The 60,948-nt window shown below is 37.6% G+C and overlaps 3 protein-coding genes across 3 annotated transcripts; 2 read left to right on the forward strand and 1 right to left on the reverse strand.

Annotated features, from left to right (window-relative positions):
• Positions 1 to 10,842: 10,842 nt before the first annotated feature.
• Positions 10,843 to 16,693, reverse strand: LOC107766403 (uncharacterized). Its single transcript, XM_016585182.2, has 13 exons — positions 16,410 to 16,693; positions 15,936 to 16,045; positions 15,733 to 15,843; positions 15,561 to 15,630; positions 15,354 to 15,443; positions 14,401 to 14,495; positions 14,175 to 14,228; positions 13,678 to 13,815; positions 13,123 to 13,213; positions 12,905 to 13,019; positions 12,727 to 12,796; positions 11,781 to 11,852; positions 10,843 to 11,147 (listed from the first exon to the last, which is right to left on the reverse strand). The coding sequence occupies exons 1-13, from the start codon at positions 16,600 to 16,602 to the stop codon at positions 11,028 to 11,030; spliced, it is 1,329 nt and encodes a 442-aa protein (XP_016440668.1). The 5' UTR covers positions 16,603 to 16,693; the 3' UTR covers positions 10,843 to 11,027.
• Positions 16,694 to 33,223: 16,530 nt separating this feature from the next.
• Positions 33,224 to 37,387, forward strand: LOC107766401 (ATP synthase subunit beta, mitochondrial). Its single transcript, XM_016585180.2, has 9 exons — positions 33,224 to 33,835; positions 34,960 to 35,035; positions 35,125 to 35,213; positions 35,357 to 35,474; positions 35,566 to 35,669; positions 35,769 to 35,927; positions 36,021 to 36,245; positions 36,343 to 36,654; positions 36,987 to 37,387. The coding sequence occupies exons 1-9, from the start codon at positions 33,362 to 33,364 to the stop codon at positions 37,098 to 37,100; spliced, it is 1,671 nt and encodes a 556-aa protein (XP_016440666.1). The 5' UTR covers positions 33,224 to 33,361; the 3' UTR covers positions 37,101 to 37,387.
• A 790-nt stretch (positions 37,388 to 38,177) lies between these two features.
• LOC107766402 (fruit protein pKIWI502-like) lies at positions 38,178 to 44,345 on the forward strand. Its single transcript, XM_016585181.2, has 5 exons — positions 38,178 to 38,937; positions 39,854 to 39,953; positions 40,064 to 40,159; positions 40,255 to 40,335; positions 43,887 to 44,345. Exons 1-5 carry the CDS (start codon positions 38,354 to 38,356, stop codon positions 43,947 to 43,949), a joined length of 924 nt encoding a protein of 307 aa, XP_016440667.1. The 5' UTR covers positions 38,178 to 38,353; the 3' UTR covers positions 43,950 to 44,345.
• Positions 44,346 to 60,948: the final 16,603 nt, after the last annotated feature.

The following is a 60,948-nucleotide window of genomic DNA, read 5'->3' on the forward strand; positions in this document are numbered from 1 at the left end:
AGGTGTTTGAATTGCCAACAGGTTAAGTATGAACACTAGAGGCTAGATGGCCTACTTCAGCAGATGCCTATACCTGAGTGGAAGTGGGAGCGCATTACTATGGACTTCGTAGTTGGGTTTCCCCAGACCTTGCGGAAGTTTGATGCAGTATGGGTCATTGTCGACAGGTTGACCAAGTCGGCACACTTTATTCCAGTGGCGACTACTTATACTTCAGAGAGGTATGCTCAGATTTACATTCGGGAGATAGTCTGGTTGCACGATGTGCCTGTTTCCATCATATCAGATAGAGGCCCTCAGTTCACTTCCCATTTCTGGAGAGCCATTCAGAGTGAGTTGGGGACCCGTGTGGATCTTAGCACAGCATTCCATCCTTAGACCGACGGATAGTCGGAGCGGACAATTCAGATTTTGGAGGACATGCTTAGAGCCTGTGTGATTGATTTTGGAGGGCAGCGGGATCAGTTCCTTCCCTTGGCGGAGTTTGCTTACAACAACAACTATCAGTCCAGTATCGAGATGGATCCATTTGAGGCTTTATATGGTCGGCGATGTCGTTCTCCTATTGGGTGGTCTGAGCGTGGTGAGGCTAAGTTGTACGGTACAAACTTGGTGAAATATGCCTTGGAAAAGGTAAAGTTGATTCAGGAAAGGCTTCGCATAACTCAGTCTAGACAGAAGAGTTACGCGGATCAGAAGGCGTGTGATGTATCATTCATGGTTAGCGAGAAGGTTCTCTTGAAAGTATCGCCGATGAAGGGTATTATGAGATTCGGGAAGAAGGGCAAGTTGAGCCCAAGGTTTATTGGCCCATTTGAGGTGTTGAGGCGAGTTGGAGAGGTTGTTTACGAGCATGGTTTACCCCCAGCTTATTGGGAGTTCATCCAGTTTTTCACGTGTCTATGCTTCGGAGGTATCATGTCGACTTGTCCCATGTGTTAAACTTCAGTACTATTCAGCTGGATGAGAGTTTGGGTTATGAGAAGGAGCCAGTTGCCATTGTTGATAGACAGGATCGCCAGTTTAGGTCCAAGAGGATTTTTGTGGTGAAGGTCCAGTGGAGGGGCCAACCAGTCGAGGAGGCGACCTGGGAGTCCGAGGAGGACATGCGGAGCGGATATCCACGCTTATCCGGCGCTTTAGGTATGAATCTAAACCCGTTCAAGGAAGAACGTTTGTTTAAGAGGTGGACAATGTAAAAAAAATATCCAACAAAGTTAAACAAGAAACTTACCTCAAACAAGCCAAATCGATACACTAGAAGTGCCTTCCCTCTCAAATCATCCTCCGAACGGTTTGAAACTAGCCAAAAGCAACTCAAAATCATCAAATAATGCCATAGGAAGCAAACTCAATCGATAAAGGTCGAATATTTACACATTTACTCAAAGTCAACCAAAAAGTCAAAGTCGGGCTCCCACCTCGGAACCCCACAAAACTCACAAAATCTAACAACCCATTCAATTACGAGTCCAACCATACTAATTTCACTCAAATTCGACTTTGAATCGATGTTCAAAACCCAAAAATTTACTTTAGGAAAGTTTAGACAAAAATTCCCAATTTCTCTTTAAAAATCATAATCCAAATGCCAAAATCGAAGATAGATTCATGAAATATAATCAAAACCAAGTAGAGAACACTTACCCCAATCCTTGTGGTGAAAATTACCTCCAAAATCTCCCAAATTCGAGCTCCCCAACTCAAAATGTGATAAAATAACTCAAGGGTCCGAAATAGAGTACTTATACGCACTGCCCAGGTATATTTTTCACGATCGGGGGACCAGCTTCGCGATCGCAAAGCACAAAATGTTCATACTCAAAGAATCTCTACGCGAACGCAGCCCAGGCCCGCGATCGTGATGAACATCTGCACAGACTAGCGCGAACGTGGATGCAACAGTGCGAACGAGATGAAGAAGTCATGAAGACCTGCCCAGCCTAGCTCTACACTGCATGAACGCGTAACCACTTACGCGAACGCGATGCTCAAGATCTAACAACCTACACGAATGCGGTGGAATATTTGCGAACGCGAAAAAGAAGAAGATACCCAGCTCCAGAATTACTCTACGCGATTAAGTTCCCTGCTTCACGATCGCAATGCTCTGCAAAAACTCCAACAACCAGCAATGCAAAAACCATCCGAAAAGATCCGAACCACGTCTGAAACTCACCCGAGCCCCTCATAATCTCGTTCGAGCATACCGACAAGTCCCAAAATATACCACGGACCTACTCGAGACCTCAAATCACTCATAACAACATCAAAACCACGAATCGCATCTCAAATCAAACTAAATGAACTTTTGAACTTTCAACTTCCAAAACTCGTGCCAAACCATATCAATTCAACTCAGAATGACCTCATATTTTGCACACAAGTTCCAAATGATATAACAAACCTATTCCAACTCCCCAAAATGCGAACCGAATATCATCAAAGTCAACTTCCGGTCAAACTTATGAACATTCCATAACTCCAAATTGCCAACTTTCGTCAGTTAGCGCCAAAACCTTCAAGAAAAATCCAAATGCAAATTCGGGCATACGCCCAAGTCCAAAATCACTATTCGGGCCTAAGAGAACCATCAAAACTCCGGTCCGGGTCAAATATGCAAAAATCAAACTTGGTCAACTCTTCCAACTCAAAGCTTCTAACATAAGAATCCTTCTTCCGAATCGATCCCGAATCACCTAAAACCAAACCAACGATTCACAAAAGTCATATTACGTCATATAAAGCTACACAAGACTTCAAACAGCTGAACGAAATGCAATTTCTCAAAACGACCGGTCGGGTCGTTACAGGAGCCCTAACTGAAAAAATGAAAGAAAAAACCATAAACTAAAAATGAATGACAAACCAGACGAATGAAACTAGAGGGGAAGAAAAGGAACTTACAGTTTCAAGCCTTTTTCCGCTGAACAACAGTGAAATGAGAAAATGAAAGTAGAAAGAGTATTGGAACTAAAAGAGGGAGGAACTCTACTAAAAAGAAAAACGAGAGAATGTACGCAAAGAAAAAAAAAAGGAGGGAAGATAGCCGTGTTCTTTTTCGTGCGAAATTGTGAATTTGAAATTTGTTTAGGCAACAAACCAAATTAGTTGTTGCCAAAACTAAACATTTAAACAATAATATATTGTTGCCAATTTATTTTTATTTTAAATTTATTATAATATTTGCATATTATGGCAACAAGATTAATGTGTTTGCCTACGAGAATAAACTCATTGTTACAAGTTTAACTTTCTAGCAACAATTAAAGGTGGCAAACGGGCGGTCGGGTGGGTAATGCAAAAATGGATAAGTTATTCAACCTGACCCATATTTATTTGAGAAATTTTCATAAAGCATTATCTTTTAGTAGTAATTAGTCATCTATAAATACCATTTGCTATATTACGGAATATAGATACATTTTCTGTGGTTATAAGATGTATTTGATGTATTTAAGCTATTGTATTCATGAATACAGTAGCAAAAATAGGCGTGAATCAGGGAAGTCCAGCTAATCAGTTGTTGTATTCGAGTGTATTCGACTGTATTCATGGAGTGAAACATGGGATTACAGTGGACAGATTACTGTATTCGACTGTATTCACGGCGTGAAATTGGGGATTATACTGTTTTTAAAACGGAAAGTGAATCAATTAACATAATAGACTCCTAATATAACTCAACAAACTCAATTATAACACACAACTTTTGTATTTTTCAGTTATAAAAAAGATTCTCAACTGCAAAATACAATGAAATAGATAGAATACAGAGGGATACATTGAAATACAATGAGAAAAAAAGACACTGAATACAATGAAATACAACGAGATACATTGAATTACAATGGAAAAAAAATAGTGAATACTATTAAATACATAGAAATACAGCGAGATACATTGAAATGCTCTTAAAAAAAGGTAACAGAATCTTCAAATTGCTCAACCCCAAACTTCAGACGACCTATTTTAGTCGACAATTTTCCGACGACCCATTGGATTCAGACCATGATTCCATAAGCAATTTGAATGTATCTCGCTGTATTTGAAGATTATGTACACTCTGTTTGACTTTGATAAGGACATCGTTGTATTTGCTGAAACTACCACTACAGATGAAGGTCCCAGAAGAATCTAAAACATAAAAAAAGTCGAAACCTATTATTCTTGTCTTGATTCAAGAATCCAACCAAAACCAAAGATGTAACCCACCAAAATTCTCAAAAGCCAATCACACCACAGGCTTCAAAATTCTAAAACCACCAAATTGCAATAAAATCTTAGGGAACTTGCGGTGAATAGCAGGATAAGCCCCATATGCAATGACTATCAAAATCAAAGCTAAAAGAAAAGAGATTTTAGGATCAGAAACTTTAGACAAAGAGGTTTCTGAACTGGGTTTCTCTCAACCGAATGCGGGGAGCCGGAGCAATTTCTGAAGTGGGCTTTGCACAAATCCGGTGGAAGGAGGAGGAGATCGGAAATTTTAATGGGATGGGGGAAGAGAATGGGATGTATCAAAGTAGAGAGAAAGAAAATATTGTAACTGATTAGCGTATTTAGTGGCTTAGGGCTAGGAGGTAACCAAAATTAAATATTTTGCTATAAACCTTAAAAGGTATCTATAGAATATAATTTTTTAAAATGGTATTTGTTTAAAATAATAAGGTGTTAACCTTTGCTATAGGAGGTAAAAATTCCTATTTAATACGGATAAAAAATAAAATAACCTACGATCTATGACTTCTTGAATATGGTCACTTTTGGGAGAAATTTCAGTCTCCCAAACTTGATGAACTCACTTTGCAAATGTTAAAGTTAAACTCATTGGTTATCCATCGATTATCAATTTTTAAGTGGATAACATAAATCTTATTCATATTTGACCTTGTTTTAAAAAAGTTCCGTATCCAACTCATTCTTTAGTGGATAATATGGATGAATAACTGTTTTGTTATCCATTTTGCCACCACTAGCAACAATAGAAATTAGAATCACGTTGTTGCCATTTATTTTGATTAATCAAGAACCATAAACTTGTTAGCATTTCTATATTTTCTTGTAGTGTGAGTTTATTTGATCTAATTTAGTTTAAAATATTAGTTAAATTGACTATCGAGAAACAAAAAGTGCCTCGTAAATTAGGACAGAAGATAAATAGTTCTTTCGCACCTACCATCAAATGGTTTTCCGTTGACACATATACTTGAAAAAAAGCTAGAATCTAGCTGAAAGACAATACATACCGAATTTAGCATATACTGTAAAATCTTACTATTGCTTGGTACCTAATAAATATCAATTGTTTTTTGTTGGAATTGTTTTTCTTAATGGTAATAAATATATGTTGCAGGTAAATAGTAGGAATACTACTTCTATATCCACAAGAAACGTAACATATTGTAAAGTTGAAAAAACCAATATGCATTCCCAGGGCGGACCTACATAGGAACTAGAGGGGTTACCGGAACCGTTAGCCTCGGCAAAAATCGTGTATATATAATATGTATATACAATAAGGACCCTTTAAATATTTTTGATGTGCCCCCTAAGTTGAAAAGAATGATTGTGCGGCTGGTTTAGCATTTCACATGTGTTCCCTCACTTACTATATTACCTAGGTTTGAGCCCCAACACCATCCTTTTCTTAATTTTATTTTTTCCCTCTATGAATTCAAGGAAGTATAGAATTCTGTATTTAGTGCTCATCTTGTTTTTTTTCTCTTTATCTTTTCTAAGTGCATAAACAACATAGTAGTCAACTTCAACATAAATAGTCTGAATCTCCTAATTTTGAGAAACATCCTTCTTCTAGATATTGAAAAGGTAACGGAGAGAAACATAAAAAGATTAAAGGAAATTGGAAGGGCATAAGATATTCCATTAGCAAGAAGCCAATCACCTTCTTTATCGTGATAATTAAGATTATAAGCTTTACTATTTTCTTGACCTGTATAAAAATAAGTAGTAATTCAATAAAAAATTCCCCCAAAACAGTAATAAAAAAACTCCAAAAATCCTTATGCGATATCCGTTAATTCAACGGCATGACTGAGACTCTACTTGGACAACTTAACATACCTTTAATCTTGATGTTATTAGACTTAAGTTTATGATATGTTTGAACATCCTTTCGGTCACTAATTCAAAATCATTGAATTTACGAGGAATTAGCACGTCAGATTTTATCGTTACTAGCTGACATATCTATGTATATAGCGGTGCCCCCGCTGCGCTCAAATCCTGGGTTCGCCTCTGCATTCCAATCCAAAATCGAAAAAGGATTGCATTCTTTTGTAAATAGCACTAAAGGAAACATAAAGCAATATGCATTCTTGACAAGCGAAAAGTGTCACAAAGGGAATAATATAATGAACATCTATGGATTTAATATCCATTGCATTAAACACTATATTAAACTCTAAATAACTGTAAAAACAACATATTTGCTCAGTTTCAGTAGATTTTTTTCGTCCCGCGTGAGAGCGGAATGCTTTGTGTAGCAAGCTGCTCTTTTAACTTACAAACTTAATTGAAGCTCGGAAATTGCTCATGTCTGCCCATTTACTCCTAAGGGTAAGAGGCTACCTACATAGCTATAAATACCAGTAACTAGGGGTGACAAATGTACTGGTTGGGCTGAATTTGGGCGGGTCAAGATAAGTTAGGTCATTAAATGGGTCATTGCCCAATCCAACCCAAAGTGTATTTAGGATAAGAAGGACTGGGTCAAGATGGGCTAAACAATGGATCATACAGCCTATCAATATACATGGCTACCAATTTTCCCTCCAATTCAATCACGTTATAAAACTTATATATTCTTGATCTTTCCGCAGTGAAATCATTCTGAAATTTTCGGTTCTAACATTAAATTCTACTAAGCATATTTCACCTTCCAAAGTATTCTTGATGCATTCTTGATCGCTGTATACATAGCTCCATCAATACTTCTCCCAACACTAGCGAAGAAAAAGAGGGCGTACCTTTAATCCTTCTCCATGATTCATCTGAGCCTAGAGTGAAAACCCAATATCGTGTGGGTCTATACCGAGAATGTGTAATCCTCAACATTTTGTAACCCCTCCGGTCCAAAATAAGTGATTTTTTGTTGTTTTTTTGTGGTATAGCGCGGTCTAGCCAATTTTTGGACTGATCATTCAAAAATAGTCAACATTTTCCAAGTCATTGAAAAATAGCCACTATTTTGCTGCAACAGAGACCGGTCCAGTATAATATACTAGAGTTCGGTGCAACTGTGTATGAACTCCCAGCATATTATGCTAGACCGATATATTATGATGGAGTATTTTTCCGGATTTTGAACAGTATTTTCATTCAGATTTGTCTTTACATGAAAAGTGGCTAAATTGCGATTACTTTTGAAACTGTGGCTATTTTTGAATGACCACTTGTAAATCTGGCTATTTTTGAATTTCTCCCCCAAAATAAGTGATTTTTTCAGATATCAAGAATGAATGAATTATTTTTTTCCTACATTGCTCTTGTAGTAGATAGTGTTGGAGTATGTATTAGGAGTGTTTATGTGAAAAGATAATAAATATTAATATAGTCAATTTCATTGCTAATTAATGTTAAAAGGTGGATTTCTTAATCTGTGTAAAAACAGCTAAGAAATTGCACGGGGCGCCCTATTTGATCGCCCTCATTTAACCTATATCCATTTTTTTAAAAACTTTTAACTTGTACCCACTTTTTAAACAACTCCAACCCATTTTTCCTCCTCTTTCGTTTTCTTCATGTTCTTCTATTAACAACTGAAAATTAAGACTTGGTCAAGCTTTTTTATAAATACAGACGGCAATCTCAAGAAAGGAAGTTTCTTTTACTTGTCTGTTGCTTATGGTATTTTGTTCTCGGCTTCTCATTAAGGAAAAGACAATCTTCAGCTGCCAAATGACTCATTGCTTTGGATCAAGGAGGCCTTTAATAAAAAATAATTTCTACTTAAAAATTTAGTATTTGCAGTTTTGGACTCAACTGGTTGATGATATTCCCTAAGTAAATTTTCTTTTCTGTTTTGTTTTATAGTTAATCTTAGAAGGAAACACAGATTCCCATTGTAAGCATGAGCAATAGTTTTATATGTTCTTCCTTTTATGTTTTGGTTAGTGTCGCAAAAGTGAAAGAAACAAATACCTATGAACAAGGGGAGGATTACACTCATGCTGTAAATAGGCTAAAACTTCAGCTCTAGAGCTGAAGTTCGCCAGTTACAAACAAAATTTCGGTTTTAGAGCTGAAGTTCGACAGTTACAAAACAAAAACTTCGGCTCTAGAGCTGAACTTCAGGTCCGGCTACTAGAATGCTGAAGTTTTGCATGATTGTCTTTGCTACTTCAGCCCCGTATGCTGAAGTTATGCGAAAAAGCGGGTACGCTTGCAACTTTTTTTTTTTGCAAAGCGGACACAAGTTAAAACGTGATACAAAAAACGGGTATAAATGCAAATGCCCCAAAAGAATTACTTATTTTGGACCGGAAAAAGTATTTATGGTTCGAAAACTAACGAATAGTAGTTGGATGCAAAGTACTTTAGGCACAGAGGGAATGTTATTTTTCTAGTACTAGGATTATAAATAACAGGGCGCTCGCTGCACACTTTTACCCCATAAGCAGATCTTTAACGTAATCAAATCTCTGATGGTCTATAAAACCAAGTAATTCCTCAATACGAGGAAAAAGGCTTTTTTTATGTTTCACCTTCAGGTCCATGGTGTAGAAAATTTCTTTATTCCTTTAGCATTACAAGGAATTTGGTTCTATTGGAACTAATGTTTTAAAAGGCGGAGGCGTGCTCTGACGATGCGAGACGTAAGCCCTGAGACATGGGACGTCGGATCTTTAAATTTTACTAATTTCAAAAATTTTAAGATAATATAAAATAAAAAATAATTATAAAAATTATATTAAAATCACAAAATTATAACAAATAATCTATTTAAAATATATATAAATTATAATTCAACTATGAATAATACGAAAAGTATGACATATATCATAATATGCAAATTAGCTACAACGTCGTTACAACTCAAACATCAAAAGTAATGTATTCGATACGAAATCTTATATGTATCTCTTAAGCAATGATGAATCTTGAAAGAATTTCGATATTATAATTTGATATTTTGCTTAAAATACGCCTTGTATTTAATATGCTTTCTATTTGAAAAAGAATTTAAATAAAAACATAATTCATAATTTAAATATGATTCTCTAGCATCATTTATTTTTAAGTTTCAACAAGTTAATAAAGTGACACATAATCCACCATACAATACCATGATAATTAATTATTTGTAAATAGTTACTAGCTAATACTGAGCTATTAATAAGTATTGTATCTCTTAAACGTGAAAAAAATAATATTTAAAAAAATTATGGACTATTATATACTAAAGACATAACAAAAGTTAGTAAATAAATACTTTTTAAATGAAAGATTTATTTAAAATTAACTATCATAGCAGTCTTAGTAGATAACGTGCAATAATTTTTATTTTAATTATGACATAAAATACTCTCAACTAAATGATTTATGATTAAGAAAAAAGTAATTTTGAATAGTCAACGATTTATTAAGAAAATTTGAGGATTTACAAGGTTAGTTACATATAATTGCATAAAGTTCTAATAGGCGAGCCCAGTACGCTGGGAGTTGGGCGTGTCCGGGGCGTAAGCCCCGATGGCCGAGGCGTAAGTCTCACGGAACTAAGCCACACACATAAGTCTAGGGGCGTTTTACGAGTGCTCAATCCCGAGGCGAGTCCCAATTCTGCCTTTTAAAACAGACATTGAAACGACACGTGGAGTGCCTTTGATGGATGTCTACAAAGTGTGGATTCGAGAAAAATGAGTTAGGAGACCATTTAAAACGCATTAAAGACTTGACATAGCCTAGAGAATATTTAATAGAAAATTTCTTCAGGTATTGAAGACCATTTATGCAGTCGATTTTGAGGGAAACATTTCGATCGTAGGCTTCAGAGGAGGTTCACAATCGCAACCAACCGTTGGAAGGGTAGTTAACGGACTACCTTCCGACTTTATTGTGCATTCTTTAAGTGAACTATGGGTGATGGTTCGAGATGGAATTGCAACGAACCTCAAAACGAACACATATGGTGCTACACAATTTGATGTTTACAAGGTTGATGTGGATAAGGAGAGTTATGAGGAGGTTTTTGATTTAGGGAACAGGGCACTCTTCCTTGGCTTTAATGCCACTTTGGCTGTTGAACAATATGAATATTTTAAGGGCAACCGTGTATATTTTACAGATTATTGTTCTTCGTCATACTTCCACAGTGAAAGAGGAGGTGGCAAGGACCTGGGCATATACTACTATCTAGATGGCAACATTAAACCCCACTATACCTACCACAGATTCAGTCCACCAATATGGATCTTCAACAGTCCTTTCTCAGTTTAGTATTGATTCAGAATTAATATACTTTGCTAACTGTGTTGCGAACTACTTTTTAGTTCGTCTTTATTTCCTAGCTTTCTTTTTGTTGGAATTGCATGTAATTCTCTTTTGGTAGTAGTTAAATTACTTGTTTGTCTTTAATTCTTTGCTTTCTTTCTGTCGGAATTACATGCTATACAAGATTGTGGTGCTAGTTACATGCTATAATTTAAGTATTTTCCCTAGACAAATATCATCTCAAATCGAAATACACTAATCACAGGACTAGAAAACAAATAGTAACGAAAAGAAGATCTCATCTCATGTCAGCATAATGAGATAAGGAAACTAGACAAGCATTCAAAAATATCGCATGAACTATTAAAGTTGAAGATGAAAAAGATGATTGATTCCACAGCATGTAGAATGCCTATTACTTGACTGGAGGGAACTGGGAAGTTTGATGAGCATTCAAAAACTTGATCAGTTTTGTTTCCTTTACTGCTATTTACATGAAATTCGTCACAGTTGAACAAATCACCAGAGTATTATTCAAGGTATCTTACTGACAAGTAGAAAAGAACACAGACTCCTTATCCTTTCATGAGATCGGCATACATTGACCGATGAATAACATGTTGAGGCGAGACAATTGCACCGTTAACACGAAGTTGTCGCAGAAAATCCACTCGCACTGATTTGAACTGATATCGCTGCAGTAAAAAAGTAACATTTGAATAGATGGGAAGGAAAGAGAAGTTCAGATAACATATAGACCGTGTAATAACATGGGGAACAGGAATGACTGTTATGCTTGGTATCTATTGCAGTGAAAAGACAGAGAGAAGAGCCAATCACTTCTTTCAGACTCTCAATTGGTGAAAATCTTGGCATCTTTTTCTCATTACTGTTGTGGCCACAGTCTGGTTTACCAGCATATGCCTTTGACCGCATCAACAGTTCACATTTCCCCGGGCGGGGCTTGTGGGGGGGGGGGGGGAACTTATTGAAATAGGTAAATATGTAACTCTATCTGAAATGTAGCTTCAATGATAAACCTAATGATCCTTGCCAACCCAGTAAATACTATTAGAGGATTAAAACGTTACCATTAATAGAGGTGTTCTACAAAAAAGAGAAAAAAGAAAAAAGGAAGAGGAAATAACACCAAAAAAGAGATCATATAAAGCGGAGCTGACACACAAAAAAAAATCGAAATGTAAACCCAACATAAAAACCTGTTGTACAGCTTACACATAACTTTTACAGCATATGTAGAAGTAAAATGGAATAAGCAGAGTAGCAATGGAAAAAAAAACAAAGATATTAAAATGATCGAAGGCTACCTTTAATTTCCATTCAAAATCAAAGGAATGGTAGAAAGGATCCAAAAGTGTGATCTGATCTTCTTCTTTGATCTGTCAACAGGAGTAGTTTGTAATGTGAAAATCTAAGGGGAATGCGAGCAACTGAAGATCAGCAAGTACTCCAACAATTAATGTAAAATAGAATTCTCAGTAGTCACTGTATATCTATCTACTCTCTGCTCTCTCTCAAACAAAAAGATGGTTTATTACACAGTCAACTTTTCTTTTGTCTTTTCTTTCTTTCATTTATAATTCATTTCGTCTTTTTATCCTGCGTAAACACAGGAAAATTGGAACATACCACAATCCTGTATAGCATAATTTAAGGATGTCACAAATTTATTAACATGATCAAAAATTTAGTTGGATGGAGATATTGGATCTAAAATCAGCTCTTCAATATAATGTGAAACTCTAATGGAATACAAAGGGCAGTCTTTGCTTTCTAAATCTCTTATTTAATGGAACAAATACTGGGGATAATCTGCAAACATTTACTATTCCAACCAGGGGCGGAGGTTCGGTTGAACCCAGTAATTTTGGTTCAAACTTTGTATTTGTCTAAAAAAATTCATTAAATATGTACAATTTATTAATATAGAACCCAGTAACTTAATATGATTAGAATCTCGAACCCACAAACTTAAAATCCTGGCTCCGCCTCTGATTCCAACTTTGTGTACATTATATTCCAAGTGTGTAATTCACTATATTAGTATTCACTAAGTATTGTAACTTAATAAGATTTTTCTTCCAAGAAGGGAAAGTAGAGGAGAAATGATCACTTGTTGCCGGACATACTTCCACTTTAGCAGCAAAGTAACTAAGAAAAGAATATGTGAACTGTGCCTGTTGCTTAGAACTGTACTTAAAAACTGATCACATTCGTTTAAGTAACAGAGATTAGACCAAAGGTGTTACTTACTGCAGTGCCGCGTATTCCGTAAACAGTAATTACAAAACATGTGCGGTCAGAATCACAGACGACATAGTATCTGCAGAAGAAGAGTAGAAGTTGAGACAAGATAGTAGCTGCAGATTGTGGGGCAGCTCTGGGAGGGGGGAAGTGACAGAATCAACTCTTCTAAGGTAAGGTAACTTACATTGGTCTTTTGCTCGGATTCTTAACTGAAAACAGAACTTTTCCTGTGATTGCTTTTCCTTCATTAAGACCTTCAGTTAGGCGATCGACAGTAGCTCTCTCATAAGAAGGATCCACTACAAGAAAGTATTTTGCCCATTTTATGGATTACAAGCTTAATCCAATATCACGCTGTTTTTTGGAAAGGAAAAATATCTAAGACCCATATATAAAGCTTACATTCAACAGAAGCAAGTGATGATGCTAGCGAATCAACAGTAGGCAGAGATGATGATGTTGGAGAAGAAAGCTGCTTAGCATCATTCAGTTTCTGAAAGACAGGATCAAGTTATCCAACTACCTTCACAATCTCATGCATAAAAAGACATGTAATATGCATAAAAATGACATGTAATCTGAGAAAACCTCCTGTGTTTTATTGATATTTAATATACTGAATGCATAAAGCTATTCTTGGAATTAGTACCTTCAACATTTTTGAGTCCCTTTCTTAATCTTTTTTAACTGTCTTACTAGAATCCTGTTTCCCTTGCATTTGATTTTCCTAGCTGCCCTTTATACTTATCAAGGATTTCAAAGCCAAAATTTGAAGATACAGAGCAGTACTTGATAGCATCTCAAAATACTATCGTACTGAATTTTCTGTGGTATTAGGATGTGAAACACATCAGGAATATGTAATTCTGATGATGGAAGCAGAGTTACCTCATGCTTGAGTTCCACAGGGGTGACAGGCAATATGCATGAATTAGAGTCACAACTATATAATCTTACCTTAAGCAAAGAGTCTACATCATCAAGAACATCGCACAGATTTGACGCTTGCTCTATAGCTTTAATACTAGGATCCAATAATCCAGCACTTTCAAATCCAGATAGGGCCATCCAATAGTTCTCCAGAAACTTGTACGTCTGTTGAACCAAGTTACAGAATCACAAAAAACATGGTATTGAAATTTTGAGGAGGCAAATGAAAATAAGGATATATAAGCAGATATGAAATGTCACGGTGAAGAAAATAGATGCTTTCTTTTGAATATACTCTTGAAGTTTCATGACTAAGCATAAACATGCTCAAGTTGCCAAGATATAAGTATAATTCAAGCACATGAAAAGCTCCACAGATAGATATTTTGCTATTTAGTTCTCTCTTTGTTTCCAGTGAATCAGGAAGCCTTTTATTACATGCTTCCAGGAACTATTTAAACATTCAGGTACATAAAAGTTATGTGCTAGAACAATTGGAAATAAGAATTGGTATATAGCCTTACCATCGAACAGTTGAAACACAATTCAGCACTGCGCATCATCTTTTGGTCTTTCGCCTGAAATAGAACACAAAATTAGAGGGCCTGAGTAAGAAATGCAGACAAAACAACCTTAAGGGGATATAAGATAGTTCTGAAGTCCATGAGGTAAATTATAAGAGGAAGACAGCAAAGTAGGCTTATTGTGGGAAGCTTTACGCAAAGATAAACTGGCAAGAAGCATACTCACAGCATTCTTGTATGCTTTTAATGACTGATAAAGCATATCATGATCCCAAGCTCCAGTCAGAAAATAGGCAGTGAGACATGCATTTCCTAGGGCATCTGGCAAAAAAAATGAATGATCATTCAAGAAACCTGAGTTTGGATGTAACTAAATCATGATAATGGATATTCAATCTTATCAGTTACGAAACCAACTCCACCAAAAATATTGTAAATTTGTCAAAGCAGGAAACTGAAATAACTGAGCTTGCAAATGAAATACGATATGCAATTTGCACGTCATGTACTAGATTCATGCAACTTTTTATGTACATATTCAAGAGCGTCTACTAGTTTATAAGTATATGCTCCAGATCACCTACATAGTTTCAGTTCCTTCAGTTTTGTGTTCTACAGAAGTTATCTGGTACGTTTAAATTATGGGATTACATGTGGTCTCAGTTACATAGTAAGCACAGGTGGTCTCAGGTATATATCTAAGTTACATGTTGAGAATCCTGGGATTAGAAATTGATTTAATTTGCTACCATATCCTTCAAAGTAAGTGGAGAAAATTACACGCACCATTATAAGGTGAGTATACCAGCATGTGTATCACATTAAAAAGAAATCCCTCTTTCCTTTAGCATGTATAATGTGATAAATAAGAGCAAAAAGACATGCTTAGTGGACATTCAGACTTCGCGACATAGTTGATAAGCACATTTTTCAGGATCATATTAGAACAAATTAAAACAGTAAATCGTAGAGTGGCGCAGCTCAGTTTAATCATAGACAGTTAATTTTCAGTCCCTGACATTTTTTGGTTCTTCTTCCTCCTTCCCTTTACTATTTAATTTTATCAAGTTTATGACCAACAAACTTATTATTCTTCCTTAAAGCGGTATACGTTTTCAGGAACTGCTACTTAATGTATCAATAGCAAGTATATCCAAGAATTACAAAATGCAGTCTTACACCATGATATTCCATCCCGGATATCCAGAGCAATTGCTTCCTTGGCATGCTTAATACTTTCAGCAATGATTTCTTCTGGATCTTCAACCTCTGGAAAGTTGAATACAATCAATTAATACTACAGGCACTCTCTAAGAAAATGTGACTACATAATTAAGGTTCAAAATTCAAAATGCTAGAAGTTCCAAAGGAAGTACAAAAGTTTACCTATTTCACCAGTGCACTGTCGTCTTTCGAGTACTGATAATTGACGTAATAGCTCCAAATTTTTCGGATCCTGAAAACAACAAATACAAATATATCCATCAGAATTTTCAAGAACTAAATTGATCACCAACAAAACTCTAATTAAAATCCAAGAAGCAGCATATAAAATGACCTGTTCAAGGCCTAATTTAAAGCAACTTTTAGCTTTATCAAGATCTCCTCGTTTCCAAACACAAGTTCCTAAGCATATCCATGCATCCACCATATAACTATTCAACTGAAGCTGTTACACAAATCAGCAGTCATGAAAATGAATCATAAAAAGAATAACTAATTAGACATATAAATGTGAAATTTCCTTTGAAATTTACTCACAGCTTCTGTTAAACTTTGCTCTGCTTCCTTATTATAACCAGGAGACACATCCAGAAACTTCCCTCTCAAGTACAAATACATCGCGTTATCCTCCTGCGATTGCCGCTTCTCTACTCAACATAAAAAAACATTATTAAAACCACAAATTACATTCAAAACACTAGAGATTACGTCGATAATTAAGATATTTAATTACGTTTCGATGCTTTTTCAACTTTACGTTATCGAACTCATTCAATGCGTTCTCCGAAGAATTCAAGTACAAGTATATCGGTTGATCTTCTCACGTTTGCTTTTTTTTTTCTTTTTCTTTTTATAAAACATGATTTAAACCAAAAAAAAATACATTAAAAAAAAGAGATTAATCGTGTAAAGCAATTACAGAACTTCAGAGTCCAAATTCAATGCATCTGAATAAATACAGTAACATTTTTAAACTCGGAATTCAATGCATTTTTCTAAGAATTCAATTACCTTTAGGAATAGCGTCGAGTAATTGGATAGCACGATCAGCTTGTTCTTTCAGGACAGCAATTTTTTCCTGACGACTTGGGAGGAAATAGTGATTGCGAAAATCATTGATTACTTTAGCGAATTCAATCACCTGTGAAAACACATTCTCTCCTCCCGCGTCTCCTCCGGCGTCTCCTCCGGCAGAACTGCTCATTTTCTCCGGTAAAGAAAAAACGAAGTGAAAAACAGTTGAAATGTATGTGAAAGCGTGAAGAGTACTGAAGTCTGCAACTGGGAAGTTATACGGTTATGGTTATTTGGGGGAAATTTTTTTGTTTAAATAAGCAGACACGTTTTCTTTGCCTGTAATTTTCAGAAATTATAGATTCACCCCTAATATTCTCCGTTATGCTTCTTTACTTCCTTTTTCCTTCTAATTAACTTGCTATCAAGTCCTTACTAAGTATTTGGTCTTATTCATGAATAGAACATTTAATATGTTACTTATAAAATTTTCTTGAAAATTTTATTTAATCCGATGAAAGATTATCATGATTTCGGATAATGTAATATTTAATATTTCATATTCAGAATTGATTGTATACAAATATCTTGAAAATTTTATTTAATCCGCTAAAAGATTATCATGATCTATGATAACGTGATATTTTAATACTAATTGCAGTTAGAACTTAATTATATTTATTTATAGGATTTGATATTGAAATCTCTTTAGAAGATTGAATCCAATAATATAATAGTGAAGTATTTAATATTGAGAATTTGATCATCTGTATCTAATATGATGTTGTGTTTGAATATCGTTGGAAATTTAAATTCTCTTTTTTATTACCCTTTTCCTCTCGACCTCCCCTAAATATTTAAAAGAGTAGCTTATTTTGGGAGTGGACAAGCATTAACATAGCATTAGTCGGTTGAATTGTGCGGTTGTGCCCAATTACACGGTGTGCCGTTGTCCATTATTTCTTATTTGGGCATGAAAGTTCATATTGCAATTTTGGAAAGCAGTACAACAAGAGTTGGGCACACAGGTTGAGTTGAGTACAACATTCCATCCCCAGACGGACGGACAGTCCGAGCGCATCATTCAGGTTTTCGAAGATACGCTACACGCTTGTATTATAAATTTCAGAAGTTCTTGGGATTAGTTTCTACCGCTTGGAGAGTTTGCCTATAACAACAACTACAATCGAGTATTCAGATAGCTTCTTATGAGACCTTATATGCAAAGCGGTATCGATCTCTAGTTGGTTGGTTTGAGCCGGGAGGTGTCATCTTTAATTACTAATCAAATAGTAGGAAGAATTGGAAAAAAAAATTAAGTCGATTGACAGTCACTATGACCAAATTTTAGAGCGAAAATGGCATACAACAAACATTACATACTTGTAAAATTCAAAAGGATTTTAGTAAACATGAATTTATTAAATGAAAGGCATGAATCCAATAATATTCACAAGAACATATCATAATAACTGTATTTTAATCAACAAAGAAAAAATGTGGAAGTTAACAAACTATAATAGGAAGTGAGAAAAAAGAATAAGGAAATTAAATTTCTGGGGCCTAAGCGTAAATAATGAAACTATATGACTACCTACCTCTCCTAACAGCTTTTTCCCGCCCAATTTCTTTATGCCACGTTTTATTTCTCTTTTTTGATAATTCTAATCTCTTTCTCTAATCTCTTCAGTTATTGATAATTTTCAGATTTAGTCCTTGTAATATTTGGCTAAGCACTTTAACCTTTAATTAACTAAAATATATGTTTCTTTTATATAAGAAATATGTGATATTCAGATTATTTCTGAAACTATATAATTATACATGTGAAGAAACTCTTTTTTTGAATGGTTAAACTTCCAAAGTTTGTAACATAATTGAAAAATAATTTTCATATGTATTTAACAGAGAACATTGCGGCAAATTTCGTACTGATTATTTTCAATTTTTATTTTGTACGTTAAAATATTTTATTTAATACATATTCCAATTGTTAAAGAAACGAATTATACACACCAACGATTGTAGCCTGTCTCAATAAAAGCCAAATAGTACACCTAGTAGCAATAATACAGATTTACATAGATAAGGACTAAAACTGGGAGGAAAACAAGGAAAATTAGTAGTAAGCCAGGGACCAAACTCCCCATTTTTCTTCTTTTGTAAAAAAAACAGATACCAACAGAACAATTAGTTTCATGGAATTTGGACAAAAGAAGACAAGTAATCAGAATGGTAGATAGTAAGACTACTACAAAGAGAACATATAGGGCATTCTATGTTGCACGGACTGTTGCCACACCCATGTCGGATCCTCCAAAATACATTATTTTTGGAGGATCTAACACGCACCTGACGATATTTTTCAAGAGCAACATAGAGGGCATTCGCTTCACGTGCATCATCTACTTAGAAAAAATCATATCAAATCCAAATGCTTTGACTGGTGGGAGGTTTGATGAGCATTCTAGAAATTTGATCATTAGTTTTGTTTTCTTTACTACTATTTACATGAAAAGCCATCTCAGTTGAACAAATCACCAGTATTATTCTTTGTTATCTACACACAGATGTAAGAGAACACAGACTTCTTATGCTTCCTTGGATTCGGGGTACATTGCACACACAATTACTCTGTTTACATGAAGTTGTTAGCACTTGTTGCAGTAAATCGACTCGCATTTGATAACTTAATGACACACTCACTGTCTTTAATGCTCTTATCATTGTTGCATTATATTAAGTGAAACTCTATAAATTTGATTTAGAATGTCAGGGGTAGATAAGTGGCCAGTACGAGACTAGTAAAGCTTGATTTACGTCCCCCAAAATTTTTAATAATGGATTTTATAATTTTTTCAAATTAGACAATATTAATGTTTGTAGAAAAAAAAATTGTAAAAAAAAGGCGTCTACTCTTAAATAGTAAAAAAAATTAAAATTTTGATTTAAATTACTTAAATCTTCATATAGTAAATATATTTTTTACGACAATATCAAAGGTAACATATTGCAAATACATGTCAAACATCTCATTTATTTAAAAAAAAAAATCTAATATAAATAATAATATCACTATGTGAAGTTAAAGACTTTATGTCATTTAAGAATATATACTATAAACACAAGTATGAAAAAAATGACAAGATTGATTTATTTATTTTTTGCATATATGTGTGTATACGTACTAATAAAAAATGTATAAGGCCTCTTATTAAAATTTGGCTTTAGGCCACTAATTTTATGGAGCCGCTCTTGCCAAGTAGTGGTACATTGCAGCATTATGTGCCGATTTCCTAGCTTCTGCAAATTTCATGTAAAATTCATCAATACCTTGTAGAATTTCGCTTTCGGTCATTAAATTAATGAGAATTTAACGATTATTAATTACCTAGTTATTGCGACCAAAAATACTCACGCAAGTATACGTGGTCGCCAAATAATAGAGTAGTGAGTAGAGTATCGTTGCCGCGAAGACTTATGATTAGCTTATGACTGATTCAAACTCAATTAACTTATTGATTCAAGAGATTTCTCACAAAATATAGAAGGGACTAATTTACTACTTAAAATTATCAAGCAATAAATTAACTAGAAATCAACTGAAATAAATAGCAATTTCAAATAACAATCAATAGGAGAGGATATTCTAGAGTCACGGGTTAGCTAACAATCATGTTGTGTTCTTGGCTTAAAATGACTAATTGATTTATCTGAATTGTTGATTGACAGGGTTGATATTACTCATAAGAATTTGTCGAGTCCTTACTCGTCTATTCAAGTTAACTTAATACCTATATGATTATAGAATTAAGATTAACAAGAATGCATTTACAATTCATGTATTTCAACTAAGCTATGCAATTAGGTATATGTCTTAGGTTCAAGGACTTACTCTATTTAATTCTATATGCAATCTAGAGTTCCTACTTTCGAGTTCAACTCTAGATTCGTAGATAGTATTTCATTGTTAGCTACTCAGCAAAATAATTAAAAATAGAATTAAATAAACAACCCAATATGATAAAATCAACTTCGTCAAATTAAACTTCAAACATCAACATTCATGTTTCACCCACGACCCTAGAACAATAGGATTCTTAGACACTCATGTTCATACAATCATCAAAAATAAGGTTTTCAAACATAAAATCAATGAGTACTAGAAAAGGGATGGAAGAATTGATCAAATCCGTGCGCCCAAGTGTTTTGCCCGTTTGTTCTCCTCTCAAAGTCACGTTGCCCTCTTCAAAATAGGTTTAGGTTGGCTTTTATATCAGTTGGGGCGTCTTGGGGTTAAAATAGCCGAGTCCTAGTCGAAACAGGACAACTTTGTGTTCCGAGCGTCCAGGGCAGCGTGGGGCACTGGCCCTGGTGCCCAAAATATTTTGATTCTGTAAATTGCACCCCGCACTGGCTGTGGCCCTTAAATTCCTTTTTTACTTTTTCTTCCCAATTTCACTCCAATTCGCGTCATTTCGTCCCAATTGTATCTGAATGATTCCTACACATAGAAATACCACAAATGAGCACAAATCATCATATTATATATCTCAAATCTTCGAGGCATGAGCAAAATGCCAGGCGATATATATCAAAATATGCATACATTAAGTCGATTATCAATACCCCACACTTAGACTCTTGCTCGTTCTCGAGCAATGGAACTATATTAATCCCCCAAAACGTATTTATCACTATGAAAGAGCACTTCATAATTAATTCAATCAAACACCCTACCTTTGGACTATGATCGATATCGGTAATTAAGTATGAACACGCGAATTTCACATTCTGACCGCTTTTAAGCTAGCCCAAGTATATACAATGATATTCAGACAACTCGTGCAACCTCTCCACAACCACCTCACATCAAGAGATGACTCGTTACACTAAGCATCCTCAACTCACGTACGCACTCAACAAAAGAAAGTGTACAACATCACCAATCCGTCATGAGACCAAGTGCCCTCACCACAAACAAAGTAGTGAATATCAAAGTCCACACATTCAAATATGTCATTGAACATTTATTTAAGGACATCACACAATTGAACAAAATTCACTCACTCTCACAAAGAGTTCATGTGTATCTCGTGGTCGTATCATAAGTTTGCCCGTAGTGTATATCTCTACTAATCTAATCTAGCCAAATCTAGGATCAATTAGGACTTCAAGGTTGTAATGCAGGCTAAGGGACGGGTAGGATATATTTAGAAATAGTGACTAACCCTCCTAAGCACTTTAATACACTACACTCACAAATCAAACACCTTTTTTCAACCTATTCACTTATCATACGCCATATATAACATAGCCCTATTTTCAATTAAGCACCTCTATGGATTCACTAGAAAGCGTGAGAAAGATTAGGAGGTGAGTATCTTTCTGCATTATTTGAACTTTTATTTGTTTCTTCTTGCAACATTTTTTTTCTTTTTTTTTTCACACACTCCATGCATTGAAGTTCATAAGCTAGTGATCTTTATTCATAATTTTAGTGCACCTTAAGGGCCCTTCCATGGTTCCACTCAAAAGTAACTCCCCAATCTCTCCCCTTACTTCTTTTAGCGACTAAGTGTCTTAGAAGGTAAAGGTTCAACAATCTCGAATCAAGAACAAAGTAGGAGTAGGGCTTGTAATGTGGGTGCCAAGGAAACGGTCTATAGGCTCAAAAGGGTTAACTACGGATAGATTTTATTTATGGTAAGCAGTAAAGCTCAAAAAGATCAAAGAAGGCTTAAAATCATTTTTCAAACCAAGCATCACCTAGAATTTCACTTCAACTCACATACTGGACAAGTTTTAGACACAAGTACAATGACATGGACTACACAAAAATCTCACCTCACACATGGCACATGACTCACTAAGGACGGTTTCATTCCGACTCTCTACTGTCACGACCCAAAACCTGACCCGTCGTGATGGCTCCTATAGTGAAACTAGGTCAGCCTCAACTCAACAATCAACCCAATAATAATAAGTTTGAAAATATTTACGGAAGTTTTTAACAGTAAAAGAACTATTTGAAACATAAGAAATTCTAAGATTAGATACAATCCAGCCCAAAACCGGGGTGTCACTTAGTGTATGAGCGTCTAAGAAAAATACATAATCTATTATAATGTCTAAGGGAGCAACTGAAATACAACTGGAAAGTAAGGTGGAGAGTCAAGGCATGCGAACGTCGTGCAGATACCTCAATAATTTTCTAAGTCAAAAGCCTCAATCAACAACTGTCACTGGATCCAAAAGTGTCCGAATCTGCACACAAGGTGCGGGGGGTAACGTGAGTACACCAACTCAGTAAGTAAGAAGTCCAACCTATGGATTGATAGGTAGTGGCGAACTCAACCTTGTTGATACCCAACTTTTTCATATATTTTTTATATGCATAAATACCTTCAAAATAGTATATATATATATATAAACATGCACAAGGGTTTTATATTTTTTTTCAAATTTTAAGGATTTAAATTAATTTATTTCCTTCCCTTTTATTCATTAAATTCTCAATAATTATTCCTCAAATTAGTGTTGTGGTAATTTAGTCATTTAATTTATATATTTATGCCAAAATATGGTTAAAATATTTTTATGCATTTTTATAATTGCATTTTTGTATTTTTAAAGCTAAATTGCATATAATTACAATATTAATGTATAATTATATTTATATGCGTAAAATTGATATCCTATATTTTTAAATGTTAAATAACTATTTTAAATCATTTTAGTAAATGAAATTATTTTCCAAAAATTATTTATTAATTAGTATAAATTATATAGTGAAAATTGGCTATTTAAAATATAGTCAGATGTGCATTTCAATTGTAGCCCAATTTAAACCTAACCCCAACCCAATTTCGTATTAAAAATACCCGACCCAAGCCCTGAACCCACCTACCCGACCCAAAGCCATATTAAATCCTGGCCGTTGATCTAAAAGATCAACGGCCCTCGTCCGTTCTTACCATTTTTAATTTCAACGACCCCTAACCCTAGCTCATTATTCAGATACCACCGCCTCTGTATTCTCTCATCTCCTCCCCTCTCTCAACCACTCAACCTAACCCTAGCTCCTTCAACCGCCGACCTTCTTCTCCAGTGATCTCCCTTCAACTCCTAAGCCTCCAATGGCTCCTCTAATGCTATGCTTGCCTTCTCTAAGGTCTTCAAGGGCCCTGGACCATGCCGACTTGCATCTAGGGTTTGCTATTTGTCTGTTCTTGGCTACTTCAGTGTGATTTCAAGCAAAATTATGTTGTGCTTGTTACGATCCTTGGGATTCTAGATAGGTTCCTTCATCTCTATTTGGGTTTCTTCTAAAACACTAATTTCTGCCTACATCTTCTAGATCTTTACAATTTTAAAATGATTTGAGTTTGTTTCTTTAGTATTTTACACTGTTCTTGGGACTTTTTTAAAAGAATCATCGATTTCAAAGGGTTTTCACCTTCTTCTAAAATTAGAATTTTCAGAACTCCTTTTAAAACTTTGTTTAAACTGATTCCTTATGTTTAAACTTCCATCTCTTGCATATTTTGACTGATTCTATGATTTTTCTACCTTTTCAACTCGCCCATATTGAAAGCCCTAATTTTCTAGGCTTCTTCGTTTGATTCTGTGTATTAGCATGACTGCTCATTTCTTGTTTGAGTTTCTGTGACTATCTTGCTTCGAATATGTTCTTAATGAGTTTTACAGGCAGACTAGCAAGGAGGAACGGTGCACCTTCATTGAATGAGAAAACAAGAGTCCAGAGAAAGAAGTAGTGTCATGTTTATGTAATTTAGTTGATGCTAGTTTGTAGGAGAAGTATAGTACACAACTTTCTGAACATTTCTTTTGTGTTTTTATTGTAGCAGACCTTTTGTTTTGTTAATTTCGCTTCGACCAAAAATGAAATCGGAGCTCATTTGTTCAATATGATATCATTTATGCTTGAAGAAACGGCGTCGAAACATAAGAAAAACGAGCGCAACACAACTCAAACCTATTCAAAACTCACTCGAGGCCCTCGGGACCTCAACCAATAATTCCAACAAGTTATATATCACTACTCGAACTTAGTTGGACCTCCAAAACACCCAAAACAACACCAAAACACCAAATCAACCTCGAATTCAAGCATAAGAACTTCTAAACTTCCAACTTTTTGCCAATTCAAGCCTAATTCTACCACAGACCTCCAAATTATATTCCGGACACACTCCTAAATCTAAAGTCACCCAACGAAGCCAATAGAATCATAAAAATCCAAATTTGAATTCGTTTACTTATAAGTCAACTTGCAGTTGACTTTTCTAACTTAACTTTCTAACTAAGAGACTAAGTGTTCATTTCACTCCAAAACTACTCTGAACCCAAACCTACCAACTCGATACAACTCAACACAGTTGAACAACACATAAATAAGCATATATGGGAGAAATGGGTCTATAACTCTCAAAATGAACGATTGGGTCATTACATCTTCCCCCTCTTAAATAAATGTTTGTCCTCGAACGTGCCCAGAATTGTTCTAAAAGTCATTCCATCCAGCCACTATTTTCACTAATGGGGACACTATCGAACATATAAGTCCACAAGCACGCGCTCACACAATTAACACCTCAGTGCTTAAACTACCGTCAAACCCAGCCTTAAGTCCTCCAGACTGGCCCAACATCAACATACAAAAATCACCTCTCACACCTCATCCAGGGAATCACAAGCCGTCGTTGCACAACTGATATCGAGCGCTCATGTGCGCATATGAATGCGTGGAAGGAATTCAAAGAGTTACACTTTAAGCTGAATCAATATTGCACGATAAGAATTCGAGAAGGTGAAGTTTTCCTAAAGGTTCTACAACCTCTCGAAGATAAGTACAAACGTCTTCGTACCGATCCGCAAGACTATACTAAATCCGTTCATGACTCGTGAGACCTATGTAACCTAGGCTCTGATACCAACTTGTCACGACTCAAAATCTAACCATGGTCGTGATGGCGCCTATCGTGTTACAAGGCAAGCCTACTTCCGAAAATATTACTACTAAACCGATTATAAGAAATTAATAAAATATGTCAACATTTAAATTTTTCATAAACTAAATCAACTCTAAATATAATATAGGAAAATACGGAAATGAGCCCCAAACATCGGGGTGTCACTAAGCCATGAGCGTCTAAAACTATAAATTAAGATATATAAACTGTCTAACTATCCAAAAGAAGAAATGACAAGAGGAGTAACAAGGTCCTACGGACACTAGCAACTACCTTGCAATCTCCACAGATAGCCGGCCTGAACTCAACGATCAACGCGCTCTAACTCACATGGATCTGCACATAAAGTGCAGGGTGTAGTATGCGTACAACCGACTCAGTAGTAACAGAAATAACTAAGGAACTGAGCAGTAGTGACGAGCTAAGTAAAACAGTCCAATTATTTATTTTCATAATTTAAAAATAAACAGGTAAATTCCATAACTTAGTAAATGCCACAAAGAAATTTAACATATAAATGCAATAACAACATAAATAAATTCAACCTCACAGCAGTGTCACTTCATCACTCATCACTCGCTCTCAACTCTCAACACACTCAAAACACTCAACACTCTACGCTCACTGGGGGTGTGTACAGACTCCGGAGGGGCTCCCAAAGCCCAAGCGCTAAGCACGGACAACTCACATGCCATCATATCAATACCTGAATCCGCACGGTCAACTCACGTGCTACGCAAACAACTCACATGCTATGGTATCAATACCTGGACCCGCACAGTCAGCTCACGTGCTATGCGGACAGCTCACGCGCTATGGTATTAATATCCTCATAATCAGGCACTCGGCCTCACTCAGTCATGTACCTCTCCAGCCTCACAATGCACCACCAATAAAGGGATACAACCCACATTAAGTATCGCAACATATCAGCAAAATAATAGAGGCTGAGTTAACATGTACAATAATTTCTATGTCTGAGTACAAATAACGTGAGCATGAATGAAGTCTAAATATGATCTCTAACATAAAGGCAAACAAGTTCACCAACAAGTAAATGCATAAATACATATAATGGTTATTAGGCCTCACAGCCTCACGGGACGGACCAAGTCTCAATCTTCGAGGTATACACCCACATGCCTGTCACCTAGCGTGGGTATCACCTCCAAACAATCACATGATATCAAATTCTTCGGGTATATACCTTCAAAGCTAGAGTTAAAACTGTTACTTACCTCAATAGCGTAAAATCTTACTCCGGATGTCCTCATCCCTCGACTCGGTCTTTAAGAGCTCCGAATCTATCCATAATCAGAATAATGTTATCAATATGGCCAGAGAATCGAATTCCACAATAAAAATTACAAAATAGGCCAAAAATTCAAAACCAGCCAAAACCCGGCTCCCAGGCCCACGTCTCAAAACTAGTCAAAAATGGTAGGATAATAAACCTCGTCCTCTCCCGAGTCTAACCATATAAAATTTATCAAAATAGGACTCTGTTTGGTCCCTCAAATCCCTACCTAAAACTCTCCAAAACTCAAATTCTAACTTCCTCAATTTCACTTTGAAATCATCAATCAAATCCCAAAAACGAAGATGGATTCATGAAATATAACCAAAACCGAGTAGAGAATGCTTACCCCAATTCCTATGGTGAAAATCGCCTCCAAAATCACCCAAATCCGAGCTCCCAAACTCAATATATGATTGAATGAACAAACCCTTGTTTTATATAATTTTCTGCCAGATATTCTTCCTCGTTTCCCGTGACAAACTATCTCGAAACTCATTTTTTTATACATCCAACAGATTCCTTGTGAAATTCTAATTAAGTTAGGCTTTTGAATCACTCAATTTGACCTTATAATGAATGAGATACGTTGGTTTCAATATTTACAAATAGTGCGGATTTTTAAATACGCCGTCGGTGACAATTTCGTACTTATTCTGAAAAATCTAACAACCTAATTCTTAGTAAAATGACCATAAAATCCCCATACGATGTCCAAATTCGACGATTCTTTTTGCTACGGGTCCGTAATTATGATACAGATCTAATTATTTAGTCAAAAAAGAAATCGGAGCTCATTTGTTCAATATGATATCATTTATGCTTGAAGAAACGACGTCGAGACATAAAAAACCGAGCGCAATACAACCCAAACCTATCCGAAACTCACCCGAGGCCCTCGGGACCTCAACCAATAATTCCAACAAGTCATACATCACTACTCGAACTTAGTAAAACCTCCGAAACACCCAAAACAACGCCAAAATACCAAATCAACCTCGAATTCTAGCCTAAGAACTTCTAAACTCCTAACTTTCACCAATTCACGCCTAATTCTATCACGGATCTTCAAATTACATTCCGGAAATACTCATAAGTCTAAAATCACCCAACGAAGCTAATCGAATCATAAAAATCCAAATCCAAATTCGTTTACTCCTAAGTCAACTTCCGGTTGACTTTTCTAACTTAGCTTTCAACTAAGAGACTAAGTGTTCATTTCACTCTAAAACTACTTCGAACTCAAAGCTACCAACTCGATACAACTCAATACAGCTGAACAACATATAAATAAGTATAGATGGGGGAAATGAGGCTATAACTCTCAGAACGACGACCAGGTCATTACACAAAAGACTATCTATTTTATAATAGTAAAAATATTTTAGAATTTAAAATTAAACTACTCAAATCTTCATATTAGTAAATAATTTTTTTTACAATAAAATCGAAGGTAATATATTACAAACACTTAAGATAATCCACACAAAACTCGAACTAAAAGTAAAACTAATATTCTAGAAACATATGGTAAGACTTATATCCATGGCCGAAGTGCCTAATAAGCCATTTGATACAAAATGCCTAATTTGTGTTCTTTTATCTTTTCTCTTTTTGAATATTTCCTTTTATTTAATCATAAACATACAACCGAGGCATTAGCGGCAGTTATCGTACATCTAATGGATAAAAAATTGAACTTAAAGATCCTTTTGGTAAATACACTCTAGTAATTTCTCAAGTTCTTTCACATTAATTATATAATTGGAAACAATTCTAGTAGAAACTCTTTCAGCTAATGGGCGCCCATGTGATTGCCAATTGTACTTTATAAGGCAGTCAGTTAAACGTTTCCAAGCATCCGCTATATTGGATCCAACTTAATCTAGACGATAAATCAATACTAGTAAGAAAAAGAAACTCTGCAAAATCAAATGAATAATTGCAAATTAGGCATCAAATTACAATATAAATGTATCTCTCACAGCTTCATACAGATGATACTCATCTTCTTTATTATAAACGGGAACCGCATCCAATAACTTTCCTCTTAGATATATTTTGACGTTCCGATTGCATTATTTCTGCGCAATTATGTTGATCACAATACATTATACGTGTTCGTTGTAACCCTATTTTTAAGATCTATAGTCAAACACATTCACACTAAAATGCATATACTCCTCGATTTTTATTTTAACTCCAAGTAATAATTTTTTTAAGAAAGTGAAAAGAGGCAAATGCTTCTCATCGTGCTTTTTTCTCCAGTATAGTAAAAAGTAAAAATAATTATATCAAGAGATCACATACACACACACTACTGCCACAACCTCTGCAGATAAAAATTCTCCCTGATCATTTTCTTTATTTAAGAGCTAAAAAATTCTCCCTGATCATTTTCTTTATTTAAGAGCTAACATAACATTAAAGGAAAATCTCAAGTAATATTAATTTAAATTTATTCATACAATTGGGAACAACAAACAAGAAAATATAAATGTGTACTGTCCGATTGGTGCTAGCGTATGGGCATGGTTAAGACCTATAAGGACCACAATAAATCAAATTAGGGATTTTTACACAAATAGCCAATTGGATTCTCGGTTTATTTTTTTATGATTTGTTTGGAAGGCCATCACGTAATTGGAATTAGTGTGTTACTAGGATAGTAATTATACAGCCTAGTAATTACAGTATTATAAGTATGACAGTCTATTTGTTTGTCATAGTGTAATTACAAGTGTATATTTTGGTTGCACAAGTGTAATTACACAGTTAGATTAAATTTTAAATATAAAATTAATTATTCAAAATTAAAATTTTATATTTAAAAAATATATGCCTTTATAAATGATATTAATTTTGAAATATATATTGTTTCTTGAAAATATATTAATTACTAATCATATGTTTGTACCTAATATCGTAAAAATAATTGATATATATATTTTAAAATTAATAATATTTTACTTTAATCAATTAAAAAAACTAAAAATACATATTTTGTAAGAATATCATGGACTATATGCTTGATAAGATGATTAATATTTATACATATAATATAATATTACTCAAATATTTTACGAAAAAATAATCTATCAATGCTAACTGAAAAATGAATGGCATGCAATCTGAATTATTAAGTAAATACTGCTAAAGCAATTAGAATGGAAGAAAAAATATAACATTTACTCAAAAAAAAAAAATAACACAATACTCTAATGTAAAATTACAACATAACATAAAATAAGTTTCAACATAAATTAATTAAATATATTTTACAAGAAAAGAAAAACAGAAGCCTATAACCACATTCAACAATGATATTTTATTTTAATGACATCACTCGTTATATGCTAAGTTTATTAATAATTTATTATTTCTAATATTATGAGGAGTAGTTTCAAAACTAGTATAAATTATGCTAAATAAAGAACATAAAAAATATAAGTAACTATATGGAATCTCAAAAATAAAGGTTGAAAATGAGAATATTATTTAAATATTAAAACTAATATGTAATTTTAACATAATTAAGTTTGCATATAATCTCATCAATTAACAAAATTCAACTTTAATGGCATCACTCATTATAAGTCAAGTTTGTGGATGACTTATTCTTTCTAAGATTACGACGTATAAATTTTTAGAAAAATTAGAATTATAATATAGTTAATTGTAATAAAAAAATAATTAAGAAGAAATAAAATATGAAAAATTATGTAGAAACACGTGAAGTAAAGGCTGGGAGATGAGAAATAAGAAAAAAATAATATTAAGAAAAAGAATTTAAGATGTTAAAAAATAAATTAAAAAGAAAAAAAATAGAAATAAAAAGTAAATTAAAAATAAAAGAAAAGAAATTCAAAAAATAATATGATAATTACACCATGTAATTACCGGCAATTCTCAACTCCTCCTTGAGAATTGCAAAGTGTAATTACATCCCCCTCAATTACACCCAATTACATGCTGACCATGTAATTATTTGGTGAGACAAATATGTCAAAACTATATAATTACATCCAATTACACCCAAATCCAATTACATGATGGCTTTTCAAATAGGCCCATAGCTTATGCACGATATACACATATTATATAATTTTCAGATGGTTTTAGTTTATGTTATTGGATGAACAACTATTTAGGTTAATCCCACTTCTTTCAACCACAAGTAAGAACTGTTGGCGCTCCAACAGTAGGTAGCTCTTTGTTCATTTTTCTTGGTAAATACATGCCATAGTGGGCCTTGACAGTTTTTTGTGAGAATTATATCAACATAGGGTTTGCCAGAAAGGAGCAGTTCAGTATTCAGAAGATGTACACTCTATCAAGACCTCAATACTCAAAAGTTGGATGAAAAGCCTTACTACTGGGTACAAGTATCCCTAGACACAACTTTATACTATGGTTAGCTCTAAATCACAGACTTGCTACTGTGGATAGACTAGTAGCATGGGGCATACATGTTATTCTTGGATGTGTTTTATGTAAGAATGAAAAAAATGAAACTATGACACACTTGTACTTTGAATGTCAGTATTCAAGGAGCATATGAGACACTCTGATTAACTGGATAGGAGAGAAGCATCAGATTGGTTCATGGGAAGAGGAAGTTAAATGGCTGAGTGCAAAACAATCGAGCTTATGGAAGTATTCTGGCGTTTCTGTTTGCAACACTAAAATACCATTTTTGGATAGAAAGGAACATGCGCAGATTCCAAGGAAAGGAGATTGATACGAAGAAGAAGATATGAGACATTATCCTTCAATTACACATCAAAAGACAACATAAGGCAAAATGGAATAAGTACTTAGGAAGAGTGAATAGTTTTCCTCTATGAAGTCTAGTCTAGTAGAGGAACAATTAAGTTTGTAAATGTTTTTTTATATAGTTATTTTGATGTTACCTTGAGTTCAACTCTATAGTCCAAAAGAGTTAGAGGTGCTGTAAATATCATTACTGGTTAAATAAATTTGATATTTGAACAAATATATATAAATTTTCATAATTAGTGGAGATATTTTTTGGATTTCCCACCCAGTGCCTGATGCCTACATTGTGGCTCGAAAGTAAATTATTTCCTAACAAAGACGACTCCATACCCAGGACTCGAACCCGAGACCTTTGATTAAGGATGAAGAAGTACTCACCACAATCCTTGTTGGTAATGGTTTTTTTTACTACATAAGGACACGTAATTTTCACATAACTATTGCATCAATTGATTGGTCACATACTAAAAGAACACATAATCGCAGCATAACTAGCATTAGTCGGCTCCCATCATTAAACTTAATACGATCATGACCTATAAAATGTACATTATCTTATGTGGTAGAAAAGAAATGTGAAACATGATATATATATATATATATATATATATATATATATATATATATATATATATATATATATATAATTATTTACTATAAAAATTTTATTTTACATTATATCCTCCGTAAAAATAAATTTTCACATTGCTGTTCATATGGTATAACTGGTAGACGAGCCAATAAAATTATCAATTGATTTAGTGATTACTTATGAACATAATAATAACGTAACGATTAATAATACAACAATTAATGCTGCAAAAATTATAATGTAACGATTATTACTCGTTAAGCTTTTAGTTTGATATATTACAAGTCCATATAAAAGATTAAATGATATTATGTATTTTTACTTTAAATTTAAATATTAAGATTATATTATCACTTTATTATCAACAAGAGTGCAGGTAAATTTGGGAGAAATTCAAAAATAGACAGATTTACAACTGGTCGTTCAAAAATAGCTCAGTTTCAAAAGTAATCGAAATTTAGTCACTTTTCATATAAAGATAAATCTGAGCGAAAACACTGTTCAAAAGCTGAAAAATACGCCAGTATATTATACTGGAGTTCCAGCATATTATACTGGAGTTCCAGGATAAATATGCTGGCTGGAACTCCAGCATAATATGATGGAGTTCCCGCATAAGTACACTAGAACTCCAGCATAATATACTGGAGTTCCAGCAAGTTTAATTGTCCAGTATAATCTACTGGAGTTTGGAGCACCGGTGCTCCAGTCTCCAGTATATTATACTGGAGTCAGCAAAGTATACTGGTCCAACATAATATGCTGGAGTTCATACACAGGTGCACCGAACTCAGTATATTATGTTGGACCGGTCTTTGTTGCAGCAAAATAGTGACTATTTTTCATTGACTTCATAAATACTGACTATTTTCGAATGACCAGTTCGAAAACTGGCTATACCGTGCTATTTTTACAGTAAATTTTACTCATGAGAAAAATAAAATTGTAACGAATAATGTGTATAAATTAACCAAGCAAGTGAACAATATAACATCCGAATTATTTGCCCAAAAGTTGAGAATTTTCGTTGTCAACTCCAAGTAATAAGTAAATTGTTTAGAAAAATGAAAAAAAGGCAAATTCAAATGCTCCTCGTTTTCCCTACACAGTAAAAAAGTAAAAGCAGTGAAGAGGTGACAGTCTCTCTCACACACACACACACTGCTGCCATCACCTCTACAGATAAAAAGTCGTCTCTCTGCTCATTCTCATTAACCCTAGCACTCTCTCTTTCTCTCTCTACACCTCACCTTTCTCTCTCTATAGACCAAACCCTAACCTCACCATGTCTTCTCGGAGGCTTCTAGCCTCTCTCCTCCGATCAACCGCCCAACGCGGCGGCGCTATTTCCAGATCTCCATTAGCAAATTCCATTCCCAGAACTACTTCACGGGCCTCACCGAAAGGATTCCTCTTAAACCGTGCCGTTAAGTACGCTACCTCAGCTGCTGCTGAGAAGCCGAAGGCGACTCCTCCTAAACCTTCCGGTAATGAACCTACTGGGAAAATCACCGATGAATTCACCGGCGCTGGTTCGATCGGGAAAGTGTGTCAGGTTATTGGTGCCGTCGTAGATGTGAGATTCGATGAAGGTTTGCCTCCGATCCTTACGGCGCTTGAGGTTTTGGATAACCAGATCCGGCTTGTGCTTGAGGTTGCTCAGCATTTGGGTGAGAATATGGTTAGGACTATTGCTATGGATGGTACTGAAGGTCTTGTTCGTGGTCAACGTGTCCTCAATACTGGCTCTCCTATCACTGTGAGTGCGCTGATCTTTGCTTTACTGGTTTAGAACATACATTTCTTAAGGAATTCGGCAATGTGATAGTGATCTATTTTTGTATGGTGGCTGGGGACCGATTTTATTTAATTATTCTACATGATGTATGGTTTAATTCACTGATTTATGTTGAAATTGATTGAAATATTTTATTGATCTAGATTTCTGGTTTGGTGGGCTAATCCTAGGAGGATTATTTTCATACTGATAGGAGTTTGTTTGAAGTTTTTTTGATAAAGTAACAACATTTTATTGAAAGTTTGGGAAGAATATACCAAAAAGTAAAAACCTAGGAGTTTTTTGAAGCTGCAAATGTGTAACTAGAGCGGAGTGTATGGTTTATAGGTTTGCTTATGATATAGTAATGGGCATTTCTTTGCTCCCAAATATAGTGCCTGTGTCTGGTTATCCTAGTATGGATTCAGATGTGTGTAAATATGTTTGTTTTTCTCGTAAGAGCTGTATTTTTTATTGAATGGAGTATGTTGAAATTCTGAATGGGCACCTACTGGTTTGTGGAGTTACTCATGTCTATTCACAACAAGAAGAGATACAGTTCTTCGCTTCAACTGATGAACGGATTTGCCACTGTATTACACATCCTTTCGTTTCTGAAAGATCATTTTCCTTGTAAAATGTTGTGAAAATTTTCCCATTTCACTTATTTTCTCTTACTTGAATGAGAAAGAGACTCCTGCTGTGCAACTCTTTTGTTCTTCTAACATGTCTGTTCTTCAAAATTGTTTTTGTTTCTCCTCCTCCCCCTCCTCCTCCTCCCCCGGGAGAATGTAGTCTTTTCTTATTTGTCGTTTCCTTTTACGCGTGAGTTCAGTTCTAAAATTTTGTTGTCTTTCTTCTGTTTTCTCCTAAAAGAAAAATTATTGAGTAATGGAATGAAACATTGTTCCAATGGAGCAGAATTGATACTGAGAACTTATAGCCTACCGCAACTAGTTTGGAGAGTTTGGAGTTGAGGCATAGTAATTGTTGTTTCATCTCAGTTGATATCCTGCTTTCAGTGGGAGTGCAGATAAATAGATTGGTCTGGCATTCACTTGCTGCATATTTTGTGCAGAAATTGATGGTTTCCATTGTGATTCCAGGTCCCTGTTGGTAGAGCCACCCTTGGTCGTATTATTAATGTCATTGGAGAGCCTATTGATGAGAGAGGCGACATTAGTAAGTTTTAAATGCCGTTTATCCCTTCTCTAAATTGTCCACGTGAATGGTTCTAAACATTGCATTTCTCTCTCTAAAAATTGCTGCAGACACCGATCACTTTTTGCCAATTCATCGTGAAGCTCCTGCCTTTGTTGAGCAGGCAACTGAACAACAAATTCTCGTTACTGGTATCAAGGTATGCTAATCAAAATAATTTTAGTCAGTGCTCTCGTTTCCATCACCTTTTCTGACCATATAATGGTTCCTGAAGTGTAACTCTTATTTGACATTTATGACATACGATGTCAATTTCATTATCGCTGTTTGACTTCTGACCAGGTTGTTGATCTTCTTGCCCCTTACCAAAGGGGAGGAAAGATTGGGCTTTTTGGTGGTGCTGGTGTTGGGAAGACTGTGCTTATTATGGAACTGATTAACAACGTTGCAAAAGCGCACGGTTAGTGCTACTTCCGAGTTTTCTTCTTGTTAGCTCAAATATAAATTAGTGTGTGAAGCTTATCTGTCAGAGGATTGACTTTTTTCTTCAGGTGGTTTCTCTGTCTTTGCTGGTGTTGGTGAACGCACTCGTGAGGGCAATGATTTGTACAGGGAAATGATTGAAAGTGGTGTCATTAAGCTTGGTGACAAGCAAGTACGCGTCCTATTTAATCAGAAGTTATTTGCTTTACCCCTTTAGCCTACAGTGTTATTCCAGACCATTGTTGACATTTTGTCTTATTGGTTTTATCAGAGTGAAAGCAAGTGCGCTCTTGTGTACGGTCAAATGAATGAGCCCCCTGGTGCTCGTGCCCGTGTTGGTCTTACAGGCTTGACTGTGGCTGAGCACTTCAGAGATGCTGAGGGGCAGGATGTGCTTCTCTTCATTGACAACATTTTCAGATTTACCCAGGTTGGCTTGCCTATGAGGCTGAATGATGGCTGAAGTTTCCTTAAATATGCAAATTTCACCCTTGCTAAACCTGTTGCTTCTGCATTGAAACAGGCTAACTCAGAGGTGTCTGCTTTGCTTGGTCGTATCCCATCCGCTGTCGGTTATCAACCAACTTTGGCTACAGATCTTGGAGGTCTTCAAGAGCGTATCACTACAACCAAGAAAGGTTCTATTACATCAGTCCAAGCTATTTATGTGCCTGCTGATGACTTGACAGATCCTGCCCCTGCAACTACCTTTGCTCATTTGGATGCCACAACTGTCTTGTCCCGTCAAGTATATAATGCCATAACGTCACTTGCTCTGTAACTTTATATTTCACCCCTTGTAGAGTTTGCCTTAAATTTTCTAACTTCATATATTTGAATTCCAGATTTCTGAGCTAGGTATTTACCCTGCTGTCGATCCTCTTGATTCTACATCTCGTATGCTCTCACCTCACATTTTGGGAGAAGACCACTACAATACTGCTCGTGGGGTACAGAAAGTTCTTCAGAACTACAAGAATCTTCAAGATATTATTGCCATTTTGGGTATGGATGAGCTTAGTGAAGATGATAAGATGACTGTTGCCCGTGCACGTAAAATCCAAAGATTCCTTAGTCAGCCTTTCCATGTTGCTGAAGTTTTCACGGGTGCCCCTGGAAAGTATGTTGACTTGAAGGAGAGCATTAACAGTTTCCAGGTAATGAATCTCAAATTTGGAATCTTGTCGTCCGTTATTATGGTTGGTTAAAACTCATAAAAAGAAAGTCACTTGGATCTTAAAACACTTGGGTAGTCTACTTTGAATCAATTCTTCTTCTACCATACCCTTTTGTTACTGTTACATCTCCTGATTGCCTTGTCTACCTCTTCAGTATGTTGAGAGGTGAAGCTATTTCCAATTATATTCTAAATTATTTTAAGTTTTTGGTGGAGTTTATTCGAGATGATAAATCTTGCTATGTGCATATTCGAGTCTGATCTAACTTGCTGGCATCTGATACTGATTATTTCTGTGATTGATTTTTCCAGGGAGTCTTGGATGGAAAATACGATGATCTTTCAGAACAGTCATTCTATATGGTTGGTGGAATCGATGAGGTCATTGCCAAGGCAGAGAAGATTGCCAAGGAATCTGCAGCTTAGATTATGGACTCCAGTGACTTTCTTTCATTATCTTTCATCGATAACTACAGAAATAATTTAAGTTTCTGTGACACTTTGGATTCTTTTTGAGAGGACCAAGGGTCCAAGATTTTCTGGTTTTTGTTTTTATATGCAATCCGGAATTGTGATAGGGAAGACATGGAGCTAAGGCCTACTTGCCAAACACCCACCCTTGACGCTCTGTTATGTCGCAAAATAAAGGGGGTAAAACGGCGAACTTGTATATTTTACTTTGAATTAATCTTGAGAATGTTGGTTGCCCAGTTTATGAGGGATTTCTTTACGTCACTTTCATTCTGAATGCCTTTTGAAAGTAGCATAACATTCATGGCGATCAGTCGGTAGTTTGGTCTACACAAAAGAGTCTTGAAGTTGCACTTATGTTGACAATTCTTGGGAGCCAATGAAGATTGTTTGGTAGACATGCCTACTCGAATTGATTTGGAGTAGAAATCTGGTCACATGGGTATTTTCCAAAATGAAACCACACGTATATTTCGTGGATGCAAAATGGCATAACTACATGCTGTCCTCTATGTTAATTTATTTTTCTAGTGTCTTAATTTTGTTATCCCTTGTATCCAAGGGCTACATAGTTGGATCGGAACCTAGAATCTCTAGTCGGATCGTGAGCTATGTTATATAAGGGTATGGTGGGATTGTGGGATGAACGAATTTCTTCATTCTTAGTCATTTGTTCTCGTTTAGTTATCTTTTTTATGCAGATCGGATAAAAGAATTACATGAAGAAAAAAAAGGGGCGGCCTCGGCATTAACGTAGCGTTTGGGAAAAACTGTATGGAAAAACTGTATCTCAAGGGGTGTGATGTAGACATTTTTTCCTAATACAAGCAATTAGTTTGTTTCAAGGTTCGAACATTGATTTGTAGTTTGTAGGTTTACCATTGATAGAAAGAAAAATAAAAAATTAAGGACGTGTTGTAATATTTTTAGAAATGGTTCCCTAAAATATTACTATGTTTTATGTTCAAAAGATGAAGGCATTATACATGTTGACGAAATAGATTTTCCTCTACTTAAAATGGAAATGGAGAAGCAAGGAACATACACTAGGGTCTCAAAAACTTATCAAGAAGTGAACACGTGGAAACCAACAATTTATTGGCTAAAAATCCACGCCCGCCGGCGTATTCTGAATTTCTATTACCCGCCCATCCTTCTCGGCGGCGCTAACTTTCTCCCCAACACATCTCCACAACATATAATTGAAAATGTCAATCCTTTCTCTCTCCCTTTCTCCATTTCCTAATTATCCCACTCTATCGCACCTTAGTTCCCATGCTCCCTCACACATCCAATCACTCCACCCTTCTTCATCCATGACCCTCCTTAGACCTCTCCACCACCAACTCCGCCACCAGTTTCGCCGCCGTCTTTCCATTTCCGCTGCCGCCGTCCGTCAGGACACGAACCTCTGGACAACCGCACCCCTCGTCACCGTTTCACCCGCCGCCGACGAAGCTCTCTTCCACGTCACTATCGACGTATCTGACTCTCCTGACCTCGCCGCCTCACACACTAAAGCCGGTCAGTACCTTCAGCTCCGCATTCCCGACGTTGAGAAGCCGGCGTTTTTAGCAATCGCATCGCCGCCGTCGCTTGCTTCTTCCAAAGGCGTATTTGAATTCCTCATAAAAAGTATCTCCGGATCCACCGCGGAGCTCCTCTGTGGACTTCAGAAAGGCGATGTTGTGGAGTTGAGTCAGGTCATGGGGAAAGGCTTTGATTTGGATCAAATATCTCCGCCAGAGAAGTATCAAACGGTTTTAATCTTCGCTACCGGATCCGGAATTAGGTGAACTCCTAATGCTTTGAATTTTTTGATAATTACTTGCTCTTTCTTATTCCTAATAAAAACCTAATGTTTTAGCTTTATTTTTGTACTTATTTTTCTATATAATGTGCTATTTTGTAGTTCTGTTTGTGCTACAATGTAGAGAAGGATTTCTTGTTTTAGTTGTGCTGTTCAGTGTATGAGATTGTTTGAAAGATCTGGTTCAGGATAAGTTATATATTCAGAGTGAGTTTAAATTGAATGGATGATTTACCAATAGTTCATTTATGCAAGAACCTGTTTTTATGGTTGTTGAGATTATATAGTTAATTTTGAGTAAATTGCACAGTGGAGTAAGCTGTAAATGAGCTTGCTTTTGGAAGGAGAACCTGTAGAAAATCTACCATAGTCAAAAAAAAAAGAAAAAAAGAAAAAGAACAAGAAAAAAGAGAATCTGCAAAACATCTACTAGGTAAGCCTATTGTTATGCAACTCAACTTGTACCGTAGTTGCTAGATGCTTTCTCATTATGCTTGAGGTTAGAGGTGTGAGATGCCATGTAAACTTTAGATTAGCTTTGGGTGTTCTTTTGTACTTCATTTCAGTAAGCTGGTTAGATGTGTTCTTTGATCTTTTAGTGACTAATGATTATCATAAAGTTGAAGTTCGCCAAGACTGAAAGCTGCAATCTTGAATCTGGTAGTGGACTAGAGGTGATCAGCTCTACAGCTGCAAGCCTACTTTTTGTAGTATAACATGGCTTAAGTCTTTATCATGCAGTTATGTATCACACTCGTAATTCCTGACTACCATATGGCATTTGTGTAGTGGATGTTGGCAAATATGTTAGTTTGTATATTTGTCTTTGTTCTATTTTTTAGTGTTGTTTTTCTTTCTCCTGCATCTCACTCCTTTATCTTTAATCTGTTTTTGGCAGCCCAATTCGATCGCTGATTGAAGCAGGATTTAGTGCAGACAAGAGATCTGATGTTCGGCTATATTATGGTGCAAGGAATTTGAAGAGAATGGCATACCAGGTTTGTTGTGTGCTCGCAAGATGTAGACAATTTCTTTCTTCCTTGTGGCAGAAATACAAGATAAAACTTTGTATCTGTTGTTTGATTTCTTCGTCCTTTTACTTTTATAGGATAGGTTTGAGAACTGGGCATCCTCTGGGGTAAAGGTTGTGCCGGTGTTGTCTCAGCCTGATGATGCTTGGACAGGCGAACGTGGCTTTGTTCAGGTAATGATATGTTTACATTTGTATCTTCTAATAATCTTATTTTGATTTTATCTGTTGCTCAGCAATAAAATTTGTTTCACCATCTGCTTTTGCAGGCCGCATTTGCCCGAGCTAAAAACATTTTTAGTCCTCAATCCACTGGAGCAGTACTCTGTGGTCAAAAGCAAATGGCTGAGGTTTGTAGTTAGTTTACTTTAAAGTATTTGTTCATCATATTTTGTGTCCTTCCTTGCTCTTTATCCATTATGGAGAGGCCAATAGTCTTTCTTGTTTTGCACTTGTTTTTGTCTAACAGCTACTTGACCTCCACGTTTCTATTCATCTTAGAATCAAGAGAGCTGAGATTCGATCCCAAAATTCTAGAGCAAACACAAATGTTTGCTTTGTTAACTGTAGATTAGCATTAAGAAAACTGATAATTTTGACATTGACCAGCATTAATGTAGACCACTATTGCTACAAAGCTGTGCTCAACAGTAACCCTGAGCTAGGGATCCACAACCGCAAAGAAATTAGTCTTTTAAATTACATCCAATGGATGGGAAAATTTTATGTTGTAGGGGTAAGGTCTGCGTACACTCTACCCTCCCCGGACCCCACTAGTGGGATTATTACTGGGTTGTTGTTGATTAAGAAGACAAGCAAAAGAAGTGATTCTCATCACCAGTTAATGTGATAATTTTGTGTGGTTGATGTACTTGATAGTTTACGATGGCTTTGCCAGATATGCATTTTGGATTTATAACATTGGCTGGTTGAAAATCCAATTTGGATTTTGGTGTACTGCCAATGTTGTCTCTTGCAAGGAAAACAGTGCACGGGGATCTACCCTTCATTTAACTGTTAAGTGGTGAACTCCCAAAAATACTTTGTGGCTTTACACAATCCATGAGATGCTTTTTGGTAGTTTCTGCAAAATGCTACAGCTTTTCTCGTATCCTATTGCCTTCATTAATTTAGTGTTCCTCATTTTTTGTGATTCTCATTGTATTTTACCTCATACTTGGATGATTAATGAAGCTAGTAGTCAATAACTTAAGAACAAAAGTAGAAAAAAATAAGTTGAATTTTGATTGAATAAGAACTATAATATGAATGAATGCTAAATTGTGAGTCTTAAGACTTTTCGCGTAATAAAATTTGATAAAATAAATCTTTTTTCGTGAGACAAGAGGCTTGCCTGGATATATTTCTGTGAAATAGGATTGTAGAACTTAGTGGTTTAGGACTCACTTAATGACAGACTTCTTTGGATATATTATGTTTTGGACATGAGTTTAGTCAGTTTGAAAATTGAAACGAGACTAATATCTTAGGAAAGTTGGTGCTATGACATGCCTAGAGAAGGGTAAAAAACGGTATGATGAACACTTAAGTCGAACGCTGTTGATGTGGAACTTTGGTAGACGGTCTTAGACTGTGAGTTGCATCATGTTATCATGAAATACATTCCATGACATTTTTTCTTATCAAGCAATCCAGTGAGTGTACTATTTTAGAGATTTAGCTTCAAGTAAGCTAGAATTGTTTTCACGTTTAGCTATTGATTTGGCGGATAGCACCAGAATTCATGATGGTAAGGTTTATCGGATAATCTTCCATATGAGTAGGTTACGTCTAGACTAGTACGACCAAATGAACTCATGCGGTTGGTGTACTTGGGATGTAAGATTATAGAGTTATGCCCAGGCTTTGAGAAGAAATAGGAACTCTTTCTTGCTCTCTGACAACCCATTTTCCCTTTGAAAGCACTAGATGTTACCTAGGGAACTTATAGTTAGCCCTCTGCGAATCACGATAGCTTGGCAATCCGTTTGAAGAATATGTCCATAAATACTACTATCGCCTCTTGGAAAGTTTACGCCTGACTCACTCTAGAAAGAAAGATTGAAGGACACGACTACAACTTTTATTGAAAAAGGGATTAATACCGTGATTGGAATGAAACTTCTGTTGATAGATCAAAATTCGCATCCGCCCATCTAAGAATTTTTTTCGTGCCAGGTCATGAGCTATATTGAGTGATAAAGAGAATTGGGTTCTATTAGGCTCACCTGCACTGCCTTTGCCTGAGACATTAGAAGGAGCGAGAAAGGGCTTGTTGAAGTCAAATCCCCAGCTCTTGAATAGGTGCTGCAAATCTTAATTTATAGTGCATGCGGCTATATTGAGGTGTTGTATCCGTAATTCAACCAGGTACATATCGAACCTACTGGCCATAGTCTTAAGTCTCACCTTCACCCATCATCAAAGCATTACTACATGTTTGTCCAGCAAAAAAAGACAAAAAGGATTCAACCGTACTTGTGGAGCATATTAAACAAATTATTTGATAAATAAAAGTGTCCCACCTCTAATAGTTTGAAATTTTAGTAGTACCATAATTCAACAGAAGGTAATTAGAAAACTTTAGGTTATTTTAGTTAGATCTATTGGACTGGTATAACCATATTTCCTTGAATTCCATTTTGGAGATTTGTACTCATGAGACTGAAGCACTCAGTTATCCCTTTTTCCATGTTGATGAATTATTTAACCCTTGAATGCTTTTGGAAGCATATAGTTTGTATCAATTACCAATAGTGCTTCTTCGTGCTGGTTACACTCTCTTTTGCACGTTGCTATTATGAGATGGATCAATTGGTGCTTGAGCAGCTGCAATTGTTTCGTCAAGACTTTGTTATGTACTGATACTAGGTGCTTGAATCTGTTTCCTTTTTATCATTAGGGTGGTTGAGGGTTGGGATTTGGTTGTCAATATATTCACTTGGGCATTTTATGTAAGCATAGAAACTTCTGGGCCAAAAGATAACTTAGTGCCTACTAAAGGACTGAAAAGTTCCCTGATGCATTTGAGTGGGAGCTGAATGGAGGGAACTTAGTATGCCTGCCAGGTGATCACCATTAAGGTGGCACTAGAAACCAGGGGCTGCCTAATCAAAAGTTATTGGGTACTGATTCCAACAGGCAAAGCTCTTTCTGTTTGTCCATTGATAAGGTGATTATGTTTGCTGTTTGTATGGGATTAGGCCTGTAGGATTTTAGATACCATTAAGAAAGGTCTACTTGGTAACTGGCGATAGCATGTGCATTTCGCTAAGTGTGTATACAGCTTCAGATTGGCATGAGCTGGTAGATAGATGCGATGTCTACAGAATTGTACTCCTTTTATCTTATGCAGGGAATGTTTTCCTTTTTCCCAAATATGCAGCAGGAAACTAGGGAAATTTGTTATTCTTCTCCTTCCCGAATGGAAGTAAATTTTGTTTGAATTAGATCAATATATCCTAGTGATAGATGTATCCACACTCAAAAGTCAAAACTGTTATTTGATATCTGAAGACGTTTGATGAGAAAGTAGGAGTAAAACTTAGCGACTTCTCTGACTGTAAGTTGATGAAGTTTGTGACCAAAATATTCAAACAAATAGACAACTTTCAAGTAGAATTTCTGCAACTTTCACCGTTTAGTAAAATCAGAGTGTGAGAATCCATAAGCCAGAAATTGTTATAACTTCTAGCGTATTTATAGTGAACTGCTTTATTTTTGTAGGAAAGAGTATTTTCTACTTTGTTCTGGTTGAAAGTTCAACAAACTTGGTTTACGATTGCCATGTACTATTACCTGACATGTGTGAAGAAATTTTCACTTTCAAGAACATAAGCATCAATATGTTTTGGATCATTGGCTCAGATTTACAATTTGTATCCTTTGACTCTTCTTGCAGGAGGTGACTGCTCTTCTTGTAGCAGATGGAGTCTCAACCGAGAAGATTCTGAAGAACTTCTAAACAAAAATATTTTTTGGTTCATCGTGTTGTATTATTGTCTAGTATAAAACCTCAATTCATTGAATGTCACCTGCTGGCTACAAGGAATCCAGCATGGAACAGCATAATGTACGACTCTTCTCGTCAGCCTATACAAAGTCCAATTCTCAGTAACTGCTCCTTTTCAGGAGGTGAAGCATCTTTTAATGCAATCAATGGTGGATAAACAGGACTGAAGAGGGCAAAAGCTGAAATGCGACTGCTCTTTCTTTTTTCTGTTTTATTGAGCAGGCAGGCTAGTAATTAGCGCCTCTGGACCTGTAACCAATCGCCTTCTTTTTGTCATATACAAGACACAAGGCATCAAGTTGCTGTATTGAGTTATTGACAAGAAATTTTTGACCATTTCTGGTGCAATATGGTATAAAATCTTGAGAATTCACAAATTTATTTAACTGTCATCGATATTTAATGGGATTTGACTGAATGAGAAAAAGCTATTCCTGATAGAGCTAATTTGCGTATCAAATTAAGTAAAAGAGAATAATTTACTTCTGCTTGATCGCTTATGATTGGCTATAAGAGAGACACTACTAATAAAGCATAGCAAGCCGCTCGTGACATAACAATATCTTAGATTGGAATTTACCAACCAAAAGTAGGACTGGCAAAATGGTTTAAAGAAAACAGTTAACCACCCATATTATCCATTAAAAAATGGGTTGGATAATGAACTTTTTAAAAACGGGTCAAATATGGATAAGAACCATATTATCCATTTAGAAAATGGATAACCAATAAGTAACCAATGAGTCTAACTTTTACATTTGTAAAGCCTCAAATTGGGGTTCCTCAAGTTAGAGAGACTAAGAATTCTCCCAAAAGTGATCATATACAAGAAGTCATGGATAATATGGGTAACCCGTATTATCCGCCGGTTAACCCGTTTTTTATCCGTATTAAATATGGGTCGGATCGCATAATTAATCCGTTTTATTACCCGTTTTCAACCCAAACCATATCCGACCCGACCCGACCCGCCCATTTGCCACTCCTAACCAAAAGCAACAATACCTCACTGTCATATCATACTAAGCACCCTAGTATAATCACAGCAAAACTGATAATTACATGCAAGTGCCACTAAAAAAAGGGAATATTTCGCCACACGAAGTTACTCTGTTAATCAATAGCAGAATCACTAGTATCATAAATGTGCTGGTCTGTAGAAATATTCAACTGTATTGATGAAATACGGGCTTTAGACCTCCAATCGAAACAAATTACAGCACAACTGTAATTCGCAATGGCAGTTTACAGTCTCCACAGAATGAAGTTAAATGGAAAACAACATGAATTGAGTGCAAGTAGTCATAAGTCATAATAACATCCTAAGCATTCTGAATATCATGAGCACCATTACCATCACTTTCCTTGCGCACCTCAGAACCACGTTCCACTGGCTCATCATTTTTCTCTTTCTCGTCGTGGGGTTGATGCTTGTCCTTGGACACTTCATCTGAGTGGTGATGCTTATGGTTGGAACGGTGATACGGTTAGAGGTGGCAATTTGAGTCCAAACTCGTCCAACCCGTCCAATCTGCTCAGAGATTAATGGTTTAGGCTACAAACATTTTACGTCATGGGTCAATTTGGGCGGAGCCCAAGTTAACCCATTATTTTTTTTAGCCCATTTTGACTCATTAAGCAGCCTAAATACAACCCATGAAACTCACCCAAAACAAAAGGATATCAATCCAACTTATCTAGAAATTTACTTAGTTACTCCAATTTTAATTTTTTTTTTATTTTCAATTCTTTTTTTCACCGCCCACCCTAACCCCCGCAAATCCCCTCAAAAAAAAATTATTTACTTTATTTTTTTTTATATTTTTAGTTTTCTCTTCTTTTTTTTCTCTGCACCACCCAGGCAGGCCTAACCACTGTGAGCACGTGATTTTTGTTTTCGCACGACAATCGCTCCAAAAAGAAATAAAAAAAAATATATAATTGGCCCTGCTGTACAATTTCGGATTTCTGTGCGGCACCTTGTTGATTTATTTGTGACTTTGGCCCATTTTTATTTATTTACTTTATTAAAATAAAATTCAAAAAAAAAATATATGTGTCCTGCATAATTCAAACCGTAATCCGGTCGTTAAATAGAAAATCATGAATAGGCATTTTCGTCCGTGATTTTATTTGGTTTGACTTTACCTATTTTGAAATATTTTAGTGTGTGTGCAAATAATTGTATTTGAGTGTGTATTTAATTTTAATTTGATTTTTTTTGGCTTAGTTTTGTTTTAAAATAAATAATAATAAAAAAAAATAAAAAAAAAATAAAATAAAGAAAAGACCCCTTCCCTTCCGGACTTGGGCCAATTTTAACAAAATTGGCCCAAACAAACAGCCCAAGACCCAGGCCTGCCCGGTCCAGGCCACCTGATGCCCAGGACGTCCAAACGACGTCGTTTGAGTCGTGCCTGATCTGGGCCGTTGATCTCAGAGTGATCAACGGCCAAGATCAATTCCCCATAACCCATCAATAAACCCGACCCATCTTACCCGGACCGACCCCAACCCTTTACCCTTGAAACGACACCGTTCCACTTAAGCTATCAGATCCAGACCGTAGATCTAGATTGATCTAACGGTCGAGATCAATCCACCCATTAACTATATAAGGCCATAATCCTACCCTGCCCCCCTATCCGAACCCCAGCCTTCGTCTTCAACCTCATCCCCTTCAAACCCTAGAGCCGCCCTTGTATCCCCCACCATGAAAACCGGCGGCATGAACGCCGGTGACCTCGCCATGAACACCATAGAACCCCCTCACCACCCTGAACATAGACCTGTTAACCGTTTGGTTCGAATCACCCCCAGGTCCTCGAATCTTCATTTGAAGATTCGAGTCAAAACTCGATCTACACCAAACAACCCCAGCTTCATACCAGACACTCCCCGGACCTTCCTCGTGACCAAACCATACTTGGTTTGGTCCGAATCTAACCAGGGAAGCACGAATATTAGATCTGAGTTTTGAAACCACAAGGTCCCTCGTCACTGGTTCAAACCGGTTCAAACCAAAGAGGTTAAGGTCTGATGGACTTTAATCAAAGTGTCTCTCATTTGAGAAACACTTCGATTAAAGCCCGTTCAGCCTTAAGAAAGTTGTCCAAGTCCGAGTTTGAGGTTTTGATTTTTTTCAAGATTTAAGGTGATTTTCTTTCTCTTCTTTATTTGTTTTGGCCCATTTGATTGTGTTAAAGTCCGTTCATGCTTTGATTTTGTGTCTTTGAATTTTGTCAACTGTGCCCCGTCCATTTGCCTGAACTTCTGTTTGTTTGAATAAGTCTTTCCATTTGCTCTGATAATGTATATAAATGTTGTGCAAGTAGCGGATTTTCAAGTTTGGACTGACTAATGACTCCTCGAGTGTATTTCTGCTTAGTCAGTATAATTCGAACCATGTTTAAATGTCTGATTTTTGGCTACGATTGTGTATGTTAATGCTAATATAGTCGAGTCGACATGTGTCGTCAATTAGTTACAACTGTCTGAACAAAGTAAATCGATTTGCTTCTGATGAACATTTGCCTTGAGCCAATTAAGAACCAGTTTTTGCTTACTTATAGATTGTTTGAATTGATCAGCTAATGTAAAAAGGATTGTTTATGTTTAAATTCTGAATTGGAAGGCATGTGCACTCGTGCACAGCATGTGCATTGGTGCACCTCATGTGCCTTGTGCACAGCCTGTTTTTCTGCTTAAGAAGGCTTTTAAGTTTTAAACAATTTGACAGCATATGCTGTCAGACATATTCTACTGCCCATACCTTGCTTTAAGTTTAAAAAAGTATTAAACCTTTTAAAAGTAAGTCTGTCAGGGAATGTTGATGGAGGTTATATACTTAAATAACTAATTGGGATCTGAAAAGGTAAAAGACACATGGGAGGGGTACTGTGACATTTGGAAAACAGGCTGTTAAAAGGGATGGTGTTGAGGCTTATAAAAGGAGACAGAATTGGGCAGGAGAAGGGGGGCATTAGGAGATAGACATAAAAAAGGGGATAGAATCAAAGGATAGGGAGGATCAGACCTGAAAAAGAAAATATACACACACAGTGAGGGGATTGGGAACCTTAAGAGCTGAAAAGGAAAAACAAAAACACAGATAGAGAGAGGTTAAGGGATAGAAGCTATACAACCAACAATCAGAAACTTTTTCCTCCTATCATTATTGGTTTTCAGTTGTTCAACTGGTTCGGATCAAATTCTGATCCTTATGAAATTCCAGTTGTGTCCTTTAGTCGAGTGTTTTCATTGGTTTACTACTGGTTTGGTCTGTCTGGAGTTCTGATTCTACTCCACTAGGTGTTGCTGTTATTTGGCTATTGCTTTCTATTGGCCATAGTTGTATTTCTGCACTCGAGCCTGTTCTTGCTGCTGCTATTTTGCTCACTATTGTTGCTGCATTTCTGTCCTGCTGCTACTGCTATTCTGCTTCCCGCTGTTGCTGATTTCCCTATCTTCTTCCTCTTCTCTTTGGCATTTTCGGTTTGTTTCCAGGTACACATCTCAAGTCTCACATTGGTGTAGCTGAATGTAACATTGAAAAAGCATGAATAGAAAGATTTGAAGGAGTTATAATCACCCGTTTACTGACTGCCTTTTCATAAATGTTGTTAAGTTTATGTAAATTGTAGTTTATAGCTGATAGAGAATACATTATTAAGTTTGTACTTGTTGATTTGAACTGTGGTGTTCGATTCGTTTATTGGCATACAGAATGTGAATGGAACTCTTGGAATGTGAAATTATTTAATGTGATTGTTAAAAATTAAAATTCACTCCTTCAGCATGTATTGAATAAGTAAGGGCAAATGGCTATTAAAATAATGTGGTTTTGAACTGCCCGGTCTTCGATTTCTTTAGGCCTTTACAGGATTAGTTTTTATCGGCAGTATTCTTCAATAAGGAATCCTATTAACCCTGTTTAAGCAAGTTAATCTAATTTTTGACCTAAAGATATTTGTTCGGATTAAGTGTCGTATTTCATCAGAATAAGCGGATTTTTCTCTGTCAAACCAAAGCAATTTTCCATTGAAAAGTAGTGTTTTCTCTACTTTGTAAATAGTTAATCAGGTATTGGTAAGGATCCGGATTAGGCAAAAGTATATAGTTAAATTAGCATGTATCTTTTCTTCTAGTTTAGAGACAAATGCATTAGAAATGTAGCCACTTTAGGATGTCCTCTCTAAAATAGAGATGAGCCTCGCCGAATAAAGATGCAAAATTGCGGGGCCCTCAATAAATAACCATGATAATTATTTAGAATTCAGGATAGGCCATTTAATAAATTTCATGGCCTTCTACAAAATAATAACGCGTTAGACTCTTTAGGCGCGGCTTAATTAAATCATATTCTTAAATTCGGGTGCACATTGATGTGACCCAAATCCAAATCTCAATGAAGTTCAAATGTGTCGATGATCACGAGTGCATTGATTGTGACGTGGTTCGAGACGCATTTTCACGACGTTGCAATTCTATAAAAATAAATGATAATGATAAAAGCGGTTTAAACTTAATAAAAGCACATAAGTCACAACATGTATTTAAATCAGATATTTAGCCATTATAACAATTTAAGCGACCGTGCTAGAACCACGGGATTCGAGGGTGCCTAACACCTTCCCTCGGGTCAACAGAATTCCTTACTTAGAATTTCTGGTTCGCAGACTTCATTTGGAAAAGTCGAAAATTTCCTCGATTTGGGATTCAAGATAAACCGGTGACTTGGGACACCAAAAGCCAAACCTTTCCCAAGTGGCGACTCTGAATTAAATAAATAATCCCATTTCGAATATTGTCACTTAAATTGGAAAAACTCCACCCGCGCATTTAACCCTTCGGGGCGGGCGCGCAAAAAGGAGGTGTGACAGCTCTGGCGACTCCGCTGGGGATACGGCCCATAACCACTGGTTCAGGGTTAGAAATTCGAGCTTAGATAAATTGTTATATTTGGTTATATCTGATGTTCACATGTTTGAGCCTAATGTGCTAAATGTTGCTTTTACCGCTTTGATATTATCTGAACTGTATATAAACTGTGCCGAAACCCATCTCTTCTTTCCTCCGGGGAAAGGCTCGCTGGTCGAGACTCCCTATTCTGTTAGTGTCGATACCCGAAATAAGAAAGAGGACGGATAAGTTACGAAGCCTGACGGCCTTTTGGTTCCCGGTAAGTTGCCCCTCCTCGACTCGAGTTGTCCGCTCGGGTACACAGTCTAGAACAAATACTAAGGTTTAAACCTAGTATAACTCGACTTCATGCCGGATCCCTAGTAGGAACGCTTATTTGCATCATGTTGCATTCGACTTAGGGGGCTCAACACAGGGGTTGGGTCCGTCTAGGACAAGCAACCAGAAATGAAAAGGCCACCCTGCTGCATCTTATTTGTTTTGCGCATTTATTTGCTTCGGTTCCGCATGTTGATCGGTTTCTAAAAAAAAAAATAGCAGCGTAGGGAGATAATTACTTATTTTGGAAAAATAAAACCAATGTCCAAGTAGTGTCGAAACCTCGTCGGAATTTTTCTAAAAAAAAAAAGAAAAAAAAAGAAAACCAAAAGTTGCCTTTTAGTCTGATAAAAAAAAACATATAAAAATTGTTTCTTTTCTTTTAAGAAAAAAAAGAGGGTATTTATTTCAAAAAAAAAAATAAAAAAAAATGGAAAACTCATAATTCAAAAATGTGTTGTTTCTTTTGTAATACCATTTTATAAATTCGGACTAATAGTCCAAATAGTGCAAAAAAAAAACAAAAAAAAATATTTTTTTAGTATTTATCTTTCTCCAAAAACAATAAAAATGCTTATTCTTGATTACTAGGTTTATTTAATTTTCTCTATGACCGAACTACGCCGGTTTGATTCTCGCACGGGGTGAGATACGTAGGCAACCCTCGGCGGGCCCAACCTCCCGTTTTCAAAAAAAAATCTAGATAATTTTAATTTTTTTTGAGTCTAATAAAGTTTATCGCCTTAAATAAATGTGCAGGATGAGCACGATACAAAATGAATCGTTTTCAATAATGACCAAGATCCCTTTTGAGTTGCGATTATGGTGGAACGACTTAGGCAAAGAAGGGCAAGGCAAAGTGAGGAAATATCTGAAAAATCTCCCGGATTTACTAGACATTTAGCCTCGGGGTGATATTATCAGATCATTGGTCACTTACTGGGACTCGGCGCACAATGTATTCCATTTTTCAGACTTCGAACTCACCCCGACGCTGGAGGAAATAGCGGGATACATTGGGGGTGATGAAGCTCCGTTAAGGTTCAAGTACTTGATTGCACCTAGAGCCGTCACGGTACACCGATTTTTGGACTTTCTGAAAATACCCCGAACATTTCACCATCCAGATCTTGCCAAAGGTTTCTGCAGTCTCCATCTCATGTATGCTAGATACGGTCATGAGGGTGGGTTCAATAAGCCGGATTTCAAACTATGTAGTAAAGGCAACCGACAAAAATGGGACGAACACAGGCAATTGGCTTTCATGACGGCTTTCTTAGGTCTTATAGTGTTCCCAAGGAAGGACGGCAACATCGATCTAAGAATAACTGGGGTTGTCAGTACTTTGCTTACCCAAGATAAAAGTACTCTGGCGCCTATGATTATGGCTGACATTTTCCAGGCTCTCACTGTTTGTCGAGCCAGGGGTGACTTCTTCGAAGGATGTAGCCTACTGTTGCAAGTATGGATGACCAATCATTTATGTCATCGCTCCTCACTTGTGGGTTATGGTTCGCCAGAGAAAACTTGTATTGGAGAATTCTACACGAGAATCAAAGGGCTCAATTTACCTGAGGGAGTCACATCATGGACCTCATTTCTCCGAACTCTCACTGCCAGCCAAATCCAATGGACGCTCGGATGGTCACCTATCGAGGAAATCATATACATGCCGGCAACCCGGCCTCACTTTCTGTTGATGGGACTGAAAAGTATCCAACCCTATGCACCGTATCGGGTTTTGAGGCAGCTTGGGAGGTACCAAGTGGTACCGAAAGATGAAGATTTGAGTACCCAAGTGATCGAAATCAGTCCGCACGGTCATTTCCCTGAAGAAGAAGTTCGCCAAATCTGGAGTGAATGCCAACATCTGACAGCAAACACTTGTGTGATCGACACGGCAAAAGGGGAAGTCGCCCCAGGATATCACGCTTGGTTTAGAGGTAGCCTGTCTTACGAAAGACCGGCTAAGAGGCCGCATCTCAAAGATTTCGTAGAATCATCCCAAGGGCAATGGAACTGGTTAGCAAAAGAGAAGGGTTATCGAGCAGAGATTGGCAATTTGAAGCTACAAATAGATAGTTTGAAATTCGATAACAGCGTACAAATCGCGGCGGATCGAAGCGAAAAGAATAGGTTGATCCAAGAGAATGAAGAACTTAAGGCCCAAGTCCAAAAATTGAGACTGTCTCTTGATGAGCAACCCAGAAGTCAGTCAGACCAGCGGTTGATAAAGGGTTTGAAAAGAGAGATCACGGAATGGCGAGACAGGTTAGAAGAATCCGAAAAGGTCATGACAGAATTCAAGGCACGGTGGGAAACAAGAGTAGATAAGCATCGCCGATGTTTGAACCAATTGAAACGTGATCACGAGAAGGCTGTTTCCAAAATAAAAAGGGAAATGGCTGCACTTGAGTTTAAAGCAGTTAAGCAGGCCAGGGATTTCCAAGTGGAGAGTAGATACTGTTACGACTTGTTGGCCCAAATGAAGGAAGAAGTGCGGCAGTTGAGGGATCAGCACATACAGGACTCACAGGTATTCAAGACGAGCAGTGATCAGATAAGGCACCTACTCATAGAGAAGAAGCAAACCAGAGATAGGATCAATGCCATTGCCCATGCCATCACCAGACGATGTCTACGATGTGAGAACATGTCCAGCGCTACCGTCCTCTCGGCAGTAATGGGTTATGTCAAGCAGACTATGCACGAGCTGGAGCAACTCGAGAGGGATCTCACGCCTAGGACCGCGGCGAGGCCGAACGATGCCCCGCGGAGACCAATTTTTAAAACCATAATGCATTCATAGGTCAAATCTGTATTTTAGCATCTTCTGCCTGTTTTTTCATCAAGGTGATTTTCAGTCTATTTTGAGTCTAGGTTCATTTTCCAAGTTTGCTTTTTCTTTTGCAGAATGTAGCTTGTAATAGAACATTTCAACAATGAAGAGGTTGTTTCTTTTACGTCCATTTGTGTTTTTCGAACTACGTAATGATCTGATTCACGTAGGCATCGTGATACGTAGGCAATCCTCATCGAATCCGGTCGCATTTCTTTTACTACAAAAAAAAATAAAAAAAATAATAATATATATATATAATAAATAAAATAAAAGGAAAACAAAAGAGAAAAGAAAACAAAAAAAAAAGGGAAAAACTAATAAGAGAAAAAATGCCGGAATGACGCATGCTCTCGTAGCAAACATATAGTAATCCACTTAACTGTATAGGTGCATCATGCCCAACGTGAGATTAACTATCTATTATTTGCTGCAGAATTAACCGTGCGTTTGTCATTGAGCATTTTCCTTCAGGGTTTTTGAAAAGACGGTTGGTTTGGTGAAAGTCTGGCCTCGCACTCATACTTCACGAGGTCAAGGAGAGGTGTTCAACTACCTATTGTTAGGACCAGAAGCAGTACTCACACTTACTTCACCAGGTCAAAAGGAAGTGTGGAAATGTCTTCGGAAATTCCATTGCAAATAGTCCCCGTCTCTGAGGAGAGCTCAATCTCAGCCGTCCTCACACCTGAATCCGCAACTGCGGAGGAAAATAGGATCCTACGGCTCCGCATGTTGGAAATGCTGGATGACTGGAACAATGGGAAAGAGCCGCCAAGTGTCGTCCCCGGATTCCCTGAACTATTCTCCAGGTCAAGTGGGACTTCTAATGTTCCCATAAATTACCCTGCTATCCCATTTGGGTACCCAGCCACCTCCGCCTTCTCTGCAGGATCACCGTCTGAGCCTCATCCCCGAATGTCGGCCAATGATGCAAGCATGAACATCTTTACTGCATCGCCTTGCCCAGCTACGGCACAGCCTGCCACGTACAAGCCAAGCCTTGACTCATCCTCTTTTACATTCCAAGCATCGTCGTTCTCAGTGGAACCAAATAGGTTCGCTACCAGTACTAATCCTCTACCGCCTCAGTGCGAGCTTGTACCAGGGCAGGATCAGAACCCCAGAGTTGTAGAACAAAACGAAATGGCCAAAAGGATGAGAAGCCTTGAGCAAAGCCTGAAGAATATGCAAGGATTGAGGGGGCAAAAGAGCGTCTCTTACGCCGACCTATGCATGTTTCCTCACATACACCTGCCAACGGGTTTCAAGACCCCCAAGTTTGAGAAGTACGATGGGCACGGTGACCCCATTGCACATCTTAAGAAATACTGCAACCAATTGCGGGGAGCCGGCGGAAAAGAAGAACTGCTAATGGCATACTTTGGGGAAAGTTTAGTAGGGATAGCCTCGGAATGGTATATGGATCAGGAAATATCCCGATGGCATATATGGGATGATCTCGCCAGAGATTTTGTAAAACAATTCCAGTATGACATCGACATTGCGCCAGACCGAAACTCTCTTTCAAATTTGAAGAAGAAGCCTTCAGAAAGCTTTAGAGAGTATGCTATTAAGTGGCGTGAACAGGCATCGAGAGTGAAGCCTCCCATGGATGAAGTGGAAATGGTCACTACCTTTCTCCAGGCTCAAGAGTCTGACTATTTCCAGAACATGATGTCGGCCATGGGTAAGCCATTCGCGGAAGCGATCAAGATTGGAGAGATGGTGGAGAACGGTTTGAAAACGGGAAGGATTTTGAGTCAAGCAGCCATAAGGGCAACCTCCCAGGCCGTCCAAAGTGGGTCTGGAGGAACAACAAGGGGGAAGAAGAAAGAAGAAACGACTATGGCAGCCTCTGAAGCAAGGGAGTATCGTCATCCCAGGCCCCATTTTCCGGGAAGAGCCCCACAACACTATTACCCCCATTCAAATTCGGCATATGCTCATCAACCTTATATGGTCATGAATGCCCAACCTTATAACCATCCACCACAACAAGCCAACCGAGGCCCAGCTCCACCTCCCAGAAATCAGCCTCACTACCGCAACCACTATAACCCACAACCCCCGCAGAATAACTACCACCCCCAAGAGCCACCTCAACGGCGGACTTTCACGCCCATCGGTGAGCCATACTCAACTTTGTTCCCAAAGTTGGTCCAGTTGGGTTTCTTGCAACTCATCCCTCAAACAAGGCAAAACCCGACATCTCCTTCTTACAAAGCCGGAGTCAGATGCGCCTATCATTCAGGGGCCGAGGGACATGATACAAACGACTGCTGGTCATTGAAAAGAGTGGTCGAAAATTTGATAGAGCAGGGGAAAATAGTGCTAAGGGACGAGGAGATCCCGAATGTAACAAACAATCCATTGCCCGCTCACAATAATGGGCCGTTGATCGGCATGATTTGTGAAGACAAAGAGTTCGACCCTGCTTTGAAAGCCATAATTGCCATTGTCGACACAGGGAAGAGGCCTGAAATAGACCAAAAATCAGAAAAAAAAGGAGGAGGCCAAGGTCACAGAGAGCAAGTCTGAAAAGAAGGTTGAAAAGAAAGTGGTACCAGCAAAGGGCGGAGTTCTTTACGTACCACGAGGTCAAGCTGAGAAGACACAGAGATCTGGGATCAAAAAGACAAAACCTATGTATGTGCCAAAAGGGGCCTATGTGGTCCGGGGGACGATTCAACCACCTCGGCTGAATGAGCCAGCGGTTATCGGACGCGTGCCACAAAAGCCAATGACCAACCCGACCACAGTGCCATGGAATTATCAAAAGACCTTGGTGATGTACAAAGGAAAAGAGGTTGTGGGAGAACTTCCGGAAAATACTTTCATTAGAGGGTACTCAAATACCCAAGAACTGAACAACGCCACACAAAGACGCTTTCCTCCGAAGAAGCCTGTGAGTGTTGAAGAGGCGGAAGTGTTCTTCCAACAAATGAAGATGCCGGATTACGAAGTGATAGATCAACTGCGCAAGCACCCTGAGCAGGTGTCCATGCTATCATTATTGACAAGGTCGGCCGAGCATCAAAAAATCTTACTAAAGACCCTGAATGAGGCATATGTGCCGGTTGAAACCTCGGTTGAACAATTAGAGCGGATGACAGAAAGATTCTTCGCCGTCAACCAAATCTCCTTCAGCAAGAAAGATCTACCCCCGGAAGGAGCAGCACACAACAAGGCTTTGCATTTAACAGTCAAATGCGAGGACTACTATGTCAAGCGGGTAATGTTGGATGGAGGCTCAGGCGTTGACATTTGCCCATTCTCCACGCTACAGAGAATGGATATTGGGACCGGGAGAATCCGACCCAACAATGTCTGCGTAAGAGCTTTCGATGGTATCAAGAGAGACACCATGGGAGAAATAGACCTGTTGCTGGTCATAGGACCAGTCGAATTTCGAGTCACTTTCCAAGTGATCGACATGGACACATCTTACAATTTCCTCCTTGGCAGGCCTTGGATCCATGCGGCAGGAGCCGTGCCTTCTACTCTTCACCAGATGGTGAAGTTCGAGTATGAAGACCAAGAGATCGTGGTCCATGGGGAAGACGAACATGCCATTTATCGGGACCCATCCATCCCGTATCTTGAACCAAGAGAAGGGAGCGAGCATACGGTCTATCAAGCTTTCGAGGTGGTATTGGTAGAGCAGCACGAAGAGGGAGTACCTTGCCCCCAGCCTTTCTTGTCTAACGCTTCGGTTATGGTGGCCAAAGAGATGATCCGACACGGATTTAGGCCAGGGAAGGGGCTTGGACGAACCCTTCAGGGAATGACGGAACCCATTACTTTACCAGTCATCAAGAAACCTTTTGGACTAGGTTTCAAACCTACTCCAGCAGACGAAAAATGGGCAAAGAAAAGGAGAAATGAGGGCTGGAAGTTGCCTCAACCACTGCCGGATTTACATGCGACTTTCGTCAGGCCAAGGTACGCTGAAGAAGAAGATGATGAGGTCTTCACAGCTGAGGAAATCGAGGAAACATGTGGGGCAATGAGGGAAATGCTTTACGAGGTCCACATGGTTCAACCAGGCGAAGGCACGAGCACTGCTGAGATGATGTACATGGGGCCAAACGCCAAACTCCAAAACTGGGAGATCACGCCATTCCCAACTAGACGGAAGTCCGGGTAGATCTGTCCTGCCACCTTTCCTGTATCACAAGTTATCTCCGGGACATGACTTGAACGTTTTCTTCTTTTCAATTGTTGTTCCTGGTTGTAAACGTTGTTGTCTTCCAAATTTTCCAAAGAAAATATACAAAAAAAATCATCATTACTTTCCTATTCTTTCTTTGTTCTGATTTTTATTAGTTTTCCTTTCATCTTCCTTTTCAGTCCTAATAATGCGGCTTTAAATATTACATGCTTGCGGACTTCACGCCCAGATCACAATGAGCTATTTAACTGCGAATTAATGAACCCAGAACCAGAATATGATGCGGAAGAGGCTTTTAGGGAGATAAACCGAGAGTTGGAATATTTTGAGAATAAACCTAAGCCGAATCTAAATGACACTGAACCGGTAAATTTAGGAACCCCGGAAGAAATCCGGGAGACCAAGATAAGCATTCACACGGACAAGAAAACGAGAGAGGCGATAATTCAACTTCTTTTCGAATTCAAAGACGTGTTTGCTTGGTCATATGATGACATGCCGGGACTAGGTGTCGATCTAGTGGTTCACAAATTGCCGATTCATCCTGATTGTCCTCCGGTTCAACAAAAGCAACGAAAGTTCAAAACCGAGGTCAGTGACAAAATTAAAGAGGAGATCACCAAGCAACTGAAAACAGGAGTGATCCGGGTAGTCCAATATACAACATGGTTGGCAAATGTGGTTCTAGTACCGAAAAAGGACGGGAAAACTCGGGTATGTGTAGATTACCGAGATCTGAACAGAGCAAGTCCCAAAGATAATTTCCCGCTGCCCAACATCCACATCCTCGTTGATAATTGTGCCAAACACGAGATACAGTCTTTTGTAGATTGTTATGCTGGGTATCATCAGGTACTAATGGATGAAGAGGACGCCGAGAAAACCGCTTTCACCACGCCTTGGGGCACCTACTGTTATCGGGTCATGCCATTTGGTCTAAAGAATGCTGGGGCTACTTACATGAGGGCCATGACCGCCATTTTCCATGACATGATGCATCAGGAAATAGAGGTGTACGTGGACGATGTAATAGTCAAGTCCAGGACGCAGGATAATCACATCCAAGACTTGAGGAAATTCTTCGAGAGGCTAAGGAAGTATGACTTGAAGCTAAATCCAGCCAAATGCGCTTTCGGAGTTCCGTCGGGTAAACTTTTGGGTTTCATCGTAAGCAGGAGAGGTATCGAGCTAGATCCGACTAAGATAAAATCTATCAAAGATCTACCTCCCCCGAGAACGAAGAAAGACGTGATGAGTCTTTTGGGCAGGCTGAACTACATCAGTCGATTTATTGCCCAGCTGACAAGCACGTGTGAGCCCATATTCAAGTTGTTAAGAAAAGATGCGGCGATTAAGTGGACAACGGAGTGTCAAGAAGCCTTTGATAAAGTCAAAGAGTACCTTTCGAATCCCCCAGTCTTGGTCCCTCCAGAACCAGGGAGGCCATTTTTCTTGTATCTGACAGTCTTGGAGAACTCTTTTGGCTGCGTCCTCGGGCAACACGACGTAACCGGGAAAAGGGAGCAGGCGATCTACTACCTGAGCAAGAAATTCACCAGCTACGAGGCCAAATACACTCTGTTGGAAAAGACATGCTGCGCTCTCACATGGGTTGCTCAAAAGCTGAGGCATTATCTCCAAGCCCACACTACATTCCTCATAAGCAGGTTGGATCCCTTGAAATATATATTTCAGAAACCAATGCCTACTGGGAGACTGGCTAAATGGCAAATCTTGCTTACGGAATTCGACATAGTTTATGTCACTCGCACGGCAATGAAAGCCCAGGCGTTAGCAGATCATTTGGCCGAAAACCCGGACGATGAGGAATACCAGCCATTAGATACTTACTTTCCAGATGAAGAGGTAAACACCGTAGAAGTGATCTCGGAGGAAGCTCATGTTTGGAAGATGTTCTTTGACGGAGCCGTGAACGCCAAGGGTATAGGGATTGGGGCAATTTTGATCTCACCTACCGGTCAGCATTATCCCGCCACAGCTAGACTTCGTTTCTTCTGCACAAATAATACAGCTGAATATGAAGCCTGCATTATGGGCATACATATGGCAATCGATCAGGATGTCAAAGACTTACTGATTATGGGAGATTCTGACCTGATCATCCGGCAAGTTCAAGGCGAGTGGGAAACTCGGGATGTCAAGCTTATCCCATACCGACAACATGTAGAGGACCTCAGCAAGCGCTTTACCTCAATAGAGTTCAGGTATATTCCGAGGTGTCACAATGAACTGGCAGATACACTTGCTACTCTGGCTTCTATGCTACCCTACCCGGGCAACGCCCACGTCGATCCTTTGGAAATCCAAATCAAGGAAAGACACGGTTACTGCAGTGTAATCGAGGCGGGATCAAATACGCAACCTTGGTACCATGACATCAAGAGGTTCCTGAAGACGCAAGAATACCCCGAGCACGCTACTGGAGATCAAAAGAGGACCATTAGGCGACATACAAGTGGTTTCTTTTTAAGCGGTGAATTGTTATATAAGAGGACTCCGGGCCTCAATCTCTTAAGATGTGTCGATATCGAGGAAGCAAGAAATATCACGCACGAAGTACACGCAGGTGTGTGCGGACCTCACATGAACGGGTATGTCTTAGCGAAGAAGATCCTTAGAGCAGGTTATTACTGGATGACCATGGAAAAGGATTGCTTTAGCTTTGTACGGAAGTGTCATCAGTGTCAGGTGCACGGTAATTTGATTCATGCACCTCCCACGGAACTGCATCCCATGTCCGCACCATGGCCATTTGTCGCCTGGGGCATGGACATCATTGGACCAATTGAACCAAAGGCCTCAAACGGACACAGGTTTATACTAGTTGCCATAGACTACTTTACGAAATGGGTAGAGGCTGTCACTCTCAAGTCGGTCACCAAGAAAGCTGTAGTGGATTTTGTACACTCAAATCTTATCTGTCGCTTCGGTATTCCTGCGACTATCATTACAGATAATGCGGCAAACTTGAACAGTCACTTGATGGGAGATGTGTGCGAGCAATTCAAGATAACACACAGGAATTCTACTCCTTATCGGCCAAAAGCCAATGGTGTTGTGGAAGCTGCAAATAAAAACATCAAGAAGATTTTGAGGAAGACAATACAAAGTTCCCGACAGTGGCATGAGCAGTTACCTTTTGCATTATTGGGGTACCGCACTACGGTACGCACATCGGTGGGAGCGACTCCTTATCTTTTGGTTTATGGGACCGAGGCTGTAATACCGGCAGAGGTAGAAATTCCTTCGCTTCGAATCATTGTCGAAGCAGAAATCGAGGACAGCGAGTGGGTTAAGACTCGGTTAGAGCAATTGACGTTGATTGATGAAAAGCGGATGGCTGCAGTTTGTCACGGACAGTTATACCAACGAAGGATGGCCCGTGCTTACAACAAGAAAGTCCGACCCCGGAATTTCGAAGTAGGTCAGCTGGTACTGAGGCGTATTCTGCCGCATCATGAAGAAGCAAAAGGAAAGTTTGCCCCAAATTGGAAAGGCCCATACATCGTAAGGAAAATATTGCCAAGAGGAGCATTGTATTTAGGTGATCTCGAAGGAAATGACCCCGACACAGCAGTAAATGCAGATGCGGTCAAGAGGTACTACGTCTGAATCATACTCCAATAGTCCTGACACGTTGAAAATGGCGAAGGTGTTTATTCCCCACTACTCCCCCA

Source organism: Nicotiana tabacum, chromosome 20, assembly GCF_000715075.1.
Source record: "Nicotiana tabacum cultivar K326 chromosome 20, ASM71507v2, whole genome shotgun sequence".
NCBI lineage: Eukaryota > Viridiplantae > Streptophyta > Magnoliopsida > Solanales > Solanaceae > Nicotiana > Nicotiana tabacum.

Bases quoted from the DNA above. Each gene is read 5' to 3' on its own strand.
- LOC107766403 (XM_016585182.2), bottom strand. From the start codon at position 16,602: ATGAGCAGTTCTGCCGGAGGAGACGCCGGAGGAGACGCGGGAGGAGAG. The intron at 13,020-13,122 runs GTAAGCTTTATA...ACTTTCTTGTAG, and splicing joins ATCACTTGCTTCTGTTGAAT to TGGATCCTTCTTATGAGAGA. The intron at 12,797-12,904 runs GTAAGTTACCTT...CTTCTTCTGCAG, and splicing joins AATCCGAGCAAAAGACCAAT to ATACTATGTCGTCTGTGATT.
- LOC107766401 (XM_016585180.2), top strand. From the start codon at position 33,362: ATGTCTTCTCGGAGGCTTCTAGCCTCTCTCCTCCGATCAACCGCCCAA. The intron at 35,214-35,356 runs GTATGCTAATCA...ACTTCTGACCAG, and splicing joins TTCTCGTTACTGGTATCAAG to GTTGTTGATCTTCTTGCCCC. The intron at 35,670-35,768 runs GTACGCGTCCTA...TGGTTTTATCAG, and splicing joins TTAAGCTTGGTGACAAGCAA to AGTGAAAGCAAGTGCGCTCT.
- LOC107766402 (XM_016585181.2), top strand. From the start codon at position 38,354: ATGTCAATCCTTTCTCTCTCCCTTTCTCCATTTCCTAATTATCCCACT. The intron at 39,954-40,063 runs GTTTGTTGTGTG...TTACTTTTATAG, and splicing joins TGAAGAGAATGGCATACCAG to GATAGGTTTGAGAACTGGGC. The intron at 40,160-40,254 runs GTAATGATATGT...CTGCTTTTGCAG, and splicing joins GCGAACGTGGCTTTGTTCAG to GCCGCATTTGCCCGAGCTAA.